This window comes from Aquila chrysaetos, chromosome 4 (genome assembly GCF_900496995.4).
Source record: "Aquila chrysaetos chrysaetos chromosome 4, bAquChr1.4, whole genome shotgun sequence".
Classification (NCBI taxonomy): Eukaryota; Metazoa; Chordata; class Aves; order Accipitriformes; family Accipitridae; genus Aquila; species Aquila chrysaetos.
Genome location: NC_044007.1, coordinates 55,464,541 through 55,536,629, shown reverse-complemented (window position 1 = coordinate 55,536,629; position 72,089 = coordinate 55,464,541). Strand labels below are relative to the sequence as shown.

Below are 72,089 nucleotides of genomic sequence, written 5' to 3'. Positions count from 1 at the left end.
ATATGTATATTATATTATCACAGTTCCATTTTTATCTGTCCATGAATATTACTATATCTGCAAAACAGCTGAGTTCTGTTTAATGTATATAGCAAATACACAGGTCTGATTTTTTCCTTTATTCACAGTTTCACTGGCTCACTGTACCTTAAGAAATTATTCCTTGTGCCTGTATGAAGCATCTGACACAGAGGAGTTGAAATACTAGGTAAAATGCAGCAATTTATTAAATAAATAAACTGTAGGTCTATGGTGGATAGTTCTCAATATATTCTGAGGTCCTATATAATTACTATTCTGTTCTGTTCTTGTCTGATTCTGTTTCTTGAGATCTGTATGCACATAAATTAATGTAATTCATCAATATGACAGCTGAATTTTAAATTTGGGGTTGTAATTTTTTCAACATTTCAGCTGTTCACTTTAATGTCAGCAGTGATGCAGGCTTTACATTATGTAATTTTTGACATCTTTAATTCCAGATTTATGTGGCATAGAGGAATATATATATTCCTCAGTGGAGCAGACATTTTTATTTTCTAGACATCTCCCTCAAACAGCACAGTAAGCTCTTCTGAAGTCATAAGACCATCCATGTTTAACTTAATCTTCTACTGAGTCATCAAAGTGACACAGGAGTCACTCTAAGAGCTGGAAAGGCATGCCTATGCTTCTGTTCCCTGCCAGCAGCCCTGCCTCAAGGCAGAGGTTCAAAATTGTTTTTATGACCTGAATCCCTCTGCTTCCGTATGTTTTTCTTCTAAGGGAGTAGGTGAAAAGCACACTCCCTCATTCTCTTTCACATGCTGACAATACAGGGTTTTTTGTCTTTAAATATGAGCTGTTGGGCCTCTGTCACTATGCCTTTTTTTTTAACCCAAAAACAAACAAAGAAAAGAAGAAGATTATGAAAGCCAATAAGGAGAAAAGTCTTGTTTAAACTACTGTTTTTTAGTATTTGTTATGAGTGTGACAGAATTAACTGTAACCTTTCACAACATGCCATTTTCCTCTTTAACATGTTAATCTCTTAGGAAAAAACACATACTGATCCCAAACCTCTGGTTGAACCAAAGGGAAGCCCAGCTCTTTGCCTCCCTGAGAGCAAGATCTGGCTGACTGTCCTGAGGCTCTGAATTTACTGCAGGACATAGACCATAACTGCACCACTGGATTGCAAACACCTTTTTCATTTTTCAATGGAAGCTGCTGAGCAAGCAATTATATCAGCTTTCTGTTTGTTTTGAGTAGCACCTTTCCTCATTTCTCTTTCACTGAATCTGCAGCAGAGGCACAGCACAGTGCTAATGGTAATTTTAAGAGTAAACTTTCCACAAAAAACCAGCTGTCAGGCTTGCCATATGGAAAAAAACCCCAAACAACGCACAACCGAAAATGTATCCAAACTTGGTACAAATATCCCATTAATAAGGTATCAATAATAAGAAAGCAGTTTGATTGTAGGCTGAAAAAAATAGCTGCAAAATTAATTATCAATATAAAGAATATTTTTATTTTAAAATACTGGACACTTAATTTTTTTAGAAGGTATCTTTATTTCAGCTAGCAAACTGATTCCTGATTTTAGAGTCCTGTACAAAAAAGAATCTTACAATGTTCAGACAAAAGGTCTTCAATTAATGACAATGCCATGCTCTGCATACCCTTACAAAATTCTCTATGAAGTGTGCAGTGTAACTAGCTATAATTAAATATATGCAGTTATCACAATAATAAGAGCTTGATTAACTCCATTCTATAGGAAGCTGCATATTAATTTCCATAATGCTTAAAATTAGATGAGTTCCATCTGAATTTTAACATTTTCCCTTGCCAAATGAAGATGCTAATCGCACTATTCAAATGTTTGAAGAGAGAATTGGGAAGCTTAGTGCAAACAAAAAATCTATAGTGTTACCATTTTAGCAATACTCATGTGCCCAACTTAACCAATCATGAATGAAGCCCTTTTACTTAAATATTTGGGAAATGTCTAGTACATCTCAACGAACCAAGATTTTTTATATTCATCCGCACAGATTTAAAAAGGAATGGATGCTTTCTACATAGATTACCATGGTATTTATTCTTCCTGAGAGAGAATGTCAGCGCAATTTTTTTGGATATAATATTAGCTGAATTTTAGAAGGTGATTTTCTAAATCCTACTTCACAGAAAACATACATGTTTTGATGACATTATTGACTATTGGTTACTTTCTGGCACAAAAGATTTGTTCTACCTCTGGATGTTGAATCATCTGCATACCAAAAATTATTTGATCAAGCCAACTTATCTTATGATTACAACAATCAACACAATACTAGAACCAAAATCCCCCTTCTAAGAAAAAGATGCTAGTTTCCTATGCTATTCCTTTGGTTTCACTTGGTTCTTGTAGCTAAGATATAAATCTTATATTCCATACAACTTGTTTCTAATCCAATTTTTGACATTGGGCTTGGGGATTTGTCCTGCTTAAAACTGAGTCTGCTAGCTGTAGAGAGCTACTGCTACTTTCAAGACCTTTTCAGTTCTGGTATTGAAGGAAATATCCCAGCCAATTTCATTCCCAGCAGGTGTCAATGGGGTTAAGCACTTCAGGGCAGTAAAGTGTTGTTTTATTTTTTCTGGAGTTACTAGTCCAATATATCATGTTTTTAAGTAATGTCCAATGAGGAACCTGTGATGATTCCTTAGTGTAACAACAAATAAACCAACAAATGTTAGAGGAAAGATACTGTGACAGCAGTAGAGAATCTATGGGTTGCTCTTAGTCAAGCTTCTCACCCAACAACTACAGCTGGTTTTAATCCTACTATTCTAGACTTCAAAGCCTTTTAGGGTGCTAATTTCATTTACACCTTAGTCTCCTGCTAAGAGAGATGGCGTGATGCATAAAGCATTACTTAAGAGGATGTAGCAATGATTGCAATCCACTACAGAGCAAACCAATTCTTTTTCTACTCCTCCATTCCTCCTGGCTGATGTTTCAGCTTATTGATTTCAGGATATCATCAAGTGTCAGACATTCATCTAAAAATCACCATGTCTGAACAAGAGCAATGCCACATAAGTGCTATAAAAATTACACAGGCTTTAGCTAAATCTTAATCGTTGAATTTCTGAACAGACTGATGATGACAGCTATCATGCTGAAAAATGTCATAATTTACAACACATGGTATGTGTTCTCTGAAAGACTGTAAACTAGTACTTCTGCTTTTACTAGATATTTAGGATGCAGATTGCTATTTTGCATAATTATGGCTGCCACAAAAGATTAAACTTGTACTAAAAATATGTATCTATCTAAACACAAAATGTGGGCTGTTTTTCATTGCTTTTTCTCCATCCTATCTCTAGTCAATCCATATCTTATTCCCTTTTAGTTGTTCTGCTAGCATTCTCTTTCCCATTCATTCTTTGCTTTGTTCTGTTTTCCTTTACGTCTTTATTATTTCCCCCTGCCCCTGTATTTCTAAAATATTATTTATTTGGGGGAAGAAAAGTTCTTTTTAGCCTTTTTTTTCTGGTTTAGCATCATTCTCAATTCCCTCTGCTTGTCTCCTTTTTTTCTCAGTATTATTTGATTCTTCCCATTTCCCCTCTCTGCAGTTCAAAGTTGTTCCCTTTTCCAGAATTCCTGGTTTTCTGTGCTTCCTCCAACCACTTATTTTACTGCTGCTTCTATCCATTGGTTACATGTTCTTCTGCCTCTTTCCAATGAAATGTGTGGGTTTTTTCAAACCAGTATGTCACTCTTCATTTTAAGCAAGTCTCAGATAACCTAGAATGCTATATATCAGATTGGGTGCACCTGCAAAGATCCTTAAGCAAACCACAGGTATGTATCCAGTATTTTACTGGTCTGGACAGTGAAAAGCAACAGTGGGCTGCAGGTTTTGATGAAGAAAAGATAAAGAAATTATCACTGATAGTGTTCAAGTAAAATAAGGCTTCAGGAAAAGCAGAAAAGCAGAACTGTACCATGAGGAGCTGTTACAAATTTCTGTTCTTACCAGAGTAGGTGGATTTTGGATCTAGTCTTCACCTAAGGTTTCTTAAATTTCAAAGTATTTAGTATGTTTCCTTCAAGCTCCTATCTTATCAGTCCTTCATCTATTGTCTCAACTTTTGCTGTTGAGCCAACACAGGAAATTAGGTTTACCTTCCTAGGCCTTTAGTTTATATATTGTTTAAATGGATATAATTACAATGTAACTGTCTTGATAAGGTATTTACAGTTTACTTACTATTTGTAAAGTGCATCAAGATTATCTGATTAAAGATAATTTAAATGCAAACTGTGCCCTCAGAATTAAGTAGTTCATTGCTCACTTAATCATGTAGCCCTCAAAGTTAGTTTTAGAAAAATCTGTTTTTGTGTTAGGTATTGCATTTACATGACAGCAAATTACTTTTTTACTTGCCAACTTGTTATTAGTATGTCATATACCAGTTCTGAAATATCAACTTGTTGAGCAATTGCTAAACAGAGGAAGAAACAGAGGTTTGCAAAAATTATACAAGTTTCAAGTCTTGTCTTGTGATTCTCTTACTTTATGCACTGTCTGTGTGCTGAAGCACAGAAAGTGCAGTGGCTTTCTTGCTACCTAGAAGAAATCTATAAATCAAGCAAAACTTTCAGTTTCTGGTTGGCACTGGCAACCTGCTGTGACAGACTGCAATATGAACGGTCTGGTAGCTGAGCAAGACAGTCACTGCTAAGGTCTTGCATCCTGCACTGACTTCTTATTAGCAGTTTAAAAAAATCTGTTAGTATAATTCCTGTTTTAAGACTACAGTATTAAAAATCTTGGCTATGAATATTTAATGTTGCTTAATTAATTTAAATTGTACCAACCATTAGCTTGCGAAGGCATTCAGTGATGACTGAGCTACCAAGGGCCTTGTAAGTAGCAATTAAGACTGTAAAATGGGAGCTGTGATCAAGAAAGTAGTGTGCTGGTGCCTCCACCTCCATGTTCACTGCAGCACTGCAGCATTATTTGGAAATAAATTTGCAGCAACAAATGCCAGTAGACCCACATCATACAAGATGTGACATTTTGTTATAGTTGAAGGCCTTTTGAGCTGCCTCATATTCCTGACCAGGGTAATGGCTCCAGTCGGCTGCTGTATGTCCAGGCAGTCTTAGTAGTGGTGCTCAGTGGGATTTTTGGCAGTTTTCTAGTATAGTCATCTAGGTGCCCTGCTGGTGTCAGCAAAGGGAAGGCGGCCCAGCTAGCACACAGCAACCTCAACCCAAACTATGCACCACAGGGCAGGTGAATTGCCACCTAAAACTGCAGTGGCTTCCTGCATAAGGATGGTTGCCTTCTAAATATACATAAATATAGATGAGAAGAAGCTTACCCCTAAAGCCAGTTTCTATTTGCAAGGCATCGGTTATTTAAGCAATTGAAGGAAACAAAGGATGAGGACAAAGGAAATAGAAGTATTTTTCTAATGTGGCACTGAAGTCTGGATAAAGCCCTAAATCTCACATCTGCAAAGGATTTTGCACATCTCATTCAGTTTCAGCAGCCTCACTTGCAGCTGTTTGGTGTCTCTGTCCATCCAGGGCTGCCTGTCTGCACGATGGCACGTGGCAACTGTAACACGGAAGAGATGGTAGCATTCAAGCTCACAGCTCATTCACCATTTTCACTTCTTAGATGGTAGGGATATAATGAAATAACTTTTGCAAGATGCAAGTATCTGCTTCTGCAGTCTGTTATACCATCCGTTCCAAGCTTGAGAAACCAAACATCGATGTTATTGTGTATGTAACATTGATTTTGTGAGGGAAAATAAACATCTTAAGTTTCTAATAGGGTATTAAGAGTAGAGAATAATATAGCATTCAATTCAAAATCCTTCTAAATGAGTGACTTTATAAGTTTGTCTGAGTTTACTTCAAAACTCAATGAGAATTTAACTCGTTTATTTAGTCACCGACAATAACCACTGCATGCTTATGGAACTTCAGTTGCTCGAGAGCTGATGTTAGTATTTTAACACCTGTCTCTCCTTCATCAGTAATTAAAGGTAGTCTCATTACTAACTATTTACCAAATATAATAAATTTATGGGCATAGTTTGTATTTTGACCTGTTTTTTTAATGTGTTATGTGGAAAAAAGCCAATCAAAAGAAAAACAATAAATATATGCATAGTATATCTTTACAAGTTTTTTACATTTTGTTTGAAATGTTGCTTGACAAACATGGGTGATTTTAATGAATTTTCCAAATATATCAGCCCACAGGTGTTATCTAATTGTGGCCTTGAATTACTGTCATCTTCTTTTTCCCCGTTGTGCCATATTCTTTCAAATTTTATATTTTGTTTTATTCTTTCAAATGTCTGAGCTAACAGAAACCAAATTAGTACAGAATGCAAAGGGGTTCAGTCATGCCCAGGAAGTTCCTGTTGGATTCAGGGTATGAGAGATTGACCATACATGTAAAAAGCCTACAGCAATTCTGCCTCTCAAAACCTTGAAAAAGGTATAATTTAAGCAACTTGGTTTTCTTCTGCTAATATCTTTGAAGTAGTGTACCTTTTCCATTAGCACAACAGCAATAATTACAGTCCATATGATGTAGAAGAACTTTATGCCGAGGTAAATCCAATTCAGTGAACTTTGTTCAGAGATGACAATAGGGCTCCAAAAATACTTTCTCTGAAATGAATTTTTCTGTGTTAGACTAGGGGCACCACTACTTTCTTTCCTCCAAAATGTTTGTATGATTAATGCACTCTTTCTGGGTTAACTGTAGAGTTGTTTTAGATAAAAAAAATAAATGTTGGGTTGCTATAATTACTTATTTTCTATGTAGAAATTGATATATAAGTACAAACTATTATTCCTTTTTAAAAAGAGCAGCTCATCCACACTTGAGCTGATATAGTATCTAGGGGGCTATAAAATCATATACTAAGAAGGTCACCATTATAACATAGCATATTTTTAACCTTTGTTGGATCAATTTTGGCATTTGCCTCACTGTCATCTTTTAGTACTCCCTTCAGCCTCGTGCAGAAAGACAACTTCCAGATTATTTAGGTGTCAAATAATTTTCCTGAAAGCAGCACAATAACCAGAGAAAGCATGGCACATAGGGCTGGAAAGGGCCCTAAGATGTTGTTCAGTCTGTGGAAGGTGGTCCAAGGCAGGGCCAGCTGCTCCTAAATCACATCACACAGATATCTGCCTGTTATCTTAACAGATAACTTTTTCTGGAAGCCTAACATGATGGCTCTATATTAGGTTAGATATTAGGAATTTGTTTCTAACCGTAAGGGTAGTGGAGCAAGGACATAGCTGCCTGGAGAACCTGCCAGATGGGAGGTTTTTAACTGCAGGTGAGACAAACATTAGCCAAGAGTGATGGAGTCAGCGACGGCTGAGCCTGCCTTGGGGCAAGGAGGTGGATTGGATGAGCTTGTCAAAACAGGAAACAGGAATTGTCTGACTTTGTGCAATGTCACCCATCAGCAGCTCTCAGCACTCTCAATGTCACGTACCACGTAGCATGCCTTTTTCCCAAGTGGCTGTGCATCATCCGGATCACTTGTGCTGCCTTTCTCCATGCATTTTTACCAACGAAGTGATGTCTTCAAGCCAGTATGTTGCTGCCTCTTGCTGCAATAGCTGAGACTTGCGGTAAACATATGCTGTATGACTTCTACTTTTGAAAACATAGCTAAGCTAGCTTTAAATCAGGTTGTTTAGGCCCTGCTAGCAGGCTCCAAATATGATTATGACTGCAGCTGCCCTATGCTTTCCCTGATATGCAAGCCAGTAAGGTTAAGCCTATTTGTGCTGCTGAACGCAAGCCAGCAGCGTGCTCCTGCAAAGAAAGCTAAAAACACATTGGGCTGCACTGGCAGGAACATAAGGAGCAGTTTGAGTGAAGTGATTATTCCTTTTTAACTGGCACTGTGGTGAGGCTATATATTCAGCATTGCATCTTGTTTTTGATCTCCCCTCCCCAGTGGAAGAGGAATATCAACAAACAAGAGACAGTCCAGCAGACACCCACCAGGATGTTTAGGGGCATGGAGCATATATCTATCTTACAAAGAGAAGCTGAGGGAGCTGGGTTTGTTCATGCTGAAGAAAACAGATTCAGGGAATACCTAATTACTGTCTTCAAGTACCTAGAAAGGAGTTGTAGAGAAGACAAAGCCAGGGTTTCTCAGAGATGCACACTGGAAGAATGAGACAATGGTCACAAGCTGCAGCAAAAGAAATCCCTACTAGACATAAGGGAAAAAAAAGTCACAGAGTGGTCAAGCTCAACATGGTGAGGCAATGAAATTTGGGGTTTTTTGAGATTTTGAAACCTTAACTAGAAAAGGTCCTGAGAAACCTGATGTTAGCCCTGCCTTCAGTACAAGGTTGGCCCAGACAACCTCCAGAGGTGCCTTCCAACCCAAATCTTTCTGTGATTCTGGTTCAACCCCTTATCATGCACCGTAGTTACTCCTTGACCTTCAGGGAAGAAAAGTCTTATAGAATCATAGAACAGCCCAGGTTGAAAGGGACCTCAGAAGATCATCTGGTACAATCTTTCATGGGAAAGGGAGCCTAGATGAGATTATCTACCACCCTGGCCAATTGCATCTTAAAGCTTGCAGTGATGGGGACTCCACAATATCCCTGGGGAGGTTGTTCCAGAGGCTGATTGTTCTCACTGCAAAAAAATTCTTTCTTACATCAAGAAGAAATCTCTCTCAGGGCAATTTGTGCTTGTTGCCCATTGTCTTCTCCATGTGGCTCCTTGTGGAGAGAGAACCTCTGTCCCTTTTGTAGTTGCCCTTTAAGTACTGGAATACTTTAAGCACTGTGATGAGGTCCCCCCTCCCTTCTTCAGGGACAAAAGACCTAACTCCTTCAGTCTTTCCTCATGGGGCAGGTTCTCCAGCCCTTTGATCATCTTTGCAGCCTTCCTTTGGACCCTCTCCAGTCTGTCTGTGTCATTCTTGAATTGTGCAGACCAGAACTGGACACAGCACTCCAGGTGCTGAGTAGAGAGAGATGATCACATCTCCATCTCTGCTAGTAACACCCCTGTAGAAGCAGCCCAGGATCCGATTTGCCTTTGTTGCTGCAGCGGTGCTCTGCTGACTCATGTTCAGCTTGGTGTCCACGAGGACACCCAGGTCCCTTTCAGCAAGGCTGCTCCCCAGCCGCACAGATCAAAGCCTGTACTGTGCTCTTTGGTTATGTCATCCCAGGTGCAGGACTTTGCACTTGGTAAATGACCTTAGGAAAAAAAACTCTGTACCTTTTGCATATGAGAGCTGCTTTAGCTGAGTATGTGTGGGAGGAGACAACATGGGATGGCAATGTCTCCGTATTAGAGCATACAATAGGATCCAATAATTCCTGGGACTCCTGGAGTGTATTGCAGGATATGATCATTAATAATAATAACCCCTGTAACATTCTGTTAGGATCACATTTGTCCTCCATAGAATAATAATAGCTCTGTTAGGCTAATTTTGAAAGGATTTGATCTGATCTGGGTATGAGCTAAGAAACTGTGGTTATGCCAGAGGAAATGAGAAATCATAGTCTTTTTAAGAAAACTGCACTAAGGAAATGATCCAGAGTTCAAACTACTGTTTGCCTTATTTTCTGGAATTCATAGTCCTTTCTCTGTGCCATATTTTATTAGGAAAAGGAAAATGGCTTTTTCCTTACTGAGCAACTTATTGCGTTTAAAAGGAAATTATAAATATGCGTGTTTATCATCAAACAGAAGCTGTACCACTCTTCACTGCTGTAATTACTATCCTTTGAAGTCTGAGGTCCCATAATTACCCAATTAAAAAAATAAATCAGTTATGATCTACTTTTGCTTTAATGTGGAAAGTTAAGTCAATGACACTACTCTTAGCAGTTATTCTTCTCCTGTTCCAGAACATATATGTAGGTATCAGAGATGTTTTAAGCTTTTGTACTAAAAAGATTTTTCTGCTTCTGAGCATGAAAAATAGCTTAAAAGTTTTTTTTTTCAGAAAAAGGTCAATTTGTACTACTGTAGTACAGTCTAATTAGTACTGCACCTAATGACATGGCAAAATTAAATGCATAGATCAGATTTCTACACACATACAAACACCAATAATATCTATTACATTTAAAGTAATTAGCTGAGTGGTGTGTTTACTGGGACCAAAGAAAGAATTTTTATCAAAAAATGACAATATAAATGTTGAATTTATGGGTTTAATTTTTAAATTTTTTTTTTAATATTTATTTTTATGGGCTAGACTGTGCATCTGTAACCTGATTTAAATAAAGATCAGCATTTAGTCTTGCAGTTTTCAGATGGAATAGGGACTTCTGTACCTCTGTCTTCCCTCCTTACTAATTCTAGGTCAACATAATGTACAAAGTACATGTCCTTTCACACTGGTTCTGATGTGCTGGACACACCGTGCACCCATCTCAGTCTGTGAAGCATCTGCCCTTGCTTGCTAAAAAGCTTCAGGTAAAGAGTCCATTTGGGGCACGACACTATTCAGTCTTCCTTTCCTCTACTAATGGTGTGTAAGTGAAGACAGTTTTGCCATATACTTACTTTATCTTTTAGATACCTTCAACACTCAGGAAATGTTTCTAGAAACTGTCACATTATTTTATCAGCACTGCAACAAACAGATATTTCACAATTTTTTTCTCATAAATATATAAAATATTTGCCATTTTATTCAGTGCAGAGGCTTTTAAGTTGATAATTTTTGTGGTAAACTGCATTTTTTTATATACTTGTCTCCAGCAAAAGTTGCCTGTTTCATCTAAGAAACTTTGGCATTCTCACAGTGAAAATAATTTACCTTCTCTGAATATTGCTTTTGGTTTGTAGAAGAAGTTAAATGAAGCTGAAAAGGTTCAGTTGCACTGAGAATTGGCAGAAAAATTTTTCATTTGCTTAGATATGTTTGAATTTTCTGCACGTTTCTGACAGCACAGTAAAAAGACTACACATAAAAATGTATATATACTATATTTGTAACATTAGCTTAACACCTGAGACAGTACACCCCAAATCTAATACATTTATCGTTTGGTGCCCTTTCAATTTGTCATAAATTTCTTGTGGTTGTTACTTCCTGGTGAAGCCTACAGGGACAGCTGGGAAACTGAAAGCCCCAAGAGGCAGTAGCTAAACCAGTGTGATGCAGTGTCAGCTCTCAGGTTCCAAGTCTGGGCTGATGTTTGGATTCTGCTGATGTTACACTATGAGGAAAATTAATAATGTTATACTGGAGGAAATTATGTCCAATATTTCCAAGTGCCAAGTATTTGAGCAGGTACTTGGGTCACTCAGTGGTTTGGGGTTTGTGTCTGTTTCAGTAAAAAGGTGAAATACAAACACACACGCGTTTTGGCCTATGTAGAGTACAGAAGGATCTTTGTTAGTTTCTCAGTAGTGTTTGCAACACTGATCTGGGTCTCAATAAGGGAATGGTCCATTTCCATGCTCTCTAAAATAGTAAATACAGTCATTTCTAGTTGTTTGGCCTGGGGTGGGAGAAAGAAATGTGATGGCAAGAGGTGAATCATCATTTTTCCCATTCTGCAGGTGCTGTAGTTTATAAACTCAGATATATGACATGGATATGTACACATATGGAATTCCATATGGAGGATTTCCTTTTAATCAGTGTGTGTGTGTGCACTTCCACTTATTTTATTGTGACACTTTCCAGCAAGTTATCTAAAGAAACATGTATCTCTAAGCCTGTGAATAGTCCATCTTATTTCAGCAGCACAATTTAAATGCAGGCAATCAGGTTCATGGCCACATCCTTCACAGTACTGGGCTTTCAGGATGCAACCCAGTACTGTCTGAACCTGTTGAAGACCCATTGACTGCTGCCAGTGGTTTTGAGTCAGATCTCCTCACTCTGTTTTGTGATTTTTTTCCAGTTGGTCTGGTAGAGAGTAATTTGGAGGCATAGCCAGCACCTATGACAACCTGCATCCTGATGAGCTGCTTCAAGACTGCAGAAGCGTCGCAGCTGTACACCTTCAAAGAGGGTTTAGTTTTGTCTCAGTGGGGTCAGCAACGCAGCCATAGAAACAAAGCAGTCTCGTGGGCAAGACGGATGTCTGTGAGCTAATGTCACCCGTTATCCAGAGATGACATTGAGGGCAGATTCAGACTTGGATTAAATTAGAGATGAGAAAGTGCATAAGTGCAGAGCAAGAGCTAAACTGGTTAAATTTATACCCACCTCAGTAGCCTTCTCACCCACCACCCTGTCCAGATACCAACTTAATGAGCCAGTTTGTAAAGCAATGTGATCTTCCTCTGTCCAGATAAAAATATTCTTTGAAGATTTTTTGCAGAAAGTTGAAAGGAGCTCTTTCAGGGAGTCCTGAGCTTCATTAAAGTGGGGTAGAATGGTGATAATGGGTAGTCCAGGGAAAAGACTAATAAATTACTCAGAGCTGCTGTAATTGGGAAACAGCACCGTCCGTAAACTGATTACTCATGTGCAAAGTTGGTGCAATCATAAAAGACATTGGTATCTCACATACTAATAAGACCTAAGAAGTTTCTTAATGTAATCCACCAATATTTTTGATTGAATACTTTAGGCTGATACGATCTGACTTGTGTTTAATGAATAAATAACTCTTTGCCCGTGCAGTAGTGGAGAATGTGAACTATTTTCTTATTTCCGTTTAGAAGAATGAGGTGAAATCTGATTCCAACCACAATTTCTTCTCTCACTATGACAGGAAATATTAAAACTTCCTTAACCACACTAGATCTAATTTCTTCCCAGTTTAGAACCAAGCAGCCCAGATGACTTCATTCAAAAGGATGCGCCACTGATAACATTCTGACTATTGCACAACAAACTATGTAGATCTTCTGCACCACAGAAATGACTCTCCAGTCTGGATGGTGAAGAGATTTAACTGAAGCTTCTTAAAAAGACAAACATGCACACCAACTTCTGGAATGCCCCATCCCTATACATACAAAGAAAGACTAAGATGCTCATGAATACTTTTGAGTTACTGGTGCTTGAATTAATCAGAGGTGCTAGAGGAGGCTGCTTGTTTGCCAGCTCTATTGAAATGTTTTCCTATTAATAAATAAACCAGTGACACTTATGCTATTAAAATAGGCAATAGGAATTATGAAATTGATCAATATGTAGAAAATATACCATTTTCTCCCTTGAATCCATCAGTTCTGATAAAAAAAGAGACAGTGCCAGGTCCACTATTTGCTGCACAATTTGCAGGACTTCTTTCCAAAGACATTTTTTGTTATAAAAGGCAAAACCACTGTTCAGTAGTTAGATGTGAAAGTTAGAGCCAAGTTGCAAGGCTTCCTCTGATTTCATGTTGCATATTCCAATGTTGGGTGTAACCACAAAGAAAATGAACCCCTGAAAAATTATTATCTTCCCCGGATAGCTTAAATAAATATGCCCTAAAAGCCACAAAAATGTAACAAATAGTCTTTATATTTACCTAAATACGTCAGTATTAGTGACTGAATATGAAAATGAAAAAGGTACATTTTCTTTTCCAGCGAGAAGGCAGTCATAGGTAATTTTTTTTTTTTCCTAAGAGTTATTACATGAGATCTTCATGGGTATTCAGAAATCAAGCCAGATTTGAAATTTGCCATCTCTACCATGAATTAAAATAGCTTCCTCCTAAAACCCTGTCACTCTACCCATCATTAACTTCAGTGCCTTACAGTAGGTTGTAATTAAATTACTTTATCACATCAGTTCATCATGTTGTATTCACTCAAAAAAAATGTTAAGACCTCTCTATTTCACCTTAATTTACCTATAGCATTTTAAGCTGCTCCTTTGTTCTATTCACCTCTGGCTTTGTGTTTGCAACCCACTCCCTATGGTCAGTGGATTGTGCTCTGCAGGTCTTTTACCTGCAGAGATAGAGAAAGGTGGCAGGTTGCAGACAGGATTTCCTGGCCTGGGTGCTCTCTGCTCCAGGACAGCCTTGAACAGAGCTGAAGTTGAAAATGGAGTCCTTGCAATGGCCATGCAAAATCTCAACATTTCTTGCCACTATGTTAAAGGAACATGTCTCCATATTGAGCGTCTTCTGCTGTGAATTTAGCCTGGCTGCATTCTCTAGTTACACTTGCTTGTGAAACAGGGCATATCATAGCCATCTTTGCTTTCAAACTTCTTTTCTGTGGTCATCTACAAATAACAGACCCATGGTCGGTTTCGCTTCAGTCTGCTTTCTAAAGGGTAACTCACTGGGTATATAAAGGCCCTTACAGGTTATTAAAAGCAAGCTTTCACTCTCAGGGGTTTTACTCAGGTAATTTAATCTCACAGAGTAGTCTGTGCGCCATCTTCAAAGCTCATTTCTTCCCCTCAAAGATAAGGTCTAGCCTTTCCATCCACTTCCCATCTTCATTTTCTGTTATGATGAACTGGGGACAAAAGTTCAGACTCTTTCACAGTAGTCTATTCCTTTTTGCTTGGTTAAAATTCAAACCTACTTGGGGTACTTGGGTGACTATTCTGGACAGACTGCTCTAACATTTTTATCTCCAGAGGATTTTGAACTCAATGATCATACTGTTATAGTCACATAGTCTGTAGGGATTGTCCCTCAGATACCCCAAAAAATGTGCTGTACTTAGAGGCAGGGCATGCATTGCTTTCCACACCTGCATTGAAGTCAATGGAAAAACTTGATTTAAAGTATAGAAATACTCTGCTCAATCAAATAAGCATTGTCCTTGTTTTCAGAGTGCCAGCACTCATTATTTTTTCCTTTTTCCTTCTGCTTGGCTGACAGGGGTTCCTAGCGCCTTGGGAAAAAAAGATTGCAAGCATTATGCAGCTGCAATAACAAGACTTCCTCATAAACTAACCTAGATGAAACATTTCCATTTCCATCTCAATCACAGAATAAAGAAGAAAAGTGAACATGAAACTGAAAACATCTTTCCCTGCAGCTATTACTAACTGGTGAGACTGGTGATCCCTCTTGTTGCGCTTGTTTCTTTACTGTGCCTGAAGAGCTCTCCCAGAGGCCACAACAGCTTGTTTCATCAAGGAGAAACAGGTTGCCAGATCTTTCTAGGCCTCTTGGCTATGAGTTGGAAAGACTGAGTTTCCTGACAGTGATTATTTGTGTGAAGACAGTGAAGGCTCAGAGAATGGTCCTGTATTGTAAGAAGGACAACCCTGTGGTGAGAGCCCAGGCTTAGGTTTAAGACAATACTGTTCTGCCTCCCACTCAGCCTCATGATCCGTGCACTTCGGCGTATTACTTTCTGTGAGTGTCAAGTAAAATACTGTCTGCCTTGCAGGGTATCAGCTAATGTGTTTATAATCTTAAAACACTCTTTCTGTTATTTCTATCATTTTTTTAAAAAATTAAAAGGGACTAGGAACAGAATGTATTATTCTTCTCTCCAGTAATAATATATTCTGCTTTATACAAGTAAAGGATATTACAGACTGTCCATATGAAAGCATTTATTTTGGTTTCTACAGCAAACTGTCTTAACAGCTAGTGAGTCTTTCTGAGCAGATATGTAAAATGGGGAAGACATAAGGAGTTTTTCCCCTGTCCCACACATTGCATGTGAGGTTTAGTCATAACCATAATATCCACACAGAAAGAAAGACAAGAGACTGCTTGTCTCACATCCTCAGAAACATACCACCTGAAGAAATCTGAAGATGCATCCTCAAAGGCTGCGCTCATATCAGTATTTCAGTTCAGACAAAGAACGTTTTTGGAAGTAAATCTCCCTCTTGTCTCCATTCACAGCACTTTATGTTATGTTGTGGAGCAGTCTTAGAGGCCCAGGATCCCTCAGTGTGAAAAAAAGGCATAACCTAAAAGCACGCATAATGCCTGCCAGTGGCCAGGCGGTTCAGTCCAAGGGGCCAGGCTAGAATTGATGTGAAGCAAAACCCCTGGGGTGCATATAACATATGTGACAAAGCTTCAGCAACAGTGGTTTTGCCTTAGAGATCAATTCTTATCAGGAGACGCTACTGCTATGTTTCTATGGGGCTAATGTAGACATAGACTCACTGGTACAAGTGGTTGGAAGCACTGGAAAGAACAAGATGCATCAGGGAGTTAGTGAGCATGTATTTCTGCATCATAAAACTCAACCAAAAGAGTAGAAAAAGCTGTAATACAGCACACTGTGTGTGGAACATACTGTTTCTCCTTTAGTTATTAAGTCTATGAATATGTTTTCTAGCCAGATGTCCACTTAAGTGCAAGTTCTCAGAGCAATTTGGCAGTTTGGCATCCAAAACAATACAAATGCTTTCTGACCTCCTCCACAGCAACATCTTTAGGAACGCTGTCTCAAAGTGCACAGTAGCACCTTCTTTGGTAGCAATATGTCTTAAATGGTCTGATTGCCTAATGCGGAGCCAGGTCTACCAGAGACCTGAGGTCTCATGTCAAAATATCAATAAAATAAAATTGGTTCTATTAAGGAAAATCTCACCTTTACATCAGTTTTTATAAACCCACCCAGGACTAGGACCTGACTGTCACTTCACAATTCCCCAGTAAATCAGGCATACTCTTTAGTTGGTTCAAATCAATCTCTGCTCTGATTATTTTGTATCATCAGAGAGAGGAAGTCATGGGGTGGGAGAGTGAGTATTGTATTATTAGTAGTACTATTTGTATTAGTAGCTGTGCTTAAATTCTCTGTAAAAATAACATTCATTAATAATTTTTATCACATTGCCTGTGTGATATAAAGTGTTTCATGCAAAATTGGAAGTGACTTTTGCCTCTTAAATATTTTCACTTGCCACTTCCTACATTAGTCCTCAGTCTGTGACACTAGTCAGTGCCACAGCCATCATCTATACACATCACTTGAATTGCTGACAACAGTGCATGGCTGATAGCTTTGGAAAGCTAGCTCTTACAGACTTGCAACAATGCTTTATCTTGCTCTTCATAGTGTCTTTTCACTTTCTGCTGGCTGCTAATCACTTTTTCCTTGGTCCTTTTTAGACTACTCCAGCAAAATGACTTAGCTCTGTTGCAATAATCAGACTGGCACTTGGCAAAACCTTCATTTCATGGGCTCATTATTTGGTGCTGACTATGGTCAGATAGCCCTACTGTGCTAGTCTGCTGTTGCTTTAGCTGAGGGGCAGTAGCCGTGCTGCTGGGAGACTGGTGGAAAAGTCAAAACTGTGGTTTGTGTTGAGCACAATGTTTAAGGACAATAGAAATAACGCATGCCAGATTTCTTTGCAAAGGTCTGTAAGATGATAATTTCCCCTCTTTTTTCCTAATAGCTAATGCTATCTTTTTAGTCTAGTGGAGGAACATTATCCTAAAGGTATGGTAAACTAGTTATCTTCTGATTTTTGTCTTCTATACTTAGAGGCCTGAAGGTGTCACCATGCAGTAGTTATTATATATTGTTTTGTAGTGTTATCGGTGAAACTGTTGTATCTTCTGCAGCACTGAGTCTTGTAGATTTGTTTCTTGATAAAGCCCTTTGGGAATCCTAAATATTTCTAGCATGTCCTGAATAAGCTGGAAGGAGGAAGAGGGAGATAAAATATAAACAAGGAATCTCATTTTAGTGTGGCAAGTTGTGAGCCATCATTCATTATTGAAAGCAAGGCAGGCATCAGACATGTATTTGTGACACATGGCCCAGGGTTGGCAATTGTGTGCCACAGGCATACATTTTAAATTGTTCATTTACAGAGAAGGGCTGGATTGATAAATATTATTTAGACAGCATGAAATTAATCTTTTGTCATTATATTGAATTTATTCAGCCTCTGTGTCCCAAACTCAACAAGTAGAGTGTTACTGAATGTAAATAATGATTTAAGATAAATAAATACACATGCACACAAAAATCAAAAGGAGTATCTCTGGACTGAGAGCTTTCTTTTATTGTCTTTTTTTTTGGACTAGCAACAGTATTTTGCATGGTTTGTTGGATCCATAATCACTGTTCCCATGGAATTCTGTACATGGACACAAAAAGGACATATGTTTAAGTATGACTAATTTTGGGGGGATTCTGACCACTACCACCAAAAAATTAAAAGAAAGAATGGGCAGTTACTATACATTTTAAGTCCTTATTGTGGATTTTTTGGCCTAGAATCAAATGTTGTTGCTCACTGTTTGCTGAAGTTGTGCATTGTCTTCTGAAATATGAACACCAAGTAGCATTATTAATGTATTTATTCTCTCCTGAACTTTAACAGATAGTTGTGGTATTTTCTTCAAGAGCTACATCATTCACAAGGAATTTGCTAAGAGATTTCTGTTCAGTAACAAGCGGTAAAAAAATCTGAAAGGGTTTATGAAGAGACCTGACATGAAGTTGAAAGACAGCTATCCAGTCTCTCTATTCTTAACTGGATGTATTCTAAACTATTACTTTATCCTTAAAACCAAGGTACAATAGAACAAGAAAATGAAAATCGGCAAACTAAACAATTTGTGAACTAAACAATGAGCCTCTTATGGTAGATTTGAGCCTGATGCATAATGTTCTTCACGCAAACTTTCTGGTCATTCAGATGGGATACACACACTGAACAATAAAAAACAAAATTAACAACAACAAAAATCCAAACAAAAAATGGGTTACTGCTTGCTAATTGGAATTACTATCCACTCAGTTCCTTGAATGAGGCAAAGGACCTCTGGAAAAAAGATAAAATATGTTCCATAGGTAAAGACTGTCAAAATGCTTATGGGCAAGGGGCATGAATTCCAACTGTGTAGTCAATCTTAATTTAGTATTTCCAAACACTGGAGTTTAAACATAAAACTTGGTGTGTTGTAAGAATTACATCTTAGTAGGACTGCGGTAAAATCAAGCAAATACAAAAGTAATGAAACAAGTTGTATAAATGTATGTTCTTTCATAATTTACAAAACTAGCAAAAAAAATTACACTAATAATATGCAACATCACAGTTTTCTTGCTATGCAGTTCATTAATACATATGCATATACATACTTTTTCCCATTAGGAGCAAATTCTAAGTACAGCAATGAATAAGAAACTCTGTTAGGTTTCCAAAGGATACAATTATATTGTCTATCTGCAGACAAGTTCTATAATCATAAGTCTTTTTCCTGCTGTAAATCTTCTTTCAACATTTGTCTTGATTTATTTGAGGTCTTAGTTCCTCTTTAATACAACCAAGGAGAGTAATGAGGTATGTTTGGAGGGTCTCACCAGCATTATTGCCTGGGCTGAATTTATCCTCTCACTAATGGATGGGAATAATTTGTTCATGAGACATCCTGAGAAAAACTTTGTGTTTCGGTGAAACTCACTCAATACAAGATTAGACCAAGCTATTGAAAAACAAAATTTAACCCTTTGCCTCCCAGCTTGGGACTCCTCTTATCTAACTTCAGAACTGTTAATATGAGATACCTAGGCTTATCCCATGGTATGTCTAAACCCAATTGAGAGAAAAGATACCTCCAGAAGTAATTTATCCAAACTTTGTCTTATTTTCTGTACTGAAGTTTTAAGTTAGTCACACTAGACTCCTTCAACACACCTCATGTTTTGGTGCACACAGTGGGGTGAAAAGAATCTCACAACACCTTCTGAAAGATAATCTGATAATGATGATAAAAATATTTTAATGGTATTAACATAATTAATGCAAAAATATGTAATGCTATGTGTTACACGATTTCTTGTTCATATTAATTCTTGTGAAAATGTGAGTTTGTAACTAGTTTACATAGGTATGTATTAATCAAGTGTCATTCTGAAAGTGTTGCCTGAAAAGCAAAGAACTGTGTTTAGTAGACATGCTCAAAAGTGCAAATAGACATTAGGAATGTAAGTCCTATGCATCTTCAGTGACAGTCACACAATTTGGGGGAAAAAATAATCTCTTTTTTCCTCTTGTCTTCTGTTTACTTTTCTTCTAATTTTTCTCTTTGACGACTATGACTTAATGATGAGCATCTATACAAAATTTCTTCCTATATTGGAGTGATTAATCTATAATTTCTACTACATACTTATTGGTTTTCATGAACAGATATACTGGAACAAATCCAAGTTTCCTACCTAGTGCAATATCTGTATCATATTCGTTAATCACCAATTAAGCCAAACCCTGGCAAGCAAACTAAAACTTGCAGTTCTTAGCTCCATAAAGATTTAAGGTGCTGCAACTGCTTAGTAAAAGTTAGGTTAGTTTTTAAGCAAGACTAGGATTGTAAGTAACTATGGTTGGAAATGTCACGCAAGCCTTTGGGCACATAAAATCATGATCAGTTTGAAACATATATGTGTCTCTAAGTTTATTACATTTTCCAGCTATACCAATCTGTCTATCAGAGTATATTATCTCTGCCTAGAAATATTCTCCTGTTTGTGCTCTTAGGCCATCATGGATATCTCTAGTTTTAAGTTCCCTTTTCAGGGTTCGTAGTTGATTCTTGTTAAACACTGTCATAAAACTTACTACAAAGTATTTTTTTAGTACAACAGAATCTTCTTGTCCCCAGCGGGAATTCCATTGTTTTCATTGCTAGAAATCAGAACTGGAGATAACAGAATTTATAAATAAGTCTTTTCATGTTCAAAATCTTGGCATGTCAAAAACAAGTTGAAAGTTATATATCAGAGTGTAAGAATGGCTTCTAAAAATTTCTCTTTAGCGCCCCTTATATTTTCAAGGCATCCAATTTACGTGTCCATTAGCAAACTACATATTATAGATGTGATCCCCACAATAAGACAGGGTTCTCTGCTTAATTGGTTCATTATAGATGCATCTGCATTTAAAGCAAAGTACCATTTACAGTTACCATGCGATCAGAACAGTACCAGCCTAGTTCAAAGACATAAATTTAGACTATATTAGTATTAGGCAACAAACTGTAAGCTGAACGTGTTAAAGCAACCTTACTGTTTAGTCTTAACATTAACAAACTTCATATCAGGACATAGTGCAGGTTTATTATCCAGCTGCCTGATCAAGCAAAACCAGTTGTCTTTCTTGTCAAGGACAATCATCCGTGTACCATATTTACCTATGCCAATTATTAACACTTCTACATTATTAAAACTAATTTTGTGATTTAAGGACTAATTCTTTTTCATTAGCTTAATAAAACTACTGAAACATTAATATTTGGACAACTGTGTCCTACTTATCTTTAGGCTGAACTCTTATCCATACGGATCTACTCAAGGTGGAGTTTTCTGCATCTTCTGCATCAGCTGAACCCTTGAGGCAAGGGAACTAAATCAGTTATGCTACACTGAAACCTGTCCTCACTTATGCCAGTAATCCTGACCTAGCCTTTGTGCACTTGCTTCTTTCTTTTCAAGGGAGAAAAAATCTTCAGTAAAAATTATTATTTTACCTTCAGCACTCTGTGTTATTACAGGATATATTAGCTGATTGAAAAGCTCTGAAAGTTCAATGGGATAATTTAAAAAATGAAAGATATGACACCCTTATAATAAAGAGGAATAAAGCAAAATGACAGATCTCTGCCCTTTTGCTTGCTTTGTTTGAAGGTAAAAGATAAACGTGCAAGACTATACAGCATTTTGCATTGTCTTTCTTGGTTTGGTTTTTTTTAATATGCAGATTTCTCCATCATTACCTACACCAGTGGAGAATAGCATTTAATTAAAACTGCTATCATCAACAAAAATCACATGTTCCCTCCTTGGAATGTGAAGTGGGACAAAAGTTACAAACGCTACAAACATGTACTGAAAGCTTCAGCAAAAATTTTATAATTAGCATCCGACACAATTATAGGATGTTAACTGGTTCTAATTTACCCCAGAAGTATGCCAGATTAAAACAAGGACAGGGCTACCAGTGATGGAGATTTACTCAGGTTGATCAGCAAGCTTTTGAACGTCTTTGTTAAAGAGCAAAATTAGCCCATGTATCACAAAAGAAAACAGTATTTCCAGGAAATGAGGGTACCGATTTATCAGGAAAATGCATCTGTTCCTACAAAATCTTCACCAGGGCAGGGGTCGCATGGGCTGTCAAGCTGAAATTTTCAAGTCCCATCTAGAACTGGAGATATAGGGACACTGAAGTCCCTTTACTCCCGGCAGGAAATGTCTGCGGCATGCCACCTGCTGCTCTCCATGGCACATCATGTGGAATTTGCAAGGTCCCTTTGCCAGCAAGGGGGAAGTCAGCCTTACCAGCAAGACCCCTCTAATGATAAGCACACTTTCATTTTTAGAGAAATGCTTGATAATTCTTCTCCTTCATTATGGAGAATTGCAGCCTGATAACCATAGTAAAGGGAAGGATGTTCTTACACTTCAGTGGTATCCACCATAGGATGAAAATACCTGCCAACCCATTACAGACAACCCGTTGAATGCTCTCAGGTCAAATGTGTTGAAGAAACCAACAGTGGATTAGTAAGAATAGGTATGGTGACAGAAAGTATTACTGAAAATAGAATATTGCTGTTATCTAAAATATTCACGCTCAATCTGAATCAATTTTTTCCAGTGGTTGTCACAGACCAGTCTGAGAGAAGACAGCCCACAAGAACTATGAAATTACTTCCTCACATCAGGAAGGAACTATGTTTATTTCCAAAGAGAATATGAGAGATATATAAAAATTAAAATACAGGTTAAAATTTTGTCAGAAGCTTTTTTTTTTTTGTTTTCTCATTTACTCATTTCTAGCAGGGTAGAGGGAATATCCAGCACTGTGTAGGAGCTATGTATTGCTATGCTCAAAATCTTTTTTTATGGGCAAAGAGGAAGAACACCTTGCATACATAAGCTTGGAATGATCAAGGAAACATTTTATAATTATTCTTTGCAAAGTTTTTTCATGTCTGAGATTCCTCGCCACAAGATTTCAGTAAGATGCAAATTCAAATAAAAAGTGCATGTAGAAATTCCAAACCTTTATGCTTCTGTACCTGAGAAAGTGAGAAATTTTGTTTAAGAATTTTGTTCAATTTAAGCCATTATATAGTGTTGGGAAAGATGTAGCTTTTGCAAAGCCAGCAGTAACTATAGAATTAAAAAGACTTCTGAACTCAGAACTTACCTGGAGATGTCCTGATTCAAAACCTATTGGAATCACTGCAAAAACCTTTTGCTAATTTAGACAAGTTTGGATTAATTACTCAAAATATTCTCATAAAATATTTCTTTGACTTATTTACATCTTAAAAGTGACATTTGAGGATACATTACATTAAATTTAAATTAAATTCTTTACAGTTAATATTTTAGCAAAACACATCTCTCTTGGAGTATTAGATTAGGTGCTAAATTGTCATATGCCTAAAAGTCTTGCAACAATTGCATGGAAAAATAATACAGTAGTTAAGCTACAGCAAACGCAGTGAATTCTAGATATTTCTACCAAATTATCTCTACTGTAACAATGAACCGGACAGCCCCACAACCAGGCTGATCAAAAATAAAAGTACACTTCAACTTTCAGGGTCACTAGAGAAATATTACTCAGTATAAAAAGCTGTGTAGAAAGTGTTGCAAACAGTTTTTAGTTTTGTCCTCTGAGAAAGTTACATCTGTGCAAATGTTCACTGAATGATAAAAAAGCCATCTACTTACCCATTAACTTAGCTGATTTGAAATACTGATAAATGAATAGCAGACACATTTTACTTTATTATATAATCTGACACTAGAAGTACAATAAATGGATTAAGTTCCATTTTGTATCTCTGCTCAAAAATCAGTGGAAAAAGTACCCCAAAAAGTCAGAGACATAAAATGTGTTTGTAAGCTTCTGATTTTCATACAGAAGGAAGAGAAAACAATGAATATGTGATTAGATAACTCTTATTCCAAAGAAATGAGCAAAAACTTGGTACTGGCAGCTGTCACTGAATATCTTCTTGATTGCCCTGTTTGGAATGTAGCAGTCTTCCCCAATGTAATATACCGTGAGTGGCTTTAAAAGAATATATTAGCATTCATTGTTAATTCCTTTTAAATTGGATGTACATCATTATGTTGTTCTTTGGATAGGTTCCCTCGTCCATTTTGTTTCCTTCCAACACATTTAATGCCTTACACCTGGGTCTAAGGCAGGTTTTGAGCTTCCCAAAACTTTTAACAAAAATTGCAGGTCTAACAGAGCAAGAAACTTTTTTTTTGAAGCTATACAATGCTGACAGCAAAACGCCATTGTGTGTGTTTTTATAGGTCATGGCAGAGTTCTATGCAAAGGTGTTATTATTACATTGCACATAAAAAGAAGACCTCCTTCAGGGTGATTTTCTTAAGACATAAATATTTCAAGAACTTAAAGAGAGTTTTCATTTCCTCTACCCCCCAAGTAAAACATAAACCAAATGTATGGCCCCACCTGCCACATTGCTGCCTGCCTCTTGGCACTCAGCATGGGGGAACACAGTGGAAAAGAGGACCTCATAAAGCACATACCTGCTTGTGTAACTTTGATTATCAGGTCATAAACTACCACAGTATTTTAAATATAACACCATTCATTTTTCATTAAAGGGAAGTTTCTTTCTCTTTAGTTCATAGTGGTCTGTGCTTTATGTTATGAAAAGCACACGCTCTCTCTCTCTCTCTCCCCCCGCAGCCTTCTCCAGCAGGTCTCACTGTGCTGGGGGAATTCAGGTCATGCTCAGGAATGCAACACACATTCATGTCTTCGGAAATGCCTTTATACTGTAAGCGGCTACACCTCTTCCATTTCCAGTTTCTGCTCTATTGTAAGTAGAAGTGAGGATCTGTTGCCAAGGTTGAAACTCATTTTTCATGCAGTTTATTTTTCTACATAAATATGAGTAATGTCGTTGATGAGGCAGACAAATTATTTTCCACTGATTATAGAGCAGATGTTACATAATCTGTGTGAACCATTGCAGCCTCTGTTTTCTTTCATCTTTTTCTTTGCTGGATATTTGAATAAAGTGTGAAGCTGATGATATATGCACATTAAAGCAGACTGCACGGGTTGCTGCTGGGCAGCCTGCTTTCTGCAACACAAGCCAGGAACCACAAAGAGAACTGGTGCATGAGTCAAACATAAGTAAAGGAAGGGAAAAAAAAAAAGATACTGAACAGCCCTACTGCACAGCATGTCTAGAGCAAAACTGAGCACATAGCTATGGTTGATCCTAGTTTGGGTTTGGACGGGGGACTGAATGACTTAGTGAGACCTCCCTTAAACTTATTTTCCTTGATACAATGGCAGACAGAGTTCTGTGCTGTGTTGAATTGTCCCAAGCAGTGAGGTTGGCCCTAGAGCAAGTAGGTCCCACATAATCCTTCCTTGTCATGTGTCCCACCTACCACATACAGCTTGGCTGCCCTGGGCTATTTCTGCGTATATGCAATAGTGTGAATGAAATAACTTATCCTGGGCTATTTCTGTACATAGGCAATAGCTTTCCTGGCAGCTTCCTGCCCACCTAGGTGCAGAAAAGCTGGCACCTGGGAATACGCCATGCCCCATAAGCATGTGCCCCATAAGCAAGGCATGATCTGGAAGAAGAGCACCTCCCTGGCAGCTGATGTCAGAGTATCAGCCCTTCATTTCTGAGCCTCTCTCTGAGAGATGCAGAGGAACCTGAATCTCTGCTCCCCTTTTCATGGGGAACATGCTTATCTCTGGCTCTAGACAAATGCAAAGGTATGGCTTCTGCCCTGGGAATAATACTTATTACTTTCTGCCTTATCTCTAGGGTTGCATGTGAAGGAGCACACAGGCATCTTAGCATACACCGTTGATTATGTATGCAAGAAGCAGTGATTAAGTAATGACATTTCTCTAGAATTTTTTTTTTTTTGTGTCTACCGTAAAACCAACAAAAGATGGAGCAGAAAGAATTTCAGGACTTTTTATAAACTGAGAGCTGCTATGTTTTGCAATATGTAGCTTAGTGAATTCCCTAAGAATTCTGAGCTAAAATTAGTTCTGGTATCCCCTTTACATGTGTTATTTGTAAGAGCTATCTAAATTGGTGGCATGGTAGTGAGTCTTCTCAAAAACTTGGAACCTTAAGGGTGTAATGTCTATATGATATTAGCATACTACAGCTCTGAAGGAAAAGGTGGGATGGTATCCTATACTGAATTTAACTGACTGAAAAAATGAAAAGAAGTTGAGTTTTTCAAAGTCTACAATACCTATAAAAGACTTTGGAGCATGACTTTGTTCCTAGCCCCTGGATGCAGATGCATTCTCAGTTCTGCACTTAATTTTTTACACAGCTGTTCAGAAACAAAACATTAGAAACTGTGTTGCTGTGTTTTACAGCATAAATGGAAGAAAAAAGGAATTATGGAAGAAAGAAGGAACTTGAAAAATGATGTGGTCATTTCTGGATGGCTTTAAAGTTCAAGACATACATTTAATGTGTTTTTGCAGCTCTACAAGTCTTGCGGGAAAGAAGCTGATCTACAAAAGCAAATTTTGCTTTGTTAAATATCTCTAGTAAAATTGTCTACAGAATGTCACTGTGTTATTGTTAGACAGAACAATATGTTGCAAGGCTTAGGAAACATTCTGATTTCAAACATTTCATCATGTTTATTTTCTCTATTATACAAATTTTAGAAAATGAAATGAAACTGTGTAGCAGTTTGTGATAAGTCAGCAATATATTTTATCCATTGTTCCTTGATTTTCCATGTCAAAACCTCTTAACTTTGTTACATTCATATATTCCTGAAAACATTCAGTGATGAGAAGGAATAGTTATATGCCATGAAGAAGCATCAATTTATCTTGTTATCTTATTATAGTGTTTTCATGCTTGTTAGCAACTGATTTTTAGCATTACTCCTACTTATTTGGTGACTGGTATACTGATGAAAAGACTAGAATATACTTTGCATTTTCCACGACAGAATCAGTATCAGGTAATGTATGATTTTTAAGGTGTAGCAATAGCTTTTTACCTGTACATGAAATCCTAACTAACTTCTTTGAAATCAATGTGCATCTTGCAATTGCTTTTGTTGAAGATATAATTTAACCCTTTACATTGCAAAAAATGGCAAGTTTATTGCTTCAGTACCAGGGATCTTTATTTAGCTTTCTTGGGCCCCAGAAGTCTGTTATGCATTATTATTCTAGCTGAGTAAACCATCTTGTGCCAAAAGATGGAGGAATGGCTTTAGAAGTTTCTTTTTACAGCTTTAAATATTTTAGCATGACCGCAGGAGAAGTAACAAATTTGCAGAAGGAGCCTAGCTGAACCTCAGAAAAGTGATACATGTGACACTGGTTTTGTGGTTCTCCTGCCCCTGAGATGGATACTCAGCACAGGAGTTGTGTGATCCCTCACCCCTACTAAATGAGGGGAAAATTCATGCTTTCTGTTACAGGCAAAAAGTTAAAGCCTTCCATATTTTTATTCTACAAAGACGTGCCAGGGATCTTGCTGAAAAAGCAAAGGGAAATGCATTTAAATTTCATAATTATATAACTTAAGATTCAGTTCTATTGAAAAATGTTTAGTTACGTTAACAGTGAAATTTCAAAACCACAGTTATTTCATTTAACTCTAATAGTAAAAGAGTTCCTCTCTTAACTGAAAAATGTAATTCTGCACTTCATCAATTTTTTTCTTATTGTACTATCCTCAAACTAAAATAAATAAATAAATAAATAAATAAATAAATAAATAAATAAATAAATATTGTTATTGCTGTTGTGTTCCTCCTCATACTTAGTAATTTTGCATTCTATTACCATGTTATGGCATGTCTTCCTCTAAAATGACAAAAAAAAAGTGAAAGAAGTTGAGTAAATATAGCTTGGCTGAATTCAAAGAACTGCACTTGGTTTTCAATCCTGTGATTAGCATCTGTATACATATTTTCTTATTTAAAATGTGTTTCTCATTGGTGCATTCACACTGCAAACCGTCCTGTGGCTATGAACCAAGAAGGGAAGCCACTTTAGAGCCCGAAAGCAATACTTTTCAGGGCTTCCAGAACAAGGGCTCTTTCAGTGAATAGTAAGAATCATTCCTGGCCCATCACAAAGCAGTGCAGAGGCAGTTGTGGCTCTCACAGAAACTTTGTACCAGATTACAGGACAGAGGATGTTTTTCCTTATCCTGCAAGGCTGTTTGAAGGAAAGACATTTCTCTTGCTGAATAAACAGTAATTGCAGAGCTGAGCAGTTATATTCCTTAGTCAGTGGGAAAGAAGAAAGCAAAAATAGTTACTGCCTAATGGATTGAGTCAAAACCCAGCTACCCCAGCTGAAAACCTAATGTAGTTGTGTAGGAGAGATGGTAGTTTTTCCTGGACTATCCAACAACAATCAGAAAAATAAAAAAACTCATTTTAAAAGAAAAGCTCCAAACTGGACTTCTGTGAAAGGTTTATGAATGTAGGTTTTTCAGAACTTTTTGTCTAGGGAACAGTGAATGCAAATTTTTTAAATTCAATAATAAAAAAAAAATCTATGTGTCAGCTGTTCTGTTCTTTAAGTCAGAAAAAATATAGCACATACTGTTAACAATGTTCATGAAAATGTTCTTCTTCCTTCCTGTAGGATGTGTATCTGAATGCCTATATGAGTGTGAAGAACAAATCTAACATGCATTTTATTTCTTCCCATACCTTCAGGCAGGGCTGTTCCTCCAGGAGGCAGTGCAAGGTCTAGGGAAGGTAGAGAAACGGATAAGGGAGACTGTGAAGAAGATGAGCTATTTAGTTGAATAAATAATTACATAAAGTAGGACACAGGATAAAAGACATGAATCTATTTAAGCATAGTTTGTAAAACAGAACTAGTTTATGTCCCTAGCTGAATTAATGATAAAGTCCAGTGAATACCAAGGGAGCTAGACTAAGGCTACTGCTGTGGATGAAATAAAGGTCTGATTAAAAATCTGTTTTAAAGAAAAGAACAAGGGAAAGACTCATGTTCACATCAGCAGGGCTTGGATCAGGCTGCAACTATGTTGTCTCCATGTCCATACTATGTATAGAATTCCCTTATGTCTTCAGCCAGTCACACTAAAAGGAGTGGGTTTTTTTCAGATTGTGAAATGTGGAAAAACCTTTCCTATGTTTACAGAAGAACTCTTTTAAGCTTGCGCATCGCACAGTTATGCAATGTTTTACCATAACTACATGTTCTACACATGCCTTAATATGGATTCAAGAACTTCAGACGAGTTCAACACAAACTGCTGACATAGTGAAACATCAGAGGGTATTTCAACACTCAGTGAATTCCAAAGAACTGTGCTGGGCATTGCTTCAGTGGCAGGCAGCTGGGAAAAGGTCAGATAGAATCCCTTAGAAATATGTCTATAAGCTAAAAAACTGATTGTTGTGAACAGTTTCAGTTAGGGTGTGAAATATTCCGTGGCCAAAATTGTGAATAGTTTCTCCATCCACATTTTAGGAAATGCAGTGCTTAGATAGTGAATAGTAGCCTAAGTCTGCTTATGTATGCTAAATGTACACTTTGAGACAGCGAGATGTTACCAGGGAAGTCTGTCCTTGCCCATAGATGAGGGTATTCCAGAATCTGAAATTTTTGCTGACTGGCATTTATTGTTCAGTGACGTATGGGGCTTGGCGATGAGTCAGGAAATGCCTCACGGCTTTTTGCTATAGCAAGGCAAGAAGAAGCAGACTGCAGTTCAGAAGACGGGAGCTGACAGAAAGGTTATGAAAAGAATAATTCTAGTAGATTGGGAGGAGACCTGGCCCAAGGTCAGAAGGTTTCTCATGAATATACCTGTGCTTTTGGTTAATGCAGCAGAATTTTATTTCTGTTGCCCTCCAGAATTATGCATTGTTCTTCAAAAGGAATCCAATATTTTATGCAAGATGTTTAGAAACTCAGTTTTGCTACAGAATCTTTTAGTAAATATGTTCTTTTTTTTTTCAAAATAATTCTGCTGTCTTTCAGCCCAAATACATATTTTTCTGCATGAAGCATTACTTTCTTCAATTATAGTCTTAAATGTATCTATTGAAGTGTTAAGCAGTCATATTTTGAATTGCCAACTAAAATGGTTACATTCTCCTCAGTATTTGTCTTTCTTGCTTTATTGCGTTTGCATGGGAAGATTTTGGTAGTGGGGGGCTACAGGGGTGGTTTCTGTCAGAAGCTGCTAGAAACTTCCCCCTTTTCTGACAGAGCCAGTGTCAGCTGGCTCCAAGACAGACCCACCGCTGCCCAAGGCCGAGCCCATCAGCAACAGTAGTAGTGCCTCTGGGAGAACATCTGCACCGGAGCAGAGATTCCCCTGCAGCCCATGGGGAAGACCACGGTGAGGCAGGCTGTCCACCTGCAGCCCATGGAGGTCCATGGTGGAGCAGATATCCACCTGCAGCCCATGGAGGACTCCACGCTGGAGCAGGTGGATGCCCAAAGGAGGCTGTGACTCCGTGGGAAGCCCACGCTGGAGCAGGCTCCTAGCAGGACCTGTGGCCCCATGGATAGAGGAGCCCACACTGGAGCAGGTTTTCTGGCAGGACTTGTGACCCCCTGGGGGACCCACACTGGAGCAGTCTGTGCCTGAAGGACTGCAGCCCGTGGGAGGGACCCCACACTGGAGCAGGGGAAGAGTGAGGAGTCCTCCCCCTGAGGAGGAAAGAGCAGAAGAAACAATGTGTGATGAACTGACTGCAACCCCCATTCCCCGTCCCCCTGTGCTGCTGTTGGGGATGAGGTAGAGAAAATCCAGAGTAGAGTTGAGCCTGGGAAGGACGAAGGGGTGCAGGGAAGGTGTTTTAAGATTCAGTTTTTATTTCTCATTATGCTACTCTGATTTGATTGGTCATAAATTAAACTAATTTCCCCAAGTCAAGTCTGTTTTGCTGGTGACGGTAATTGCTAAGTGATCTCTCTCTGTCCTTATCTTGACCCACAAGCCTTTTGTTGTATTTTCACTCCCCTGTCCAGCTGAGAAGGGGAGTGATAGAGCGGCTTTGCTGGGCAACTCATGTCCAGCCAGGGTCAACCCACCACACTTGCCCAAAAAAAATAACCAGGTTTTCTTTAAGGTTTTGCATGTATGAGGATAACTGTTTCAACTCAGTTAGACTCTTGCCATGTGAACCATAGAAAGAACCCTCTCAGTTAATTGCAGTATATTCTTATCTTTGCAAAAAGAGAGGTTTAGTCAGTGTGCTTATTTGCCCTTTAGATCTCAGGTTGATAGTCTGCCAAAAAGCCCTGGCTACCTTCACTGCTCTCTCTTCACAGACTCTCAGTGACACTTTCCACCTGGTTCTGTTTGTCACTCAGACCAAAGATGATAACTTAGTGAATTCTCTAATCTGAAATCAGTGTGTCAGATCTGGGTAATTTAGATGCATCCAGAAAGCCTCAAGCTTAAAAAGTTCAATAAATTCTGGCTTTTCAATAAGTATGCTAAACCCATCTTTTGTTTCAACTTTGTCATCTCACCACAGGAGAAGTATACTGTTATTTGTCTACGATGACTGTAATTAATGCCTCAGCTCCCAATTCAGTCTTTGGAGGACTGCAACTGGATAATTCATTCTCTGCAGTGCACTAAGAAAACAATGTATCTACTTGTCCAAAATGACAGTACAGCTCCTGTATGCCATCAGACATTTGTTTGTATTCACTCAAGTGAATTTTTAGGTTGATCTTTGTCTAAGCAACTTGTTAAGTGATCATCTTAATTTTCTTGGTTGCTAACACCTGTGCTCTACCAATTTTTTTCTTAAAACTTTTCCATCATCTTATAAATTACTTGATTGCTTTGTGGCTTCTGGGGGAAAGAAGTACAAAGTCATAACTAGGAGTCTTCTTCCTTTTTTTAAAAACATTTTCTACAATCAAAATAATGTGTAAAAGTCCGCTACTGGCTAACATATTCCCTGAAATGTATAAGGAGGATGTACAAAACAAGAAGAGTTCATAAATGGGAGGGACCATCCCTACAGAAATTACCACCTTTGAGATATCATTCTTACTTACCAGATACTTGAACAACAACAGTGATTATATAAATATACATATTTCTTCTTCACATCTACAACTAACAATGCAGCAAATAACTGTTGTAACCTTATTATTGTGTATAATACCAACGGTAGGCAATTAACAATACTTGTTGGATAATAACATCATCGCTGGAAAAGGGATTGCAGACTTAATGACTATTTCAGCACTTCTGTATCAGCAATCACTGTAGTAAGGGCTTTATGTGAGAAACTAGCAGATGGCATCATGAAATGCATCTCTTCTGCTGTTGGGTTTGTATAATGTCCTACTCATCTGTTTCTGTTGGGTGCATAATGTGCTGTTCATCTCTTTGATATCTGGTTTCCTGTTTGAACCTTTCAAACCTTTCAGTGATACAGCAAAAATAATTGATACCCTAGAAGTGAAGAAAAAAAAACAGGAGAAGTTAGAACTGCTGGAGAGAGGAGCGATCCTTTGAGAGCTGCTCTGAGAGGAACACTGTTACAAGAGCATACCCTGTCAAACCATGCAGCACCAACTACAAGACTTTCTAAAAGAGGGTTAAGGAGTGAGCAGGATGCTGCAGTGTTTTAATAACCTAATTGTACCTCTTCCTGAAACAGCCAATTAAGCCATATATCCAGCAAAATGGTTATTGAATCATTAGTTCCACAGTAGTGCCAGGTCTCAAAACAAAACAAAACAAAACAAAACAAAACAACTGCTCCGAAGAAACCCAAAGCAAACAGGAGTATTGGTGAGGAAGCAGGGGAAAAAAGCAATGGATATTTGAGAACAGTGAGGCTTCCTTATTATTAACCCATAAAATTCACATCATGGTGGACTAAGAAAAGACTAGCAGAATTAGAACAGATGAATGTGCTGTGGTTACTACTCTCTTCAAATGTTTACTAAGTTAAAATAATTGGCATCTAAAATGACCAGATATCAATATTTGTAAAAATTAACTATACAAAACTACTGCAAGAATATCTAATAAAAGAGAATGCGGTTTATGAATCTAGGCATGTATGACACCTGATCTAAAGTTATGCAACCAGTATTATGCATTATTATGCATTACCTGTTGGAGGCATTTGTTTAAATGTTTCTCCAGGAAACGTCTTATTGGTTTTTGCTACCAAATGAAATGCATGGATGTGTCTGAGCTAAAAAAAGGGGAAAATAAAATTTGATTAATTGTGAGGAACATGGTCTTTGTCATTCTTAATAAAAAATATTAAGTGAAGCAACAACTGAGATGAAAAGAAATAGAGGAACAAGTAGTGGGTGTCACTATACCTTACTTCAAGTGTTTAATGTAGTCATCTACACATGAGCTAGTCAGCTAAACACCTGTTATGGTGCAGAAGAGAAATAAGCACTTCTAGAGCAGCTTTCATCTCATCCTAATTTAGATCTATGAATTCTAGTTGTTTATAGAGGTGAGAAATGAATCCCACCCTTGATAGTTATCTTTTATGTATTTGCAGCATCTTATTTACTGTGTTTGATTCAACAAGATTTATTTCCCCACACAAATAAGTCAGAAATAATTCTACTCACTTTGATTTCAGCAACCATAAAAGCATTGATGCTAAGCTCAGTATATGTGCTTGGCAAAGGGACAACTGAGGGGAGAAGGTGTATGAGAAGAAATGTATTTACAATAGAACAGCTCAAATGGTTGATCTGCATGGAATGGAAAGCAAGGCATTTTCAAGGGCAGCCAGTTATCCAGAGAAGGAGCAAAGCCATGAAGACTAAGCGAGAGAAATACAAATTATGGAGAATTAGGAACACAATTTAAAAATGATCTGCCAAATTTTAATCTTGAGCTTACTGGTTCAAAAATACCATTATTTTAATTGTACTGAGCAGTGAACCATATAGGAATATAAAGTAGTTTTCCATCATTTGAGCCAAAAAAATGTATGAATAAACTCAGTGATATTTATTTGTTTAAAATGATCTATTGCCTTGTCATCAAGCTTTATTTATTAAGTCCCCATTGTCCAGATGATGTTTCTAGTCAATGTTATCTGTAAAGTTTAACATTACTCTGTAATTTTCTTCTTTGGTTAACCAAAGAGAACATTCCAGAGTTATCATTATTATGCACATTATGCAGCTTACTTAGACCACTACAAATAGCAGAAAACATCACGTAATTCAGAGCAGTTCTTCTGCCATAAAATCAGTGTGAAAGTATTCTGAAAAATTACTATGTAAAACTAGAACTAGCTTACTCAACTGAGCAGACAACACGTGTGTTCATACATGTAACTTCATTAGTGCCAGAAATAAGTATTGCACTCCTTTCTTGGGTCTTCTGTGCATTTGTGAATCAAAACAACTGTGGGAATGTAAGCTAGATTCTATTCCAACTTTTATGTCATTAATAGAATAACTTAATCAAACTTCAGCCATCTAATAGTTAGACATCCAGACTGTTCAATTCAAGACAGTATTAGACATCTAGACTGTTTCAATAACCATCAAACATCTCACCTTTCTTATCCTAGCTGCTTCAAGTCCCTCTCCTGAGATTAAAGAATGGTCCTCTGGAGGTTTCCACTGCTATTAAAGCTATATTGGACAACAAGCTTTGACTAACCTTTAAAGGGTTGAAATTAAGTGAGAAGAGCCTCTCTTAGATCATCATCCCATAAGTTGTTCCACAGTGGTTTATCACTGTGCCTTTTTCAAGCCATTGGAGAGGTGGGCTGTAGGTTGTGCCTTTAAAGGCTCAGAGTCCAGATTCATCGCAAGATGAGTATATATGAACTAGATGGCAAAAAAAGAGCCAGTTCAACATGCTGGCATTTGAACTGATTGAGTAAATTTGTCATTAAAAAAAAAGCTCCCAAGTTTTTGTTTAGAAGCTGCAAATCCACAATACATTTTTGTACAAACATTGTTTAGACTAGAAGTTCAGAAGTTGCATTTTGTGGACTAAAAATATAAAGAAAAAATAAGCACAATGAAGTCTAAGCAAAAGTCTTGGTTTTCCAATTTGAGCAGGCTGAAAGAGTTCTTACCTTTGCAGCAGAGAGTCATATAATGAGACAGATATGTTTGTGTGTATATCAAGACTTGGCCATCCTCATTGAGGTATCCATCACTGCTATTCCATTTTGCAAGTAATGATCCTCTTCTAGAAACATGTCCTCCCAGAGATGGATGACAGCAGGCTCCAGAGGCAAGTTGGAAATCTGGCATCTTAAAGTCAAGAGATAATCACAGTGTGCCTGATGCCTGTTACAGGGGGGATGCCTATAGGGGACCAGCAGCCACATAGGCGACAAGCAGAATATTGTTGCTCCACTGAAGAGCATGGTACTAATTACAGTAATTTCAATGAGGAAATTTCTTAACTCAGGCTGAGTTAAAAAGTGTACTGCAAAGTGAACTATTTTATGCACAGCAATTTCCTCAAGATCAGGCATTTTGATGCTTAGTGAGAGAAAACACTGGATGTAACCCCCGCTGCTCGTCAGTAAGAACTGTGCTAGGGCAATATATTTTTTTAAGACAATAAAGCTTATGTTGTTTTTATGGTACATTATACTGCATATATGACAAGGTTTCTTTATTTCAGTTCTAAGGACCCTGTAGCTCAGTAAAAGCTTTCTGCACATTTATTTGCAGGTTAATTTATATTTCAGAATGTAACTGTCTATTCATGAAATACTTAAATCATCTGCAATGGAGCAAGAACAAGTTTTGCTGTCTCTGCTAGATGCCTTTGGATAGCACTGCTGGTACTCAAATAGCACAGTTATTCTCAGGGAGAGTTCTTTGGGTAGGCAAAGAGCTTTTACGATGGTACCTGAACACTTCCACCACCACTCTGCTCCTCCCAGTTCCCAATACCCAACTCCTCACCATATCATCATTAACAGCTTTATCATCATCTCTAACAATCACTGAAATTAATATTTCAGTGTTTTAGGGTGGTTTCGAGGATTCCCGAGAAGGCAAACACACACACACTGACTATAAGGGGAAAAAGCAAGCATTTATTAACTACAGATGTGCGTTATGCTAAGGGTATCTTGTAAAGCAAATTAACATACCGACCCGAGGACTGTGAGGAAGATGGACCATCCATACATTCTTGTGTCATCTTGCGCTGCGAGCTCAGCCCAGCAATCAGTAGGTGTCAGCTTTACATGGGCGTCCCCACGGAGGCAACGGTGGCCTCGCCGTACACCAGCCCAATGCTCTTCGGAAAAATCCTGGTATTTATACATTTGCAGAGGAACGGGTTTCAGCACACGTGGCCAGCAGGTGCCAAAACACGCCTCGATTGTAACATAGGGAGCCTATGACGCATGCGCTCGCTGGCCAGGCGCGCTGCACGAGCCATAGCCACCGTGTCTATTGGTTCATGGACTTCGTACATGCGGCATATTGTCATCATCCAGCAGTCACGCACCAATCATGCACACAGCTGTGCTGTGCAACAGTCTGCTGCCCGTCCTCCCCCAGTATTGCTCAGCTCTCTTATCTCCATGGTCAGCATTCCAAGCAACAGGCAACAAACCATCCATTTTCTGTGCTGACTGCGTTTTCCTCAGCTATCTACCTCTCCTCCAGTGTTCATCCACGGACCAAAATCCCATCTTTTAACCCATCCGTATACATTCAGGTAGGCTCTTGGCCTGCCATTTGCACGTGGTTGGCCAGATGAGCGCTAAGACCACCAATGAATCGCATACATTTTTCAGGGCTTAAATGCTTGAGGACCAAAGATTTGAGGCTTTCCACACACATTCAGTGGCTTGCCCTGTAGTAATGGTAACAAGTTGATTATCCCTACCCTGGCAGCCATCCCCTGCAGCACCCTGACATCTGTTTCCAAAAGCAACAACACACAGACAATACCTTCCACTGGCTACTGCTTAGTATAAACTAGCATATAGCACCCTGGAAAAATCATAGTTTTAACCTCACAGTCTTGTTCCCTAGGCTGACGACATCCATGTTGCTGTAAGGTTTTTGTTAGGACAATCAAGTAGCAACCATCAGCTCTTTTTGAAATAAGGCTTCTGACTGCCAGAGGGATTGCAATAATTACACTTTCTGATGTAAATTCAAAAGTTGATACCAGCATTTGGGTTCATGGTCCCTGCAGAAGTGGGTTTCACAACACTGCAAGAGTCTGCTGACTCCAGGCAACCTGAAGGAATTTTTTTTCTCTACAGTTATCTGACACATTTATGAGTATGATTTTGGGTTTCTAATTCATTGCTTCACAGCAGTAGCTTAGAAGGGTGAAAATGGTGTTCAGAAAATTACCACTGCCTTTAAGTCATTGAGTTGGTTTCTGTGAACTGAAATTTGCCAAAATCAAAGACTGACCCAGCTGGGAGAAGTGATGCTTTGCTAATGGTTGGCATATGTACCTTAATTCTCCTACCCAGTCACCTAATCTTTTCTTCTTTCTTTGTAAGGTGTGCTGTCATTACCCATCATAACTACCAATATTTTTTTCTTATTTTCATTTGTCTTTTTAGTCATCTCTACAGCTTGCTTTATTTGTATTTTTGGCAGCAGACACTTCAGTGACTGCATTTAAAAAAGCCTGTTTTCTTCACATTTGCTAGACTTCACTGTAACATGCCTCTGGCTCTTTGGTTTTTTACTTTTAAATTATTTTTTTATCACATTGTGTGAAACATGAGTTATTTCTAGCTCTTCCTGCCACAGAGATGAAAGTTTAGGAAATGTGATTTTTTTCAGACAAAATATTGTTGTTCTTTACAGTAAGGCCTAGCACCAACAAGTTTAGTCTTCTATTTTGGCTTCAAATTCACATCAATTTTTCTTAACTACTGCTTCTGAGGACTAGGACAGGGCTTGGTTGAGGACAACATATCTGATGTGGAACTTGTCTGTGTTTAACGTCAGGCTGAGTCTCAGCTGGTAGTGTAGGTGGTACAAGGGTGAGGGAGGCATCCTCTCTGGCAAATAGCAATTCTCCAAGAAACAATGAGCCAGCAAAGTTATCTCATTTCTGTTCCTCTTGAAGAGCACTAACACAGCATGACATAATGTGGCAGAGCTTTGCCAGTCCACCCATGTTGCAGGCCCTATGTGTAAGCTATATTTGCTGTCTAAGAGCAGTAAATATGTGACATGAGCAGATGCCTCGGCATCATCCTTCCTTCATGGATCTCTGTATCCCCAGTCCCATCATTTACACACAAGCCTTGCAGAGAGCCCAGCTGAAATCTAATGCAGCCCAGTCTGTCTTTGCATAATGCATGGCCTTTATATTCATACACAAAAAACTCCATGTTTCATGTTGACATCAGCTCTGGCCTTCATCGAAAATCTCCTAAGTAAATTAGATCTCAAAAAAGCAGTGTCCTGAGACTGAGGGAACATTTTAGTCCTGCACGCCAAGCACCATCAGGTTGTGCAGTCCTTTGTGCTGTTAAGAAGCACAATATCTGCCTGTCTGTCACGTCCCAATTTCTCAGGACGACAATTCAGGTTTGCTGATTCCCAGGTCAGGATTAAGATGAGGGATCCTTTAACTCACAAAACTCAACTTTTATTCGCTCACAACAAGAATTGGCATGAAACTATGTCAGTAAACTGACACGTGCTATCCATACGTCACCAAACATATACTACAGGCCTTGCTTATTTGGGGATCAGTTCAGGGAAGACAATAAGGAGAGCCCTCCCGTTGGGTCACGAGGCTCAGAGTGGACCCCCTTGCTTTCTAGACTCCTCCTCAGAGAAGGGCCTAGGGGCGGCTGGATCCACTCAGTCTCAGACTTGGTCAACAGTTTATGTCTAAAGGGATGAGGTATAGGGGTTATGAAAAAGGAGAGAGAAAGAGAGAGCAAGGCAGAGAGATGAAGAGGAAAAGAGAAAGATTTCACCAGCCCTGGGTGCAGCATTGGTCCCACCAGCCTAAGGGTCCAGTTCCCGAGGGCACGCACATGTGGGGCTTCAATCTGTGCCTGTTTATAGTCTCCTTGCCCCTCCTTTGGGCAGGCATTAAAACTCATTAGGCTAACTAGCTGTCATGTGTGGTTTGTGCTTTCAGAACCTTCAGGAAATGGGTCGGTGGGCTTGGGGCTCGTCTGGGGAGTAACTTCTCCCTCCCTGCAGTTCTTTGACCTTTGGCCATATATGGTGAGCTGCCCTGCTCAGCCTATCAGAAGAGGGAACTGCACGCCCTCTGGCATGCGGTTCGTTGCTAGGCAGTTCCTCCTCACGCAGAACTGGGCCCGGCAAAACGTTTGAGACATTAACTCTTTCAGTCTCTCACACTGTCTTACAGACCTCACCTCTCAGAGCCCATGAGTTACATTTTCCTTTTGTGTCTAGTAGTTAGCCACAGTTTTTAGGCTGTCCTTCGAAGGCTGGTGGGGTAACCTCTGTCTCTAGGCCTCTTTCAAATAATGGCAGTGATTATGTGTGAAAGTGGTGCCTGCAGTCCCTTTCGTATTGGCAGAGTCAGCTGAAGTGCTTTCTAATGTGAGTAACTCTCCTGTGCCTTCTTTTTTTCACAAATTGGGTAAATTTGCCCCCTTAGGGCAGGTTCTGAGTTGCAACAACAATACAGGCCGATAACCTCCTGCAGGACACTTCAGACTCGGGTTGCTCTGGCATTTCCTCTGGGTCATTAGGGGTCCTAGCTTGGAGCCTGCCGGCTGTTGTGCATCCCAATATACCTGTCCTATCCACCTAATAGCAAAGAGTTTTGTTGCCTTAATTAGTGTTATATGTTCCATTCCTCGAATTGGCCATCTTAGTCTTAGGCATCATTTAGGCACAACTCTGAAGTCTGTTTCCTAAAGCTGATCCTTGTTGTTACTTTGTTAATTTCGAAGACCATCTAGAAATACCTTCTCTTTCAAAATACTTTTCCTCAAACAAGCAAGCCATAAAGAGTAAATCCCACCCAGGACTGTGCCTGTCCTTCTGACACTGCATGGGATTTAACAAATTTAGCTATCTATGGGACAGCTGTTTAGATCTGAGCTTGTTTTGTAGCTACTTTTTGTACTTAGCAGAGAAAAAAAGGTGTTTCTGGGCAGTGATTCATCTCACCGCAAGTATAAAATAGGTCAGATGAATTACATTCTTGGATTGGGGTGAAATGAACCCAAATGAACTTCAGACTATTTCAAGGGCCTGGTGCCAAATTTGGATGATGCAAATGTCACATAAGCTTATGCGCCTAGTAAGTGAAAAGACATAGTCACTTCTTTATTCCTCTGAAGAGTGACTCACAAACTGTAATAAAGAAATGGGCAGGGAGCTGCCATCCAGTCAATAAAGACCACAAACCACAGGGAACTGGAGGGAGTGTAGGCTCTCTTTATTTGCAAATGACGTATGCCTCAGACAGATGTACCCGAGAGAGGGCCTCCTGCTCCGCGATCGGTCGCTGCTGCTGGGGCAGAGGATGACAAGCGTAACAGCAGGTCGGAGGAGGCAGCAGTGTTGGTGGCTAACAGCCTCAGCTGAGCCCTAGAGATAAAGCTGCACCTTCCCACTCTTGTAACAGGGGACAAGGTATCTTTGCTGCATAGAAGCAGCATACCTTCTCCTTAAAACAAAATTGCCAAGTGGGCATAGCAGCTTATTCTTAAAAACGTGATATATCTGTTTCCTCTGTGCAAACAGCTTTATTCTGTAAAAGAGGAAAGAGGGCGTTTTTCCTTTATCCCTGGGGGAAATGGTGTCCTACTTCTATCTAACGGCATCCTCAGAAATGCACGCAATAACAACAATCATTCTGAGGAAGAGATAAAGTTTTTCGGGGCTGTGCTTCAAATGTCCAAACTTCTACATTTTAAAGGACACAGTTATCAGAAAGTACTCAGCAGTCCCCTTCATTAAGTGAGTGCCATCCTCTCAAATTGTGAAGTCAATCATTAGTCATTCTGAATATCTCAGGCCTGATTCTCCAGCAATTGCTTTGGTGCTGCTGCTTTTTTCTGGAACTGGAGGCACTGATAAGCATAGCAGAATTGCACCATGTCATAGAGTACTAACGAGAAGAAGGTAACAATAGGTATTCTGCTGTAAGTGAAGACAATCCCCACCAACTGGTTGTTGAAAAATCCAGGCTTAATCCACTACTGCTTTCTTTACAAAAGAAAAATCACTATTTCTTTGCTCAGCAACTTATTCTAATAAGTTATTCTCCAGACTAGACCTTTTGTGAAAGTGCTTCCTTATGATCTTTACATGTAATATGTTTGCATCATCCTACATCTAGTGAGACAGTAATAGTAACTTTGGTTGATATTTGTGTTATGTATGATTTTGCTTACTTCATTGACATCTGTCTCTTTGCTTGGTTATGAATATCTGATATTTAGCTTGTCTCCCTAACTATACCTGTTCTTTCTAAAAGCTTGTTTGTGTCTTTACCCTGTTAATTTTTAGAACAACTTCTATGGGGGTCAACCAGGTCGACTGCTAAGGGTCTCATCCTGCAAGTCTCAGCTCTCAGAGGATCGGGCCCTTTGACACCTGCAGTCTGTTTTCTTTATTTAAGTGTGTTGCAGTCCCTGAGCAATGAGGTCAGGCCAGGCCCGCTGCAAGAGTAAAGAAAGCATCATGAGTCTGGCAGCCCCCTTGCCAGCGCAGGGGCTCTGTGGCCTGCCTGGGGGCTACTGCAGCTCAGGGGCAGCTCAGAGACCTGCCTGAGCTTTGCTAAAGGCCATGCCTCTATGGGCGCATGATAAAACTGCTTAGGACTGTGACTTAGAGCCCTCACTCTGAATGTCAGAATTGGCGCCTGCCTCCCAAGAGGTCAGACACTTGGTCTAACTTCTCTGCCATCCTTATTCAATTTTTTACTGAAAGGATGTGGGTTTTTTTAGAATTGGTTATTGCTGGAAGGACATCTTCAAGCTCTTAGTTATGCAGCAGTTATTCACACTGTACACACTTGTATGGAGCAAGTTTTTATGTTTCCTTTCAACGGTATTTTAAATGTGCCAGCTTACTTGATTTGCTAAAGTAGGATTAGTTAGGAAAAAAATAGGCTATTTGCCCTTTTAATTATACTGTCCATTTGTTGAACATCCCCTATGATCAGAATTACAATATGTATCATATTAATGATAATTCATTTACGGTTGGTCTCCCTGGATAAACCATTTATGCAGATGACAAACTGTAAAGGTCTAAGCAGTGACTTCTAACACTCTCATTTGACTCTTAGTCCTAACTTGTCCCAACTCTACTTACAAATATGATCTGTTTTCTTTCATTAGTGTGTCCCCACATGGCATACTTAGGCATCCTTTGAAGGGCTATAAATTTAATTTTAGATATTCAAATATATGTCATATAACTTTTTGCTTCAGGATTTCCACTTGGTAAGAGATTAAGTTGCCAGAAGAAGGAAGGCAAGCTTCATTTGGCCCATCTGTACTGTAGAACAACAAAATTTTATATTCAGCAGGTTGAACCATTTTAATGGGCAGAGCATGACAAATTAAAAATATGTTTCTTTATGGAGCTTGAGAGACTCCCCCGCCCCCTTTTTTTTTTCCCCAGAACTTGTGATGTAAAGCAGTTCAATTATAAGCAAACTGCCAAAGTCATGGTTGGATGTATTGACTCAGGAATCTAGAGCTTTCAAAGGGAAGTTGGAAAATGTGTGTCTCTCATGTATACACTTCACCATCATTGACATCTACCAGACGTGCCTTAATTTATATGCAGCATCATCAAGTCACCTTATCGCCTTGCTCAAATAAATTCAGAAGCTCTATTAGATTTACCATTACACTGTGCTTTATTTCCCAGAAGTCTATATTAGCTGCAGTTTTACTTTCATTCTTCCCCCTGTGATAACAGCAGGGCTGTTATATGTTTTCCAAGTGTTGCATTTTCCTTGATGAGTTTTATCTCTTTTTGAACAAATAGTATTGCAACTAGAGAGCCATAATAGCTTGAACTATAAATACATAATAATATCACCTGAAACTTTCATGTTTGAGATTGAGTGACAGAAAACTCTATTCTAGCTTTTTTTTTTTTTTCCAATGGGAAATGTCACAAGAGAAGGTCTTTTTTTAAAAAAAAAAAAATTTCTGAAGATTTTTTGTTCAGTTAGTGCTTTATTTTTATTTTATATGTTTGGTTTTATTCTTTTATTTGAGAGAATAGTAACTTTTCATTATGTTCCTGATCCAAAAGCCTCATGTTAATAGTTTCCAAAGAAGGAATTTTCCTGCCTGTTTGAATGTTTCTGCAGATTTTCAAACCAGATCACTCTTTAAATTATGTTAGCCAAATGATCCCAGATAGACAGTGATATCCTGACACGTTACAAATATACCCACTTAGAAAGCGAGGCACACAGAGCTGAAATGTTAAAATACTTGCTTTTATTAAAACAAGTCTTTCAAGAGGGATAGTCTTTGAAAAGAGCCTATTTTTTTTTACATGGATAACTCCAATGTCCTAAAAATCTTTGGATCAAAAGCCATCCATGCTATCTTAATTTCATCAAAGAAAACCATATCAGCAGACCTTCAGAGACCTCTCAGGAGAGGATGGTCATTGAAGTAGGGTTAGGGAGGAAGAGAGAAATTATTCAAATATGGTATTATCAAGAATACCATTGTTTTGTAAGGAACCCAGTCTCTTCACAATCTTAACAATTTGCAGAGAGGTGACTTTACTAATTACTAGAACTGTAAGAATGCCTAGAAATAGAGTAGGTCAAAGAGTCTGCCTTGAATAAGAAACTGGACTGACTGCCATGGTAAATTGCTTTACTGAAATGTCAATGAATTATTCAACAAAATTCCTTCTTTGTCATCAGTTTGTGGCTCTTCCCCTTTCCCCTGTGTTGTGGTTTAACCCCAGCTGGCAACTAAGCACCACACAGCTGCTCACTCACTCCCCCTGGGTGGGATGGGGGAAAGAATTGGAAGAGTATAAGTGAGAAAACTCGTGGGTTGAGATAAAGACAGTTTAATAGGTAAAGCAAAAGCTGTGCACGCAAGCAAAGCAAACCAAGGAATTCATTCACCACTTCCCATGGGCAGGCAGGTGTTCAGCCATCTCCAGGAAAGCAGGGGTCCATCATGCGTGACGGTTAATTGGGAAAACAAACACCGTAACTCCGAACGTCCCCCCCTTCCTTCTTCTTCCCCCAGCTTTATATGCTGAGCATGACATCGTATGGTCTGGAATATCCCTTTGGTCAGTTGGGGTCAGCTGTCCCAGCTGTGTCCCCTCCCAACTGCTTGTGCCCCCCCAGCCTACTCGCTGGTGGGGTGGGGTGAGAAGCAGAAAAGGCCTTGACTCTGTGTCAGCACTGCTCAGCAGTAATGAAAACATCCCTGAATTACCAACGCTGTTTCCAGCACAAATCCAAAACACAGCCCCATACTAGCTGCAATGAAGAAAATTAACTCTATCCCAGCCAAAACCAGCACACCCTGATAATAAGCAAACACACAAGTTCCTGGAGATATTTAAACTGCAACAGTTTCCAGGAAGCAAAGGTTTGCTATTGTCGTGGTTTAACCCCAGCCAGCAACTAAGCACCATGCAGCTACTCACTCACTTCCCCCCGCAACCCATTGGGATGGGGGACAAAACTGGGAAAAGAAGCAAAACTCCTGGGTTGAGATAAGCACAGTTTAATAGAACAGAAAAGAAGAAACTAATAATGATAACGATAACACTAATAAAATGACAACAGCAATAATAAAAGGATTGGAATGTACAAATGATGCGCAGTGCAATTGCTCACCACCTGCCAACCAACGCCCAGTTAGTCCCCGAGTGGCGATTCCCCCGCCCCCACTCCCCCCAGTTTATACACTAGATGGGACGTCACATGGTATGGAATATCCCGTTGGCCAGTTTGGGTCAGCTGTCCTGGCTCTGTCCTGTGCCAACTTCTTGTGTCCCTCCAGCTTTCTCACTGGCTGGGCTTGAGAAGCTGAAAAATCCTTGACTTTAGACTAAACACTACTTAGCAACAACTGAAAACATCAGTGTGTTATCAACATTCTTCTCATACCAAACTCAAAAACATAGCACTATACCAGCTACTAGAAAGACAATTAAATCTATCACAGCTGAAACCAGAACAGCTATGCTTTGTATTGACAAATACAAGAAAACATAGTCACTGTCCAGAGAGTTATTCATGTTCCTGTTCACCCACTATAGTTAACATGCAACAGGAGACAAAGGAATAAGTATTGAGATGATAATATAGCAATGAAGTGCTAAGAGAGGAAAAGCAGAATTGTGGCTAAATGGGCCGGGAGTCTAGGCCTAATTGTGGGGCTGGGCAGTTAAAGGAGGTTTAAGTGAATTACCTATTTTATGAGAAATCTTGTTTCTGCACCATTTGAGAGTGCACAGATTAGGAGACATTTCAGTGAGTAGGAGATGCTACCCAGAATCTCATGAACTCTCTCAGAGATATGATTGAAGGAGGATGTGTTCTCCTCCACAGAGAAATTAAAAATAAATTTGTGTATCTCAGACCCTACAGCTGAAGACTAGAAAGAAAAAACAGAGTGCAAATATTCTGCCTGAGCCAGACCTGGATTTTAATAGTAAACGTGTAGGAGCTGTGGGGATTTGTAAGTTCAGAAAATAAATGTTTAATTGTCATCTGGGCAACAGGTAGAGGAGAGGAAGGAAGACTGTAACTCGTGAGAAAGGATAATATAATTTGGGATTAAAGGAAAGAAAAAGATTGCACTCTTTAAGGGTAGAGCTGCAAAACCGTTAGTAGATTAAATGGACATGGACTAGTCAAATTACGTATTAAAATTATGGTATTTTATTAATATAAGAAATTACTTTTTAAAACATAAGTTTTCATTATTCCTTGTTTGTATAGCAGGTATGGTATGTGTGGTCTTCTGAAACTACCAGAAAGATATTGCTCTACCTGGGAATATAAAAACTCTACCCTCACCTTGCAACCAGGTCTGTGCCCAAAAATCCTTAAATGAAAATATTAAACAGATCTGTTCTTGCAAAAGAAACTCTGCTAGTAGTCTGAGTCATGGCTTGAGATCTTACTAGGCAACAGATACATATAAAGAAAAGAGAGTTAAGACAATTTAGAAAACCGTGAAATTTAATAGACATTTTCTTAGAGCCTCTCTTTGTCTTTGCCATTTTTAAAAGTCTATTCTTTGTGTATTAATATTCACATTCTTGTAAGAAAAGTTGGCTTTTAAGCATCAGAATTTGAATAAAAGGAGATTTACTTCATCCTTTTCCTGATATATTCACCTTCTGTGGTTTTGAAAGAAAATTGAATAAAAATCACATATGAAGTGTGGCTTTATTTCTACTTTATCTTTTTTTTTTTAATGTCGGTGTTTATATGGTAATCTATTTAATCCATCAATAAAAACAATGTCTAGATTATTTTAGCACCCTGGAAATGCTATCTTATTGTTGTGCTTGGCTTGCTGAATTATACAGGAATTATCAGAAATAGTTATTACTTCTGCTTTGCCGCTTATATTAATGCTATATTTCAGTGTACTTCTCTGACAGACTCATTAAGACACAAGGGCAGGCTGGAGAGCAGTGCATCTTCTCCTGCATTTTAATAAAGTGCATACATAGCAAATGCTTCACTGTCAGTTAGAACTGACAAAATGGAAACATTTCACAGTTTTAAAAACCTGACTTTCTCTGACTGTGCCTTGGGCAACAAGGCTAAAGATAATATATTGTCATAAATATAGAGCAATGATGAAATTATTCTTTTATTTCTTCACAGTTTCTTGTAAGGTTTCTCAGGTTTCAGAGTTAAGTGAAGCATTTTAATACGTGAAGCATTTTGCCATTACAAACTTACCCATACCGTTCTTCTGAAGCCTTTGGAGAGCTTGATTTTGCAAAGAAATTGTCAGCGTGGATTAATGGCACCACCTTTGGTGACTATCTTGTTTTAATTTGAGCAGAACTGTACTTTATAAGAAAGCTGCATTTCCTGAGAGATTTTTCAAACTTCTTCCCTCGAATGAGACAACAATTTTCTGTCATTCTGCACTGCAAGGAATTCATTGTCTTCAACAAGCTTTATGCATGTTCAAGCAGCACCCACACGATATCATTTCTGCGGTAACGTAGCACTTTCCAGCTCAATGTATTCGTTCACAATATTTGTGTTCTACTTAAATATTGCATCTCTTATCATGAGGAACATCTTACATCTTCTTTTACTTATGATTAAGTAAACCGGGAAGTTTCCATTTAAGACTGAAAACCAAACCACAGTTAGTCCTGTATCCCTCAAAGCAAAGACATACCTAATTCTAACTGACATAAAATCTAAATTAAGTAATAAACCAGACATAAACATTACCAAACCGGATAGGAATCATATTAGCCAGCTGAGCACTTCCCCAATTACACATAAGAACTGAAGGTCAAGGTGAGTTTAGTATTTGCTGAATGTGCATAGAGTGTAATTGTTCAGTTTAAAAAAGAAACATTGCAAAGACATCCATTTTAATGTGCAACCTTGGAGAATAGTTACATTTGTCACTTTCATGAACTCCTTGCTCACACAAGAATAGTGTTCACGTGACAGTAATAGTCTCAGGAGAGCATCAGTGAAACTTTGTGGAGACCTTGCTGTATTAGTGTTATAATGTGAGATATATGAATATGCATTGGCAACATTATTTCAATTGAAGGTTGTTGAGGCTTCTACTACAGAGGCATTAGAAGGTCAATTGTGAGATTTAGATTGGTGTAATGCTTTGAGTTCAAGGCTACAGAGACTACTCGAGGTTTCCATTATGATACTTTGATGAGGTGATTAGTCTAGGAAAATTATTCCATTTCAAACCTGAACCATTAGGAGAATCATTATACATTATGGGACATTACACTATATTCTGGCAGTGTGATTATTTCAGTATTGTATTCACAGTAAAATAAAATGAATGGCTGTCCTGGTTTCAGCTGGGATTGAGTTAACTGTCTTCCTAGTAGCTAGTACAGTGTTATGTTTTGGGTTCAGTATGAGAAGAATGTTGATAACACACTGATGTTTTCAGTTGTTGCTAAGTAGTGTTTAGTCTAAAGTCAAGGATTTTTCAGCTTCTGATGCCCAGCCAGCAAGAAGACTGGAGGGGCACAAGAAGTTGGGAGGGGACACAGCCAGGGCAGCTGATCCAAACTGGCCAAAGGGGTATTCCATACCATGTGACGTCACATCTAGTATAGGAACTGGGGGGACCGGGAGCAGGTGAATTGCCGCTCAGGGACTAACTGGGCGTTGGTTGGCAGGTGGTGAGCAATTGCACTGTGCATCATTTGTATATTCCAATCCTTTTATCATTACTGCTGTCATTTTATTAGTGTTATCATTATCATTATTAGTTTATTCTTTTTATATTCTATTAAACTGTTCTCATCTCAACCCACAAGTTTTACTTTTTTTTTTTCCTGATTTTCTCCCCATCCCACTGGGTGGGGGGGAGTGAGTGAGCGGCTGCGTGGTGCTCTGTTGCTGGCTGGGGTTAAACCACGACAATGGCAAATTAGAAACTCTAAGCATGACTTTTGAATAGCATTATAGGCAAAGACAGAAACCCAAATGATACTACATTGCTTAGTACATCAGGAATCAGAAGAAATGTTAGATGGTTAAAAGAAAGAATTAGAGGAAGATAAGATCCCTTGCAAGAGCTGACTAAAGAAATGGGTGGTCATGGAATGAGACAGAAAAAAACATCATCATTAATAAGAATCAGAACTTAGAAGCAGGAAATCACAGAATTGGCATCTCAAAAATCTTCTGATCTCAACTTCATGCCTGAAAGCAAGATCCATGACCCTCCGAACAGATATTTGTCTTACTGCTTCTTAAAGACGTGTTAGCGGAGACTGTACGGTATCCCAAATCAACTCCAGACCTCCACCATTTTCATCAGTTTTGCTAATAGCCAAACTGAATATTTTTGTCTGTTATTTAAGCTCACTGCTTCTTCTCTATGCACATAATGTACCCTCCCTACAGGAAGCAGATTTTTGTGTATTTCAGAACTATTAGTATGTTCTCTGTGGTCTTTTCTCCATCAGGCTAAATAATCTCTATTCATCCTATAATTTTTCAAAGGTCATTATTTCTAGGCTTTTTTATTCTGATCTTTCTTGGTGTGCTCTGATTGATCAACATCTTTCCTGGCATATAGTACCTCACCTGGACCTCTTCCTCCAGCTAAACCCCAGTGGTAAGGTTAACTTCATCTGTCTGAAAAGAAAAGCAGAAAATGAGGAAATGGTCATTTTTCTGCACAGAAGAGAATGACTAGTTTAACTATTGAAACATATTTTCACCCCAAATTTAGACTATTTAAAATACATTCAATGTGCGCATCAACATGGCTTTGAAATGGACTTGGTGTTGGGGGTGGAAATATCTCTGATATTTTCAGGTTTAAGCAAAATGCTCTCTTATTTGAGATTTTTTTTCAGTCTGGAACCTTTTCAATTTTCATTGGTATGATTCTTCAAGAAAAATGTGAAATTGCACATGAATTGTACACACCTTACTATCTAACGATGTATCTCTTCCAACCACTCTAAATAATATTGGACTGCCACAAGCCTCCATTTGGAAACGAGTGTTATATTTAATATATCTCATCCTGATTTGTGTAACTTTGCATGCTTTGAAAAGGAACTGATTTGTTGGGTGACAAATTTACAACTGGCAAATACATACTTGTAACAAAAGTCTAGGAAATATCTCCAAAATTTCAGTGGAAGCTAACAAAACTATTTGAGTGAACAGTGCACAACACATCAAAGCCGGCAATATGTTGACAGTGTTCATTTGAATTACTCATACACATCACCTCATTCAAAATTAATTGCAACCACACAGAGGAAAGGCTTGATGTCATTGTGGAGAGCTCAATAAAAAATGCTCTTCAACGTGCACCATCCATTAAGAAAGTGAAAAAATTGCTAGAATATCCACCTAAAGGATGAAATGGAATGGAAAATAGTGAAAGTTTCACTGTCTTGATAAAAATGGATGCATGAACCATACAGATCTTGAATCTGCTCCCAAAAAATGGATGGATCAGAAAAAGGACAGCAAAGATGAGTATTAAGACCATCTATTAAAAGATGCTGAAAAGAGAACTGGAGAGGACATGCACAAATGAATCAATGATAGAAATAATTGAGGCAATAAATTGTGCTGAGAGGGTAAATAGGAAAACTCTGCTCACCCTTTCCTTATGTAAAAAGAAAAAAAGTGCCAGTGAAAGAATGATTGAAAGCAAAGCCATACCTACCTAAGACAAATCCCTGATACTCCCTGGCTGTGTCCAAAAGATGGGATACAGCAACTTTTCCCAGCTCCCAGGAAAGGAATGTGTAGCTCACACAGGTCCACCTGAAAAGTGCAAGACTAGGTTTCCCCTTTGTCTTCCTATTTTCCAGAAGAAGAAAAGCCCATCATGCAGGTCAAAATCCGTCTTGCCCAGGGACCTCAGTGGCAGATCAATTGGTGGTGAGCTGCTGCCTTACTATCTGCCAGTAAGTAGTACTAGTCATAGATATTGTGACAATCTAAAGTTGATATAAAAATAACAAAAGAATACAAAGTGAGGAAATAAACACTTGTGGATAATGACAACATTCAGATTACTATTACTATTAGGAAGGAGATAAACCTCAGTAGCATGATTGTATAATTTCACTACATATTACTATATTATTATTTTCTTGACATATTCTTTAGAGTATCTGTTCCAGACCGTTATAAGAAATGGAGTTATTAGAAAAGGGATCATCTATTTAATGTATTATGAAAAACTTAAAGTCAGATTAATAAAATTGTAAGAATCACTGTTTTAACTGTCTAGGTAATATGAACTTCAGAGAGTTATTATCCCTAGCAATCTGTTGCTTAATTTTGTTTTTTACATTTTGACCACGTTCCTTTCATACCTGTCTAGTGACTAATGTGGCAATGTTTGCTTAACAATCAGTGTTGCAGATGGTGCCATGCCTGGAGGTGGAACCATATATGGAAATTTCATTATAACTTAAGAAATGAAACTGTCAATTTAGATTATGCTATTATGAAAAAAATTAAGTTTCATGCAATGTTAAAATGCTGGTGTAGTGACAAAACTGTAAAAGCAAGGGAATGCTAAGGCTTTCAGAAACTGCTTTACTCTTCTCCCAGAAACTACCAGCGGGCATGGCCCCGTGTGCTCTCAGAGGAGTTCATTTATTACTATGGATGTAGCATTTCCCCCAAAACCTGAACAGCAAGCTGCTTTAACAATTATCTTTCATTTGCTGTTGTCACTGCCTTGTGACACTTAAAAGAAATATAAATATTCAGTCTCTTGTATAACAGCACTGCAAATTCATGCCTGACACTGATGAGGAAATTTTCACCTTAGTTAGTGCAGACAAATTCATTTTTTTCCTGGTGTGCTTACCTCAGACAACTTTACAACTTCCTCCATCACTTACTAGTTGGTTACTTTTGAGGCATTTTAGGGAGAGTCATATTTTCTTAGGAAACATCAAGATAATTTTGTCATACCTAACTCTGCCATTAATCTGACACAGTTTTGCAACACCTGTGGTTCCCTACGCGTGACAAAGCATGTTGCGATGCACATCTCTAAGCCTGCAGTCTGACTTGCTATTGTACATCCAGCTTCCCAGACCTCTCTCCAGGGGTCAGTGGAAGGCCTCTGTCCTTCAGCACAGTAGCCAGATTTGCTCCAGCTAACGCTGGCCAAATGTGCTTTCCCTACACCTGGTGCTGTTCATGTGTTTCATATGAAATGATTATGCAAAGAGGAATCGGCTCTGTTGATCTGCACATCCACAGGCTGAGGAAAGCTCTAAACCCGCACAACATTTCTTGCTTGCTCCCACAAATAGCCACAACAGTAGTGACAAAAGGTTCTGTGCTTGTCTGGAAGACTTTAAAATAACAAGCCTAGTACTGTTAATTGACAGATATGCTTCAACAGGCTTATATAAAAGTTTTTTTCTAAAAAGGAAGCTGTTTTATCTCCTATAGTTTTTTAATATTACATAATGCCTCACATTGCTTGAAGTAGGTCTCATTAGTGAAAATGTGTAAAGATCATCATATTTCCATTGGGAAGTTTCAACTCTGTCTTGCAAGTTGCCTAATACTTAGAATAAGCTTCTTGTTCATAGTTCTAGTATTTAGATTTAGTAATTTAGTTACATCCCAAAATGCACTGTAGCAATAATTTAGGGTATTTCTGGCTTTAGGGGCCTGTGTGCTAATTGCAGAAACAAATTTATTCACAGTGAATTAAGACAAACAGGAAGGCCTTCAGCTGGCATACTGTGCAGAATGTTTGCTAAAGCTGAAATGGATCAAAAAGCTTCAGTAAGACTTTGTACTAGCAACCTAAATGAAACACGTTTCAGAATTTAAACATGAATAGATAATTCAGTTTTTAAAATACCTAGGGAGTGTTAACTGAGAATCATGCATGCTAAATCTTGAAGAAATGCTATGGCTTTAAATGCTTTAAGCTTTGCTAGCATAACTAGCAGAGTGTATTTCTACTTAATGGAGAACACAAAAGTCTGCTAAAATGTTTAATTATATATTTTCATAACCCATGAGACAGCATCTGCTTGTGCTTCATTTTGTACGGGTGCATCCCTAGATTTAACTTTGACCTTTTGGATGATCACTGTATTTTGATTCACTGTTATACAGCTGTAGTTAAAACATAGGTACTGCTTGTAATAGAAAACTCTCCACTTAGATACTGTTGTGTTTATGTGATGCTTTTCTAAGGCATCCAACTTCCATTGCAAAATCTGGAAATCAGATAATCGCATAATGAGAAAAGTATTAATACCTGGTGTCTCATCCATAGATGAACAGCAGATGTAGAGATTTAAACATCCTGATAATAATCTGATAACTATTGTTAGTATTGCATTAGTTCAGCAAATATTACTTTTCATTGCACCAAAACCATTTCTGAATGTAATGAGATCAGTCTCCTACTTTGGGTAGTAGTTGTGATGGTTTTATGTAGATGTAGATGTGATGCCATATTTTTCTCCATGGTTATAGGACTACTTGGTGAATAGGCTACAAATCTGACATACACACTTGGATCATTTAACCACAGGAAGGACACAGGGATCTTCTTCTCCTTTCAGCCAAAGAATAGCGATCTTATCAGTCCATGGAGCAAAGAGGCTTTACTGTCTTCTGGGTATACATCAAGCCAGCTTCGTCATGCAGCCCAGCAGTGGGGCACAGGCTGGTGAGGGGGCTGTCCTGTGTGCTGGGCAGTGTAGGGGGGGCTCACACACCTGGCTGCACTATCTCCTCCCTGGGAAATGCAGCGCAGCGCTGTGTGGTTTGAGTTCAGCTGATGAGGAAGGAGAGGACCTGTCTCCCTTGAGACTCAACTTTTTTTTCTTCCTTTTTCAACACTGATTTCTGTTCCTCAGACTACTGGAACTGGACAACTAAAAGGGACGATGAAAAGACTGCATGGCTGGGTCCTCGTACTAAATTCTAAGAATAGATTATTTAACACTTCTTTATGGACATTTAAGACCATCAATGTGTCCCTAAGGATAGCTAGCTGCCTACGTGAAACATATTCTCTCTGCATTTGTTGACCTAATGACTCACATGCTAGATTTAATCAGATTCTTCAGAATATCCAGTTTCCTGATTCCGAAAAAAAAATCTCAACTTTGAATAGCACTCCTAGAGGTAAGTTTCACTGTGAAATCCAAAATGTTTCTGCTCTAGCAAAGCTTGCAGGAATAAAGCTCAAGGGATATGCTACTGCAGAAGACATAGCTCAGTTTTACTCAATGGAGTTTTGGCTATTTACAACACAACTTGTCTCTAAGGTCCTCTGTACTAAGGATATGTATCGTAGGGTGGTATCTAAGTTCCCGTTTCTGACCCTCATGGCATGGCCGAGTTTTCATGGTTTCTAGAAGTAAGTCGGTGGAGTTGTTTTGACTTCAGTGCACCATTTAGAAGAACAAACCCACATTTTGTTCATTTTTAAATACTTCCTTAAACAAAATGAATGTAATTAAAAAGAGATTTATTAAGTGTCCAGTTTTCTCTGCTGATAAATGTGTTCACTATTTGGAGTTTAATTTAGTTAGTTTACTTTTCAGAGACTTATTTTAAGCCTTCTTGAATTGTTGAAATAGCAATTTGCACATTGTATAAGCTGTTTACAGATTTCAGCTGCTAGAAGGTTGTTAGGGATATGAATCTATTTTGCCTTCAGGCGTGTCTGTCAAAGACTGATCAGCAAATGAAAAAATAATTACATACCATTTCAGATTATGTTTTGATGGTAATTTTGATACCAAATACAACTGAAACAGGCTTTTTCTTTAGGGGAGAATAAAAATAGAGAAAAAAACATTTGTTCCAGTGGAAGGAGCAGAGTCATTTATACTTACTCTAAAAAATCTGTAATCAGGCTTGGAAGTGCTCTCTGTGAAGAGCAAGGGATATCATATCTGAGACACAGCATGGGTTTGATTTGTCATTGTCCCCTTTCAAAGCCTAACTAAGTGAAATATCTACAGCACTTCAGAAGAGGATTACTTCACCTAATCACTTGTCCCCACAGATAGCTGAGCAAACGTGTGTTGTAATTACAGAGGGGTGAGAAACAACCTGGAAGAAGGTAAGCCCTAAGCTCTGGGTGGCAACACCTGTAGGCAGCTTGTCTGCTCTTCTGTTCCCTTCCTGAAGAGCGTCTCTGCCATGGCTGGATTTGAGGGAGCTCTTCAGCTCTGACAGCACAGGAGCAGCATCTCTCTCACAAACAGTGACAGTGAGCTGTGTTTTGCCCATAGTTTCCCATAGTTAGAACACTCATTCATTAAAAAAAAGAAGAGAGGAGAAGAAAATGAAAGCATTTTTTGTCAATAATTTTAGTTTTCTGTACCTGCTATACCTGATTTCGTAAATCTGTCAGGTTTAGGAAAGGTAGGGCTAGTAAATGAATAAAGAATAATTAGAATCCAGCTCTAAATCTATAAGGAATGAGGGTTTCTTGCAAATATTGTTCTTGGAGAGAAAAAGTGAACTGGATGGATGAACTATAAAGTGGGTGAAAAAACTGGCTGAACTGCTGAGTGTGGTCCCAAGTGCAACCAGCAGCTGCTTACAAGCAGCATCCTCAGAGGTGACCACGGGAGCTCATCTTATTCATCATCTTCATTAGCAATTTGGCAAGGAGATGGCATGCATCCTCAGCAAATTTGTGGGCTCCACCATGTTGGGGGGAGTGGCAGGTATGCTGGGGTGCACGGCCACCATTCAGAGGGCCCCTAACAAGCTGGAGAGATGGGCTGACGGAAACCTCATGCAGCTTAACAAGACCAAATGCAGAGCTCTGCATCTGTGGAGGAATAACCCATGAAGCACCTGTGTGGGCTGGGGCCGGCCGGCTGGGAAGCAGCTGGGAAGGAGAGGACACGGGGGCTGGCAGACACATGATGAGCAGGAGACAGCAGTGCGTCCTGGTAGCAACAAAACTGAGCCTTCATCAGGACCGTGCTAGCACATGTGTAGCCAGTTCGAATTAGGTATGAGGGAACGTGTCCTCACAGTGAGAGTAGTTAAACCCAGGAACAGGTTTCCCAGAGAAACTGTGCAACATGTGTCCTTGGAGATATTCAAAACTCAGATGGTCAAGGCTATGGGCAAGACAGGGTAACTTTGGAGCTAGACCTGCTTTGAGCAGGACCTCAGATCCAAGGGCTCTTACTAGCTAAATTATTCCGTGTTTCTAAGTCAAAGAAGAAAAGCATAGACTGCACCTCACTGCTCCTAAAGATAAAACTTTATCCAGGCAGGGGACCTTGTTCACTGCTCCATCTCACAGATCAGGAAAGTTTCTAACAATGAACCAAATACTGAAAGAGGGGACAGGAGAGTGATGGAAGAAGGGAATCAGCTCCCTTTTGGAGACATCCATAAACATCAATAGTCTCTCTGGATTACAAAAACCACAGCCTGGGAAATTATTATATCAACCAAACTGTTGGCATAAATTGACCTAAATTATATGAGTTTGGCGTAATTTTATCTGTTTACATGATCTGAGCTGTATGATGAGCTATTTTTAACTGGTGATAATGAACTCCAACAGCTTACAGGACAGATGAGAAAGATGGGCCCAACTGTGCAGAGATAAGACTGGAAATCAGAAGTCTCCTCACAGACCTACTGCATGCTAAATATTTTTCATAATTGCTTTGAAACAGCTCAGATGGAAAATACTGTACAAACATAAAATAATATTACTAATATTATTGTGCTTTGTATAAATGCTCCTAGCAATGAAAGGAGATGAGGAACACAACTGTGCTACCCCATAAAATTTATATTAACCAGGATAACCTATGAACAGAACTTTTAAGAGACTCTCATTAAGGATCAGCTATCCTTCATGCTATACCAAATGATTAGCAACCACAGTGAAATAATCTTCCACCTGGCAGATAAATGTACAGGATATCACAAATGGGTGTATTAAATAATGGAAATGGAGAATAGACAAAGACAGACATAACAAGAAGGATTTTAAAATAAAATGTGGCTGTACCAATAGGTTGTGGTTAGCTACTGTTGTCAGTTTCCAGAAACTGTTGAGTCTTTCCAGTATCAGTCAGTCTATATATAGATATGTTTTTCATTTTGTTGAAAAACATAATGCTCTTCTAGTCTTTTATGTTCTGAAGACTGCAATGCTTTCTACCGTAGTCTCCAGTGGCCATGGGCTATCCACCTAGTGCCTTTTGCTAGAGCATATAGATCTGTTTAGTCCTTCATTTTCAAGTTTATGAGATGTTGGGATAGAAGAGAACAGACAAATATGAAATATGAAAATCTGGTCTGTGACAATTACATATGTATTTTAGGATGTCAAAGTTTTCTCTGGGAAGAAGTTTTAAGACATTGTAAAGTTCCACATTTCTGTATTTGAGCTATTTCAGACTATTTTTCTGTGCTGCCTACCTAGCCTGTGCAACTTTCAGTCTGAAAAAGAGTTTTCTGCAGAAATTCTAAGTAAAAAGAAACTTTCATCTCATGCAAGCTTAAAACTAGTCAGGCGCTATCTATTTTACATCACTGTCTGAATTTCTTTGACAAAGATTAGAGGGGGAAATGTAAAGTTACAAAGGTTAAGGTATCATTGCAATAATTCCTTAAATTTTAAGTAGGTAGCAGAAAAGAGGAAATAATTTGTATTATACAACTTTTCCAAACTGAGATATTACAGTATAAAACTTTTCCAAACTGAGATATTACAGGAGTACAATCACTGAGTAGTCATATATTAGAACTGAGTGAAAAGGAATAAAAAATGAATAAATATGAAAACAATTTCTAATTAAAAGGTTTTGTTGATTATGTTTGCATTCCTTTCTAATGTTTTTTGGAAGTGTTTAAGCAAATCAAGATTTGTGTTGGCTAACACCCAAGATTTATTTAATCACAGAAAGAAATTTTTTGGTGACTAAACAAAATTAATTTGCGTGAAAGCCAATTATGGTTTATAAAGGTCAGCCACAGGAAAAGAAACAATGCTGGTCACTGTGCTTAGGTATAAAATCACAGCCATAATAAGGAATTGTAGGTGACTAAACAATCCACAAGGTGGGAATTTTTTATTTTAAAAAATGTAAAAAACTAAGCAAATTTAAAACAAGTGTTGTATGTTCTCAGAAAATTCACTAATCAGATGAAAAGAGTAGACTCACTAAACGTATTATTTTCATAATTTTTTTTAGTTCTTCCATATCATCATATCTTCTCTTAGATTAGAAATGAAATTAATTTATATGCAAAGTCAGGTACTCGATCAACTTAAATAAGTGGAAAAGTTTTGTAGATTTTATTACCATTTCCACTTCTTTCTTGCTATTTTTTGCCAGCTACATCCAAGTTACACATCAACTATTAAGTTTTGCTTTTCCAGAGTATCCTTCTTTAAAAGTAAGAAGCTACTTGTCCTATTTCTGAAATTCATTTGTGTTCACACCCAAAGCTCACGATGCTAAGATGACTTCAGTGCTTTGTTCCAAGCACCCAGTTTGAGATATGTTTCATTGTCTGCTAGACCAGATCATATCTGCTACATGCCTGGATATAAAAAGGAACAGAAGGACAGAAGGCTCCTGGCCTTTTCTGCATCCCCTGCACAGGATTTAGGTGCTTTTGAAATGAGCTCACTTTCTGAAGTCACTGGCTCTTTCTTGGTCCTGTCTCCGCGAAGGCCAGCAGCAGATGAGCCCCAAGCCTGGAGAGCAAATGTGGTTTGCTACCAGACTGGCTCTGCAATGCCTAGGAAAAGCAGGTGGTGAGAAAGGAGATTTTGCATCCTTTCACAAGGCAGGGTTCATCCTCAGTGTGAATCAATGAATATTGGTTACAGTCTAGTTTATGATCTGCTATGGTTTGCACCTGAATAATGTTCTTGATGCTCATTTTGAATCTGCATCATTTCTATGAATGATTGTAGAAGATTCTGTTCTGATCTGTGCTGCTGAATTTGGTCAGCTAATTTTTAGCTACAGAATTCCCATTGCTGGCTTTGGTTAAAACCAATATACATTCTACTGCCTGGAGGAAGATGTTTTCCTCTCCTATTTGATACTTGACATTGTTCCTGATGAAGTATATTTGCTGTGATTTCTTCAGTAACCCATTTCTATGCCATGGCATTTTTTTTGTCGCTGTTTTGATTTGCTGCCCTCTCAGTTCTTCAAATCATGCTTACCAAGATATGACAGAATACAATTTTGAAGCAGGGAAAGCAGTAGTGACCACACAAATCCTTTTAATCTAATCTGCTGGGTAGCAGAATATTTGTGATTGGTGGGAAATCTAGACATGCTTTTGATCTCTCTGTAGATAGAAATTCCACTACAAGATTTGCATTGGCTTTGCATTTTCATTTCATGATTTTTAAAGGGATCATATGTTTTAGGTAAATTAAAACGGAAATTATTTAGTGGGTATGTGTAGATATTTCCTCCTCATATTCTTGTTTGTGCTTTGAAAAACTTCTGTAGAACATTTAGTTCTATTATTAGCAAGGAAACAGAGCCAGTGAGTTGAACTGTGTATGACTGATGACTGTGTAGTTTATCCTCTATAGCAGGTGTTTAGCATCCATTTTTAATTTAGAAAGATACTATATATTCCATGCAACTTGTATGTAACATATTAAAAGGTTAGATGATAATCATGCAGCATATCATAGGATGTAAATGAGCTCAAAAGTGTATTGCATGTTTTATATCTATTTGTGACAGTTCCTTGTAGACTATGAGCTCTCAAAAGAGCAGGACTGCAAGCCAAGAAGTGGGCACTTGGAAGTGTGCTGCTTACTGCTGGCTGTATTCTTAACCATTCAATCTTTCCGGCATGCTTTTATTCCCTTTGAGAATGCAAAATATTCTTGAGCTCCTTTGGCATAGATGGAAAAAGAATTAAAGTGATGATGAAAAGATGATGCCTACAGCATGGACTAAGGCTATATATTGTCTCCTACTTGGGTATACACTAGAATCACATCCAGGATAGAAAATGCAAATATACACAAAAGAAGAAATTTGGCAAACTCATGAGTTAGGGATGCTCAGGTGAGTGGCACAGGAGAAGAGCTTAACTGGAAGACAGAAACCTGAAGGTATGTCCAACATAATCTGGAGCACGGTGTGCCAGCACAGGGCAACTGGGAGAACAAAGCCTGCAAGGAAGGGGGGCAGAGGGAGCCAAACCTGGTTGTCTTCTTTATTTCTCAGGGAGCCTGCAGCAGCTCTGCCACTCAGTTCCAGCCCATCCTTAGAATTGCACTAATAAATGTTGCAGTCATGTTTTGCATTTGTATCATAGTAAGGACCAAAAATGCTTCCACAACAGATGACATATTGCTCTAGGCTCTTTCCCACCCTAATTTCCATATAGCAAACAAACAGAAAAATACTAACACTAAGTGGTCACTGGAGATAGTCAGCCAAATTATGCTCTCATAACTACTAGGTCAGTGAAGTCCATGCACACAGCCAAAAGCTGATTTGACCCATAGTGTGATATATAAGTAAAGCAATAGTAGTTGAACATTTATACCCCTTAATGAGGTCATATTTAATATGCTGTGAGCATTTCTGGTCACCTTATTACAATAAGGTTATTGTAGAAAGGAAGTGACAGCAACAGGCAATCAGTATTGTATAATGCAGAGACTTAAGTATTTCGATTTTTTTCTGAACATTCGTGAAAATAGGGCTGTGTTAAAAAGACCAAGGAGAATTGGAGAGGCATTGAGGCACAGAAAGCCTGCCACCTATTTAAATTCCAGTCAGAGAGAAGAGCAGAGGTTTGTCACTAATATAATGTGAAGAAAAGTTTAAAACAATGAATTAGCTAGGACTTCTTTAAAGTGTAGTAAATAAATATGGCTGCAGTCAGTTTGAATCAGATTGTTGATGATTGGCAGTAGGATATTAAAAGCTACTCACATCAATGTTTTCCAAACAACTTTTTTCCACCCATAGTGCAATAGCATTTTGTTATGGGTTCTATGTGCCGCTTTCAATTTAAATTGAGGGAATTCTGAGGACTACAAAGGCTGGAATCCAGTTTAAATTGCAGTCTTTTGGAACTCACTCTCAATTCCCAGAAAAAAAATATCAAATATTTCTCATTTTTCTGCAGCCATCTCCCACTCTTACCCACACCCTTGGGCACAGAGATCCAGAAACACAGCAGATTTGTCACAGGCACTGTTCCCTTCCTTTGGCTGAGGGCAGAATAACTAGGCTGAAGCAGTAGCCTGAAATCTGTGGCCATACGCTGCCTGTCTGTATCTGTACTAAATCCTAGAGGAGATTTTAAACTTTTTGCTAATTACAGGACAGTTATGTAGAAAGAATATAATTATTTATTTTTTAAAAATCTAAATAAATTCAGTTTTAATATTAAATCACTCTCCCAATTTGCTTTCAATGGTTAGCTTTACTGAGGACTACTCTGTTGTTCCTATGGATTGTTTCTCTTTGTTCCGGCAGATATTCTGATTCCCTTCAAACTGCTATTGATTTTGGTGCAAAGAGGTTTCACCTCCACTGTTTTAAATGCATTGTGTTCTTTAAAAGTGCGACATCAACAGCTGCCCGTTATTTGCTGCTCATCCTGCAGGTCAGTGTATGGAGAGGATGGAAAACCTCTTGCTAACCTGCAGAGTGTATCACACCACCATTTGTGCCCTTGCAAATGCTGTATTATGAAATTATTCCCCTCCTAAATGCAAAGATTTAACAAAGACTCAGATTAGGTGCTCAAATTGTTACTGATTTTGGAAAATAATAAAGATTTTAGAGTCTTATTTTGAAAATTAAATTTGAGCATGTTTAACCTTTAGTTTACCATGCCAATAATAAGAATTGTGCTACAGTAACTATCTATCCATGCAGTAGGTCTCTGTATGTACAAAACCCAAGTTTTTTGTCTCAAATGGATCAAACTGATCTTGTGACTGACACCAAACACACTTTGTAACAGAAAAGTAACAGAAGTAAAAGTAACAGAAAGCAGATAAACACATATACAACTGCACTGTCAGTCGTGCCTAGCAGACTATTCACTTAGAAACTGAAAGGGTATAAAATATTTGTCATTTAAAGAGAGGAAAAGAAAGAGAAGTGTGGCAGAGAGATAAACATGAAGATCAACACTATGATTCACATAAATATACTTTCTGATACTGAGGTCACAAGGCTCAGATGTAGTATAGAACAGGTGATTTGGTTTATGTAAGCTGAACATTTGGCCGAATTTAAAAAAAATCTAAAATATAAGAGCTATTATTTATACTCCAAGCTGAAAATTATGTAAGAGCTATGGCATACATAACTTTTTTTCACATTGTCATCTTTATATCTATATTTCCAGGGCCTTCAAAAATAAAAGTGAAGTCATGTCAATTCTGTGTGAAACACTGTGACTAAAACGGATTGCGTTCCCTGAGAGGAGACACCTTTGAGAAATACATTTTATGATGACTATGTAAGATTCTATATATATTTCACAAGATGGTATCCTTATCACTAGGGCTAATATTATTTCAAAATACTGAAAAGTTTATTTCTTATAATAAAACATTCAAGAGATATCTTTTTTAAAATTACTTGTTGTTCTAATTGCTACGTTTACTCATTTGAATGTAATAATGCATAAAATCAGACATCTTTTGGTTTACAAGTATGTATATATTCCTCACTTAGATTCATCAGAAATATTTTTTTTTCTTAAACACAAGAGGTTTGTCAGTATCCTGTCTTACAGATACTTCACATGAAATTGTATATTTTTTATATTCCATCAATTACATAGTTTTCAGAAAAATGTATAGATAAAAAGGCAGTACATATAGCTAAATGCTCTTCTGAGGCCAATTAAATACTTGAAAGTAGAGTAGCATGGGCTGAGACCAGACAGCTGTCCCCAATGAGCTGTGTTAAACTCTGGGGGATTGCAATGAAAAAGAAAAGTGTCAAGGGAAAAAAAGATACAAGTAAAACAAAAAGTTGATCTTCCAGCAAAGAAAATTATGAAACAATCATAGTTTTCAGTTATGCAAATTCCTGTCTAGCCGTTGCTTTTGTGCTCTAATTTTTGTGTTAATAAACATGAGCTTTTTTCAGCTAAAATAGATTTTCTCATTTGAAGAAGGTACTTGGATTAAATAGTTGAAAGCAGGGAAGATACTGGAGAATATTCAACTATCTTTTGATTCAGAGATTAGTTATTCTTATTAGTCTGGAAAAGCTTCAGATTATTCATTCTATTTGGTTGTGCTATGTATTGTCTACATTTGATTGCTAATACTTGATGAGTGTTTTCTGTAATTAAAAATCCTGGTTGTTGTAAAGAACAATGAAATATGCATAATTTCCCTTTGTCTTTTTTTTACCTAACTCAAAGCTGTTCATACTTTGTAATTTAGGAGAGGTAAAATGGTCTATACATGTGTCAATGACAAACAACCACTGAACTTTTGATTTCATATTCCATCTAAACCCATAATCAATCTTTCATTAGTTTCATCAGACACAATTGTCTTGACAAAGCTTGATTCAGCACTGAAGCATGTTGACAGCTCACCTGATACCATAATTGGACAAAATGATGTTGATAAGTCTAATTCTTAGTCTGGAGAATGAAGTCCAAGGTGGCCTGTAATCCAGAAGGCTGCTAGGATCTGTTGCTGCCATCATCACACTGTATTTATACACTCACAGTCGTGTCCCCCCCCCTAAATTCATCTTTAGCAGACACTCAAAATCTGATGGCTAGAGATAATCTTGCCATACAGATAAACACTGGGTTTGACAGCAAGTTATTTTGTCAGCACTTGTGAAAGGGAGGCTGACAGCCCTGGTGCAGAAGACCTGGAAGCTGGCCCCTGCCTGCCCTTGCATGCAGGGCTACAGAGCCACTTGGCCACACAGCAGCATCCCCAGCGCAGTGGCATCGAGTGAAGGGATAGAGCTGAGGACAGGCTGTGACCGATGCTACAGGACCCTCACAACTTACATTCTCCTCCTCTTACCCAACTTCCACCTCAGTTAGAGGTCTGCTGTAGAGAACTACGGTATGTGGTGAGAGTGATTTCTTTGGCCCATCCCTAACACAGCTTCCTGACAACCATCTTTCAACAGGGCTATAGATTGAAGTTTTTCTTTTTGATGTTGTTTTCCTCATACAGGGTCCATGCATGAGGTACTGTTGGTATTTGGCTTTAGTTGGAAGTATTCAATACAAGCAAGAATGTTTTAAATTTGCAATAAAGATCCTGAAACATGTAATTGCTATTCTGGGGGGCAAAACTGCTTGTGTTCATAAGAGTATGAGGAGCAATCACAATGTTGTTGGAAAACATTAATGAAAATCAAAATACATTAGAGTTAAGAAGTGGACAGAGTAGATGATAGGATCTAAATTTGATGTGTCCAGTATCAAATCTCCACCAGCACCCTGAGAATAAATGTGAACGCTTCAAGCTCCATATCCCATATGTTTTCCAACTGCATTGGTGAATGTTAACTTGGCAGTAACTTGGGCTTATTTTCTACAGCATCACTGACATATGCATTCCCTCCAGGGCCAGCTCCTGGAAGGCGAGCAATGCAGGATGCTCACTACACACAGCTCTTGGGTTTAACCTCCTCAAGAACAGACTGGACTGGTCCGTGATATCAGGTACTTAGCCCTGAGTTCCTGTGACCCTAAGACAGTATAATGATTTTTCCTCGGGGTTTTTTAAGCTCCCATAATGCAAAATTCTGTGTGGTTTTATTGTAGAGTAGTATTTTTGCAGTGTGAAATTCAAAATACGCATTTTATGCTGTGGAAGTATGGCATGAAAGCATATCAGGGTGACTAAGGATGAAATGCTTGATGGGGTGGTGTGGGACAACTAGCTAGAGCAGAAGAAGAAAAACCTAATGCAGTTTTCACTGGATATTCACTAGAATTAATATTGCCTTTTGGGAAGGGTCCCATAATCCTTTAAATGACACCATTTTATTTTTGAAGACAATCCCATAGGTCATGGTGGTGAAGAACCTGTGAGTTAATGAATGAATATCAGCAACACACAGGACTAGGACCTGGGAATGAACTGCAGAACTAATGGCAGCTTGGCTTTGTGGTGTCCAGACTAAAACTAGGACTAGCCAGAGCCAGCTTAGGACTTCTCATTGATGTACAGTAAACTCAGTTTTGCCACTCTAGTTATGAGGGCAACATTTATTATTTTAGGTGTGGTTCACAACCCAAGTACAGAAATCTGGAAGATGGCTATCTACAGCTAAATAGTTTCCTCTTTATTGCCTGTAGGGAGAAGTAAGCACTTTGGGTGTGATTAACTTTATAAACGAGGGAGGAAGCGAGGAAGAGCCGGCTGTTGGAAGGGAGCACCACAGTGGTTGGACCCAGCAACCCTGCCTTGGCATCCACAGGAGGAGCTGCAGGCTGGGCAGGCAGGGTTGTTGCATCAGTTTTTACTAACAGAAGTGTTTTCAGGTGAAAGAATGTGTGACTGCTTTAAGTGGCATAAAGTTGTCTCTCACATAATGAGCAATTGTTGAGAAAGGGACAAAGCAAGAAAGTGGAAAAGTATAATCTTTTTCATTTAGAAAAGCATCATAATTATGGAAGCATACAGAATGCAATCACATATTTTCTGTTTGCTACTCACTGCCTCAAAGCAATTTAAACAGCCAAAGGAAATGAGAGAACCGGGAAGATTTACAGTATGTGTTGATATTCTTGCTGCAGGCAAAGAGACATAGCTAACTGGCTTTAGACAGTTTTGAAGGGAATCCTTTTGTAGAAACATAGGCAGACCATATTTTATTTTATTTCACAGTGCTGTGCATACAGCAAGCAAAAAAGAGAAGGCAAGATTTCAAGCATAATTGCATATAATCTTAATTAAAAATTATAATCATCTTCCCTTTCCATAACTTACTTTCCACAAAGTTTCTTGGTAGAGGAAAGAGGTGGTAGACGAGAGTTACTGAGGAGTGAGATGTACACTGAATCAGATGCTTTATCCTTTTGTGATGGATTTACTGACATCAGCTGAACTTCCACTTTAAAATCTAAACATTAGGAAACAACTGTTCCCTGATTGCTGTCATTCCACACTCCAGTGGAGTACTCCACTTGCAATATGGGAATATCGACTTAACAGGAAGCCCAAAACCTCTTAAACCAAGGGAAAATAATGTAAAGTAACTGTTTGGATTGATCAAATGTTAATATGGGAAAAATATTGAAACCAACCCATTCCTTATGCATAAATGTTTCACAAATGCCAGTATACGTATTCCTTTAATAATCTTAAACGGCCAAGCATATCTGATACCTTTTAAAAGGTTTAACATTATTTAATACTCCTGTAGAGCAACCTTTGGGAAACTGAAATGGCACATTACAAAAGCCACACACAGGTTACAAAGAAGTCTGTGACAAAACCAAGTTTTGAATCCAGAATTCTCCCAAACCCCATCTAAATCTTACTTTGTGACTGAGACCCCTTTTTTCCTCCTTACTAGTTAAGCTTTTAAGACTCTTGCAAACTGTCAAATGGAAAAACACTGTAATGGATACATTACCTTTAGGTTAACCACACACACTTCAAACATCTGGCTTGGCCAAGTTGCCAGGAGTCCTTTAGTCCCCTTGTGAGTCCCATAAGGCAGCTGGACAATTCCTCCATGCAGGCAGAAGGCTGCATTGGAGCAAAGGTGTGCTCTCAGCCCAAATGACACATCTCGCTTCAACTGCATCTGAGTGTCTGCAGAGCCCTTCAGAGATGCAGTGTGCTTACCTTTGTTTGGTCTATGGTAGCTCCCTTCCTTTTCCACAGACTTGCCTTGCTTTTGCAAAGTGCTTCATACGCTCATCACAACTGTAATGATTCCCTTTGATTTCTCTTCCACCAAGGCAGTGGGATGAGCTTTCCAGCACCAGTTTAGGAAAAGCAAAGCCCAGAGGAAACCTGCAGAAACTTTCCCCTCAAAAAACACACAAACACTTTCATGGTCAGGAGACAGCCATTCATTTATGTATGAGTACATTTCCACCATCTCACAGTGCAAAGTCAACTACAATTATTGTAAAGGTCAATAAGTTATCACAGCAAAGGACATAAGGTTACCCTGCCCCTCAACCTCATCACCTTACTAGAAGAAGTGATCATGGAAGATAATCTCAGCATCTTGCTTTCTTAACATGTTGGGGAGAACTGAAGGCTAGTGCATTTTCTTCTTGATTCTAGGTACGCATATATCCTTGTCATGGTTTAACCCCAGCCAGCAACTAAGCACCGTGCAGCCGCTCACTCACTGCCCCCTGCAACCCAGTGGGATGGGGGACAAAATCGGGGAAAAAAAAGTAAAACCTGTGGGTTGAGATGAGAACAGTTTAACAGAATATAAAAAGAATAAACTAATAATGATAGTGATAACACTAATAAAGTGAGAGCAGTAATGATAAAAGGATTGGAATATACAAATGATGCACAGTGGAATTGCTCACCACCCACCGATCGACACCCAGCTAGTCCCCGAGCAGCAATTCACCTGCTCCCAGTCCCCCCAGTTCCTATACTAGATGTGATGTCACATGGTATGGAATACCCCTTTGGCCACTTTGGGTCAGCTGCCCTGGCTGTGTCCTGTGCCAATTTCTTGTGCCCCTCCAGCTTTCTCGCTGGCTGGGAATCAGAAGCTGAAAAATCCTTGACTTTAGAGTAAACATTACTTAGCCACAACTGAAAACATCAGCGTTATCAACATTCTTCACATACTGAACTCAAAACATAGCACCTTACCAGCTACTAGGAAGACAATTAACTCTATCCCAGCTGAAACCAGGACAATCCTGCATCTGCTCTTCCTCTCACATCCCACTTCGTGGTTTATTTGTGTTAGCCTACCTCAGATGGTTCTTTGCCAATCACAGTTTTTGCAACTCTGTGGAGCCACAATCTCACCTCTGTTTTCTCATTCTAAATGGGGTAAATTCTGAAACACATCCATGGGTCACCCTCTCCAACTTGCTTATTTGGTATTCTCTCAGAAATCTTTCCTGTAGAGACAATAGGAGGGAAGGGATAGACTTCTTCTGGATTTGACTGAGATCTGGCTCACAAAAACTAAGGATCATTTAAAAATGTAATTGTCTGCAAAACCTAGTAAATATTTCACAAAAACTAAGTCACTGAAAGTGCATCGTCCTTGAAAAAGTTGCAATAATACTAAGGACTTAATTTGATCACTAAGCCATGAAAATGAGGAAAGTACAACACTGGAAGCATTTTAAAGAAAGGAGTTGCTCCCATTGCTGGCATCTTGTCTGGGTGGCTGAGCCAGGTGAATGCCACCTCAGCTAGAGGCTCTTGAAGATGCCTTTCTTTCAACACTCTGCTAATGATGGATTTCACAGCTGGACAGTTTCTTTAGGAGATCTGCTGACATCTCAATTAGCAAATCCTAACCATGAATAACAGCATCTACCCATGGGATTTAAGCTTCTTAAACCAAGCTTCTGTCTTTTCTCCAGCTTCCAAGTCCCTGGATCACCACTTCATCCTGCATTACACACAAGCATCAAAAGTTAGTTTTAGCTGAATCTAAAAAAGGAGCTGTGAATAGGGAAAGGATATATTATCATCTCAGCTGGATTGATTTTACAGTCCCCTCAGTGCTCTGTCAGTTATAATGGCACAAGTTCAGTACTGAAGAGCCCAATGTGAAGGTAAGTGCTAGATCTTTTAATGGGGTGGGGATGTTCAATCCAGCACTCCCCTAATACTGGAAGCTGTTTGGTCATAAGCAATAGATTTGTCACTTAATACAAAGCGACATCTCTGGATGCCTCTCATTTTGTTGGATTAGGCCCTCATTACATTGTAAACATTACTCTCCCCCAGAAAATGGGAGGACGTGAGGTATTGAAAACTGGAGGTGTGCCTTTACTGACATAGACAACCATCTAAAGATGTGCTGCTGCTGTTCACATGGCAGTCACACGTTAAAAGTATATCCTCTCATCAGAGGAATATCTTCAAGCTGAGCACACAGCTCTTCTTTTGTCACTTGTTCATAGAGCCACTAGCCTTCTCTTTAATCAGTTTTCAACAGAAGACTGAAAAGCATTTTACGTTAGAAATATACAGTGCAGTAGCTCATTGCAAATGGCAAAGTAGCAGATGAGCTAGTAGTGATGGTCATGAAATATTCATGTGGACAATGAGAGCTGAGTGGAAATGTAAGCTGTTAGGGTCTCAATTTCATTTAGGCTATTGTAAATCCATAAAGGTTTCTCCAGAATTATCTGGACTTGTAATGTAGGATAGCAGGGTAAAGCATCTTTAATTCTTGTGAATTCAAATAACATCAGAATGGAGTCTATTATTTCAGCATGAGTATTTAGGCATTTGATTTTTCCCCCTCATGACCAAGCTTTACTGCTAACTAAATAGAAAAGCTAAACAGACATTATTAAGTATATTTTCTTACTGTATATAACATACTTTTTATTTTAGGCTTGACTATCTGATTAGTCCACTGCAGTGTTCAGGACACCACATCTAATCACACTTACATTCTCCCAGCACAATGAAAGGAGAAAGCACTTTAAAAATTAAAGACATGGTCAGTACAAACTCTAAAGGAGGGGTTAAATTAAAATTTAAGCAATATCAAGAAGCACAGTAATGCACAGAACTGCAGGATGACTGTGGAGTAGAAAGTTTTAAAATAGTTCGGACACTGATTTCACAAGTAATTTTTGTATGGTATTGAATCAGACCTAGACTAATATTTTTGATGTGTTACTCTGTGTCTCTCGGTTGGCTCCCTTTCTTGCATGACACTACCACTGCAAAGAATTTCCCTCCCTACCAGATCCCTTGATCCCTTGCAAGCAGACCTCCTCCTGGCCCTGTTTACCACCAAAGGATTGCAAGTGACAGGTTGAGTTGGGGCTCTCACCAAGTTTCAGATTCGCCTTCACTTGTCATGGAATCACAGTGAAGTTCTGATCTGGCTTTGCTATTTTAAATTTTACCAGAGATCTCCAGCATCACTGATGCTGAAACACTATTTACAGCCAGCATTAGAGAACATTTACTTTGAATGTGCTGCTGATGCTTTAGGAAAATACCTCTGTGTGGATAATTTCTGGTTGTAAGGATAGGCTTACTTAGCCTTGCTTAGAGCTGCTAACAGTGAATATAATTCAGGCTTAATGAACTGTGAACAACTTTGGGTATTTTTTAATCCTGTGGGAAGACTGCTTGGCTATTGAACAGTTTGACCATAGGAACTGCAAAAAAAAATCCAGAGTCCCCAAATGTCCATCCTGGGAGATGTGGAACTGATTGAATGAAAACAGTTTCTTGAAATTGGCTTCCTTTATGGATATGCCCTTTCCTTTCTGGCTCATAGACACAGTGATCCCAGTGAATGACCAGCATGACTGGGGAGGTGGGGAAGTTATAACAGGGATTCAGATTACCTCAAGTAGATCCAGCAGCATTCATAATAATTCACAGGTTTGTACAGCCATATATTTTTCTTTCATCTTGGTGCTAATGTAGTTAACATTAATTATAATGCTTTGTTGCAATAACACCACAATGACAATTAACTCTCCTTTTTTGAGTTTGGGAAATCAACAGTAATTTTGTATGTTGTTGGAGAGCCCCTGTCAGTCTACATGCAACCTCCATACAGTCTGACCTCACTCGTTCATTTTTGGAAGAGGATTACCCACTAGTTCTTTTAATTCAGCACCCAACTGGCTAACATGAAATGATCCAAAGGGGTGAAAAAAAGTCATCATCATGTTAATTCTTCACTGTCATTTGTTTGGGCTCTATCACAGAATGATACCTGTGTGAACAATGTAAGTAAATTACCATCTGTTCAGTCTAGAAAGAGCTGGCCGGTAGGAATGAGCTAACTCACCAGTGTTTGGCACAGTGCTTTCAAGTACACCTTTCAGAAGGATGTTATTACTTCCATAAGTCAGTAGTAGTTTTGGTTCAGATTATGAAATCTTTGTCTGCAAAGTAATTTTCTTCTTTTGAAGGTGACACAATCTTAATTAACATACTTATTTTAGTTCAATAAATATTTATAACATTTTGCCAAAAATTTTTTTCTTGTATTTGATTTAATGCTACTTGTTCAACTCTGAAATCACTCTGTGCCTTACTGACACAATGTTTACTGTCTCAACTAAATGCTTTGATTTTGTTTGGTACCTCAGCAAAATAAGCACTTTCTGTTCATTACCTAAATCAGTGATGGGGACATATTGGTATTTTGCTGCTATTTGGTTATATGTGATGTCGTGCAGATAGATAAACATATTTGGTGGACTTAACAGAAGTCAATATTTAATAAATGAGTGCCCTATAGAAACCTCATCTAAACTGTGAAATTAATAATAAATGTTTTCAAATAGATGCTTTCCAGCATACGGCCTTTTGAATCATTTATAAGTTGGGCCCTTTCAGTAAGTCTTTTCATATTTAATGCATTAAGTTGGTGTATTTATTGCATTTCTGAAAAGAACAAAGAATGAGGTTCAAGAGGAAAATCACTCAGGGTTTGGATGAAGGAAAAACAAATATTTTAGGTCATATATACAACTACTTAGGGACAGAGTGTGCCTTTAGGTAGAACCTTAAATAAAACGCTGTTCATCCCATCCTCAAGCAAAGGCTTAAATTCTGCATTCATATCTGAAACATCACTTCTCCAGCACTCCTTCGTTATGCAGAACAAACATCTGAAGAAGCCCTTAAAAAGTTGCAGTGGGCCCTTTTCCCTAGCACAAACAGCAAAAAATTAACCCTGCCTACCTGCTGCCTGTCTCGTCCCCTCCCCTGGCCTCAAGGAGGATGGATCCAAGGGCACACCTTGCAGCACATCTCTGGGCTCCCCTGGTGAGCCCTTCTTCCAGGACTGTGCAAATGGATTGCAAAAGGGTTATTTTATGAACCTCTTCATAAACTGGATTAAGGCTATGGGCAGTCTGGCTCCTAATGATAAACATATATGAATTATTGCACTGGAAGAGCAGTGTTTTCTTGAATTGGTACCTAAAGGCAAGCCTTCAAGGAGGCTTGGCATATAGTCACAGCTAGGGTTACCTGGCAGAGAGTAGATATTTTGGCCATTTAGCCCTTGTGTGGAGGTCTGCTGAGGAGGCTGTTGCAGGTCCCTCCCTCACACCTTCCCAGCCTGTCTGTGCCTCCCCCTGCTCCTGAAGGATGCTTGGCAAAGCCTACCTGGCCCCTCTCCATGTGTGCAGCACAAATGACTGGTTCAGTGCCTGACTGGGGACAAGCTTGGGCACCTGCGAGGCTGAAGCCAAATTGTATGTGACCATTGCAATATGAGGTGCTTGGAAAGATCAGCGTTCAGGTTTGCAAAGCACTTCATGGGGACAGGGTGGCCAT

General features: G+C 38.6%; 1 long non-coding RNA gene across 1 annotated transcript; it reads right to left on the bottom strand.

The window, feature by feature from the left end:
* Positions 1 to 27,438: 27,438 nt before the first annotated feature.
* LOC121233258 lies at positions 27,439 to 36,355 on the bottom strand. The gene is made up of 3 exons (XR_005932247.1): positions 36,062 to 36,355; positions 28,090 to 28,094; positions 27,439 to 27,450 (listed from the first exon to the last, which is right to left on the bottom strand). It is a non-coding gene; the product is annotated as an uncharacterized LOC121233258 (long non-coding RNA).
* Between the last annotated feature and the right edge of the window lie 35,734 nt (positions 36,356 to 72,089).